Below are 72,089 nucleotides of genomic sequence, written 5' to 3'. Positions count from 1 at the left end.
CTTATGATTCAGGGCGTAACCGGCCTGAGCTATAGTATAGCTATAGCTTCGGTATGCACTAGCGAAGTCTATGCCATTATCATATGGTTGTCCACATTTTCGTTGGCCGTCACTATGTGTGGTACATTCTGGCCAATTCAATGTATGCCACCGGCGGCCGCACTGGTATCCAAATTGTTGCCGCAATCTATTGCCGGTAATGGTTTGAGATCTATCATATCGAGAGGATGGGATCTATCCTATACTACTGTTCAACTTAGTCTAGCAATACCATTGGTTTGGATATTAATATTATTATTGATATCAATAATGATTTTCAAAGTTAGAAAATAATAATTGATTTATTATCTCCAACAATAATAAAGTATTTTTTTGCATATTTTTTATCATATATAATCATATCACTAATATAATGATTTATTACATTAATATACCACTATATTATATTAATGTATTAATTAATTATATAATAATTATTATTATTAATCATCATATCTCCTAATGTTAAATCAATACTACACTATTGCTATTATTATTATTACGGTAATATGTATCAGTATATCAATATTTAAGTCATAACTTTAAAAAATACCGGTAATATTAATTATTTAACATAATTTTACAGTATATATTATTATATATATCAATTATTTGAAATATATTTCAATATAAATTTATAAATTTAATTATAAATTTGATTTACTATAAATTATTATCAATGTATTTTTAAAAATTATTTTATATATCTACTTTTTTAATGTAACAATTAATATATTACAGTACTAAAGATATTTATTATGTGATAATATCTATATTTAATTTGAAACCATGTTAAATAAATTATTATTAATTTTTTTAAAGAAAATATTACCGTATTTGTATTATTTAATTATACAATTGTTTACTATAACCAAATAATAATAACTACTTTTATAACATTTTATCAATGATATTTAAAATAAAATAAATGTATTATTATATAAACTGTAATGCAATTAATTACTGGTAAATAATTATACAAACATTTATAATAATAGTAAAAAACAAATAATTTATCTGTAATTACCATTTTATTATAATAAAAATTTATTTTATATCGACCAAAAAAATAATAATAAATAATAAATCAAATTGCATCAAAATTAAATATTTCAAAAAAACAATTGCACTTCAAAAAATACCATTTAAATAAAGTATATTAAATATATAAAAATATAAAATCCCTTTTTAACTTAAATACAGTATAATTTGATTATTTTTTAAACCGAAATTAAACCGAAACTGATTTTTATTAGACCGAAATGCTTCCATCTCGGAACTTAGATTTACCGATCAATACGTTGAGTAGAAATGGTTGTCCACTACGGCTAGCCGTTTTGGCCTCTTCAAATGCTTCCTGTAGGCGATCTCTATCATCGGCTCCTAATACCATTCCTCGGGCGCCCAAACCCTCAACTGCTTTATGATAGTCACTGTAGGCCAGATTGCATGCGGTATCGGCGCCCAACATTGGCTTCTGTTCGCGGGCTATCTGTGTCCAACAGGCATCGTTGCCGACCACTGCTATTATTGGTAACTAAATAATAATAATAATAATAATAATAATCAAAATAAATTATATAAAAAATAACAACAAAAAAACCGCATTACTTTATGTCTGACAAATGTGTCGAACTCGATGAGCGAATAGCCGAGCGATCCGTCACCAAAAACGACCACAACATCCGAGTCTGGACGGCATAGTTTGGCACCGATAGCGAAGCCGGCGCCAACACCGAGCGTACCGAACGCTCCGGGGTCCAGCCAACGCAGTGGTCCTCTGGGACGGAGTACGTAAGCGGCTGAACCGACAAAATCGCCGCCGTCGGCAACAATAATAGTATTATCATCTAATGATTTGTCTAAATCGTGCAAAACCTATGAATTTAAATCAAAAAAAAATTTAATCAAAAAATTATATCTAAATCTAAATTATATTTTGTTCATTACTTTTAACGGATTCAAGTGTTCGTCGGGAATGTTTTCGGCCATTTGTCGGGCGTTCTGCTCTTTCTGAGTTTCCCGATCGCGTAGCGTATTGATCCAATCGGGGTCTACATTGAAACCGCCACTACCGGCCAGTTGTTGGGACAATTCGACCATAAACTGTGCGGCATCGGCCTGGATGGCCAGTGCCGGATTCCAAAAAATCTTTGAATTTTTGTACAATTGTTCCTTATTTCGATTGATGGCAATTATTTTCGACTTCTTCGAGAACGTACGGCCATAGGTTAGACGAAAGTCGGCTACACCGCCGCCGAATATTACGACGTCCGCTTCGCGCAGCGCTTCGCCTCGACATTGTTTCATTTGGATTGGCGACGACTTTCCCAGTAGTCCGCGGGCCATACCACCCAAATAAACGGGTATTCCCAGAGACTAAGCAAGTGGTGGTGCAAAAATAAAATTTCAATCAATCAATCAATCATAAACACAACAAAAACAATACTCACTTCAATGGCAGCCCTAAGCTTTTCAGCACCGATTGGCGGCAGTACTGACTGCGAAGCTAATATGATAAGCGGTTTTTTGGCTTTCGATAACAATTCTAGAGCACTGGCAATCTGGGATTTGCTAGGAAACGGTACATCAACGGGAACCGGGTGTGTTGGCTGGTCCTGGTCGAAGGCACCGGCAAATAGATTCTGCAAATAGTTTTTCGTATACCAATTGATAACTTTGCCCACTAGTCGTTTGTTGGATGAACGGGACATAATCTCTTTCTTGATGATCTGATACGGATAGAGTACATCGACGGGCAGTTCGACAAATACGGGTCCGGGTGTACCGCTCTGGGCAACTCTGAATGCTTCGCGTAGTTTGGGAACAATGTCACGGACGCTGGTGATAGTAATGGCCATTTTTGTGATCGGTTTGAACAGTGAACTGTAAATTACCGGTAAAAACAATTAGTTAGCTATTAAGTTGGTCACATATCGGGGTTAGTTGAGATCAGTGGTACAGTAGTAGTAGTAAATCGTTTAACTATACATTTGGTCGATGTCTTGAAGGGCACCCCTGCCTTTGAGTAAGGAAGCGGCGGCGCCGCCCAACACTATGATCGGCGATTCGGCCATTTGTGCATTTTTCACGGCCGTCACTGTATTGGTAACCCCTGGACCAGCGGTTACAACGGCAACGCCCGGTATGCCCGACAGGCGAGCAGTAGCATCGGCGGCAAACACTGCAGTCACTTCGTGTCGTGTGTCCACTACACGAATACCAAGTTTTTCCGATGCAGTCAGTATGGGTGCAATGTGTCCGCCGGATAAGGTAAAGATATGTTCGACGCCATGCGATTGCAAAACTTTGGCCACCAGTTCGCCGCCGTGACGTAAACTTTTTTCGTCCACCTATTCATTGCCAATAAGTGACAAACAAACAAACAATACACAAAAAAAACAAAGACATAATTAGTTGTGTAAACATTAGACAACAGTGGGATGTATTGGTGGTGATAGTTGTCATCATCATTGCTGTTGTTATGTATGTATACCTTATGAAAGTAGTGGTAAAAGACATTAGCCCTCCTCAGCCACATATTTATGATCATAAATATCGGATAAAATGTTTGCAAAATACAGAATACGATCATCAAATAGAAGAGACAGGATATGAATGATTGGATCAGTGGTGATGACGACGACAACAAAGACGATGACGACAAGGACGACAACCCTAACCACTGATGGACTGCCATTAAGTTATAAAACTGACAACTAATAGGGATATACTGTATATAATGTAAACAACAAAAACAAATACTAGTATAACAACACACAACACATGCACTACAGCTATAGTATAAATAGCTAACTATTGGCTATTTTTTTAAATACTAATATTAATACTATTAATATAATTCACTGATAATCGCAAACTTATATATAAAAATGATATCAAAATGTATTGATTTAATTGAATAAACAAAAAACAATGACCTCTTTGTCCAAAAACAAATATATACTGTAGTTGTCTTCAAATATAATATTTTTAAATAATTTATTACAGTATAACAACTAGTACTGTATTGTAAGTTACAATACTGTATTTATAAGTGACAAACAAATTGAAACATTTTTTAAGGGTACAGTCTCTCTCAATATATACAGATAGTTTATAATATTGTATTAAACACTAACTTAACAGTGCATTTCATTTATATATGTATATCAAATATAATATGTTTTATCTAAAGTATAACAAAAAGTTTATATAAGTATTAACAAATTATTTAACATTAAGGGTATCACCAGGTAATTCAATTAAAATTTGTTTTATTATTAATAAATAAAATCAATTGTTATAAAAATTATTATAAAAAATTGTTTTAATATTATTAGACAATTTATACCTGTATTTTATTTTTATAGTAAACTTATTAATGTTTTTAAAAAAAATAAATATTAATAATTATCTAATAGATGTATCATCTAATTTGTGGAGTTTAGATAAAATTAAATTTAAATATCTATATATATATATAATTTAATTTAACTGTAATTTATTGTTTAATTTGAAATAATAGTTGTTTGATTAAATTACTAAATAAAATCAATTTTGATTTTTTTAAAATTATTATCGTAATAGTAGTTTCATCAAAAAATAACAAATTTTATTTTTAATATTAAATGCGTTTAAAAAATAATTATTATAATTTATTAAAAATTTATTTGAAAATATTTAATTAAAAACATAAAATATTATATTTTTAATATAGTTCACCCTTGGTTATTATTATTATTATTAAATTCAAATGTCAAATGAGCACTCAGTTGTACTCATTATTTAATATTAATATATAAAGTTATATCTAATAATATAATAAAATAAAATTATTTCTCTAATAGTGATATACCCATAGAGGAGGCCAACCATGAGATCGCATATAAGTACATAATATATAAGATTTTTTTATATAACATTTATAACATATATTTAAAATTATATCTTAACTAATTGGTGCATATCATTGGTGGTACATATATTAGTTGTATTTTTTTATTTGTTGGCAAATTATTTAATAATAATAATAAAGTACACTAAGCACTTAAATAAAACTAATTATCAATAATTATGTATCTAATCTAATATATTAAATATATTTATATAGATATTTATATGCAGTATATACTTAAGCATTCAATTATTTATATCATTGACATTCAAAGTTAAATCAATTTTTTAAAAATACAATATTCAGTAATATTAACTTGGTTATATAACTTTATAACATAATTTTATATGTTTAATATAAAATAATTTTTATTATAACTTGTAATGTATTTCATATTTATATATTTTATGTAATTATAAAATACTGTAGTTTTCATAAACATTATATATATTGCTGTATCGATATATATTATATTATATTTTTATTTGCTTATATGAATATACTGTAATATAATTTTTAATAAACTAAAATTTTAATCGATTTACTGTATATTTATTATTTAATAATAATTTGTTAAACTTTTTTTTTTGTTGTTGAAAATTTATGTTAATATTATAAATAATTTTTGTAATTATTTAAATATTTTTATTTAATTAGAATATTTAACTATAAGTTCAGTGATGATGATATTAAATAAAAAATAATAATAAAAAAATATTTTTAGATCATATTTTTTTGGTCTAAATTACATTTTTTTTAGTATAGTTAAATATTTATAAATAAAAAATTATAAATGGTTTAAAATTTCGCAATTTGAAATTTTCTTCAAATTAATTTTCTATATAATTTGCCAACAAAAAAAATAAAAGTTTAATTATTGGTAATTTTTAGATATTAACATAATCAGTAATTTTGATATTAATTTCAACAAAACAAACAAAATAATTAAAAAATAAAATTTGTTAAATATAGTTTACTTTTCCAACAACAACAACAAAACAAACATTTATGTCATAATTATTTATAATAATAAAAATATAGTTATTTAACTATAGAAATAAATATTTAAAAATTTGTTTTTAGTTTTTTTTTTGTTACATCAATATTTTGGCACTCAATCACTTATATAACACTTGACTAACAGGTATTTTCAAATAAATATAAATAATAAAAAACTCGTTCATTACTTTTGTAATAACAACAACAAAAATATTTAAAAATTTTAATCAAAATATTTATAAAAATCTCAAGTTTTTGTTGTTGATTATAAAAACATTTTTAAATATTATAGTTTTTTTAGTTATAATTTTTCATGAAACTTTATTAATTATTAATTTGATCCACAATTTGGTTATTATATTAATAGTTAGTTTAATTTTTTTATAAATATTATTATTATTATTATTATTACACTGTACTATATATATATAAAAACTTCAAACAAATTATAAATAGGAATTTATTTTAATAGATTAAGGCATTACATTACACATACACACACAAAAAAAATCTATAATTTTATATATATTTATTTAATGGGATAATCAATATATACAGTACTGATGTTAGCATTAAAAAAATAAGTTATTATATAAAAAAAAATATTATTATTTTTTGTTTAAATCTACATAATATGCTTATAATAATTAAGCAATAATATTAAGAAAATTAGGATAAAATTATTAATATAATTGTATGATTGTTTTGAACTACTATTATTGGTAGTGGACATGGAGTTTAGGACAGTCATATCCTCTTCGGTTAGACTAAAGTCAAATACCTGTAGATTTTGAGACATACGCTCTTTTCTGGTACTCTTAGGTATTGCCGCAACACCTTTCTGTAGTTGATAGCGTATCAACACTTGACTACCGGTTTTGTTATGTTTAGTGGCCACCGATTGGACAGTCGGATCGTCGACCAGTCGTCCTCTACCGAGTGGCGAGTATGCGGTCACTTGAATACCCGATTGTTGACAATAGTCGATAAGCTGTTGATTGTTGTTCAACGGATTGCTTTCAATTTGATTCATCTGTGGTACTACTTTGGCTGTCTTCAATAGATCCACTAAATGATGTTTCATGAAATTTGATACACCAATAGCTCGGACCAGTCGTCTGTCCAATACTTCCTCCAAACCTTTCCATATATCGCTATTTACAGTCATATTATCTGATGGCCAGTGAATGAGCATTAGGTCCACATAATCCAAGTTCAGACGTTTCAACGACTGAACCACTGTCGACACTGTTTCGTCTTTTATGTTATCAATCGGGTATTTCTTGAAGAATATCTTAGTGGTAACAAACAGATCCTGTCTGAGGACACGACCCGTTTCTATCAGATCGTTGACGGCTTCGCCAATTGATTGTTCATTTTCATAGTACTCGGCCGTATCAATGTGTCGGTAGCCGATGTCGACGGCATCGTAGATCATCTGTTTGGCCAGCGATTGGTTGTCCCAAACATTATTACCCAAACCAACCACTGGACACTTGACACCATTGTTTAGTTCTAACTCTTTGAATACTTGAAATAAATAATTAGAAATTAAAATTTAAAATTCAATTTATTAAAACTAAAGCATAAATAATTTGCAAAATATTAGTATAATTTATATTATTAAATATGATTATTATTAATACCTATTAAAGCATTTGATTGACTTATTAATAATACTAGTATTAAAAATTGTATTAAAAACAATGATAGCATATCACAAATTATTATATATATATAAAAAATTGTCCTCAAAATTAAAAGTTATATTAAATTTTATAATAAACTGTAAATATATTGAAAACAATTATTAATATTAGTTACTAAACAATTTTATTCACTATATTCTAATAAAAGTAAAATTTTTATATATAAAATTAACTTTTGTTTTATAATTATTATTAATTTTTCGTAGTAAAACATGTGATGAATAAATGATTGTTTTTAAATACATTGGCGTTGTTTTGTTATTATTATTATTATTTGTTGTTATAATCATTAAAAACCACTTTTTTGACAAATAAAAAAAATTTCAAGGCAAACTCATAATAATAATAATAATAATAAGTTAATTATTTAATACATAAAATTTTTGAAAAATAATTTTTGATGATTTATTAGGAAATGTTATCATTACTCTATGTTATGTACAGTATGTATGGGTTGATAATCATTGAATATGCATATAATTTAAGTAATAATTAATTATAGATGAGTAACTAAATTATCATAGCTATTTTATTGATTCCCCATATATTTACAATTATCAAAAAATAAAATATTCAAAAAATAAAATAAAACAATATTTTATTAATTTAATATTAATTTTGAAGGTTTTATTGTTAATTTGAATATTTATACTGTACTTCATATTATTAACAAAATATATTATATTTTTTATAATAAAAATTATAATTTTCTAAATTGCTTAATTTCAATAAAAATCTTATAATTATTTTTAATATAATTATATTTATATGTAAATTATAAATTATTAAATAATTTATAATAAAAAATGTGTTTTTACCTTCCGATTAGTTATTATTATTATTAATATTAGAAAAATTTTAATAATTTTATATATAATTGGTACTGCTAGTTTTATGATGATATAAAATCGATAAAAACATATATTTAAAAAATTTTGGGGACTCTTTTAATAAAACTGTATTATTTTAATACGATATATTATATAACTGTTATATAAAATTCATATATATATATGTTATATATGATATATAATTATATACTATATATATATATATATACATTAGTATAAAATGTTATATATTTGCTGTAGGCTTTTAGTTGATTTGGTGAGTATTTACCTATAATTACGATACACTAGATTTTTTAAAAATGATATACAGTATATACAATATATCGATATTTATATATATATAAAGTATATAAATATATACATATAATTCAATACTTTTTTGCCGATTAAAATCTATGTTAATTTTGTTGTTGTTGATGATGTATACATCTAATTGTAATTATTTGGTAATTAACTGTAAACTGATTTGAATTAGCTTAAAATTAATTTATATTAACCAAATACTGTAAATGTTTTTTAAGCTAAATAATAATAATAATAATAACAAAATACATCATTAGTTTTAGCCATCGATTACTACTACTACTACTACTACTACTACTACTACTACTACTACTGAAGTTTAAGTTTAATGTAATAATAATAATTATAATTATTATTATTATATAACTGTTTGTATCGTATTAATGTTATATATATAAAGTATTCAAGTCAGATATAATTTGTAACCTTTATTTTAAAAAAAAAAATTATTTGTAGTAGAAATTATGATAACTGATGATATAAAATTAAAATAAATTTTAGTTTAAGGGATTGACATAAATGTGTGCATATTTTCAATTAGTATTACTAATATACAGAACTACATATATAAAATTATTATATATTTTTAAAAAAAAATACTATATTATTATTATATATTATATATTTGTTGAGAAAAAAGAGCCTAAAGTTATTGATAATCATGAATTAAAGTTTGAAGTTTACATTAATATATCAATATATATACAGTATATAAATATAAACTACAATAAGCAATATATAAACTATATATACAGTATATATATTGGATAGTATTGTAATATTTGTACATTAAATGTATTATACAGTTATACTATAGTAGTAGTAGTAGTAGTAGTAGTAGTAGTTTTTGTTGTTATGAATTATCATAAATGATAGCATAGTTTTATTATTTTTTTTGAATAATATTTTTACATAAATATTTTTATTATTATTTTACTAATAAAAAAGTTGACTTTTTTTAGAAACAATACAGTAAATGACAATAGATTATATAATTTGCATTATTTTGAATTTAATAAATAATATGTTTATATACTGTATATAATACGGCATAAAGTGTATTGTTTGCATACATTATATATACTCATGAATTTGATTTGAATTTTTTTAGTTGTTAAAAATATTAATAAATAATAATATTATTATTTTTTAAAATAAAAATCATCATAAAAAATATTGTTTATTATTATTATTATTATTGTCCTATCGATGACTGGTGCGCTGTCAAAACAATTACAATTGTTTTACATATATCTAAAAAATAATTTATGGAAATACAGATAGAAATACTGAATATAATAAATATATTTAAATTTAATGATTTAATTTTGTTGTTGTTGTTTAACATTGTGTTTGGGCGAATATAATAGTTTTTAAATATATTTATTTTGGTCAATATTTTACGGTAGAAAAAAATATTATACTATATTATAAAGTAAAATATTGTACAGAAAACCCCAAAAAAAAAGATTTTGTGTAATAAATATTTTATAAAATATGTTTTTTATGTAATATAATAATAATAATATTTATCTCATGAATTATAAACAATATAAAAATATAAATTTATAGTAATATAAATGTTTTTTTATAGAGTTGTATATTACAATATATTTTATATATATATGTTAAATATATTATTTAATGGTAAGGTCAATATATCGGAACTAATTTCAATGTCAAATAATAAAAATAATAAATATAATAATAATTTTTAATCTCTATACAAAACAGCATATTTTTGTTTGTTTATTTACAATTATATTATTTTACTAAAAATATATTTGAATGTAAAGTATATAATATGCAAATTTTTAATAATATTAGTGTTATATGAATATAGAAATTATAAATTTATATTTATTCAGTATATAATTTTTTTTTAAAATTTAATATATGTCAAATAATATTAAATAATATGTGTAATAAAAAATATTTATTTATAAAATCAAAATGATAATAATTCTAGATATATAAAAGTTTTTTAAATATAAATTATGAATATTTTTTTTGTTGTTAACTAAATTAACATTAAAACTTCTATCCTATTGTTAGTTAGTGTAATAACAAAAATATTTGAATAACAAAAATTGATTTTTTACAAAATAAAAAATTGCGGATACAATGTCTAATAGTTGTAACTAGAGAGCGAAAAGTTTCGGACCCGTACCTGACCCGTACCTGATCTGATACCTAAAATCTCGGACTCGGACCTGACCTAACATAGGGTACAAATTTACCTGACCTGACCTGACCTGACTATGTAGGTCCGAAAATAATTTTATCAAAAAACAATTTTATTTATTCTATACCCGCAACAAATTTCTCTAAATTAACTTTAATTACTCGGGATTAACGATAACTGATAGTAGATCTAACTTAGATTCTAATAAAGTTAATATGTTATTATTTATTAGATCAAAACCATCATCTTTTGTAATATTTTATGTTTAATTTATACAAATATTTTATAAATAATAATTTAATAAATTTTGTGTTTGATTGTCATATTTTGTAATAATTGTCGTTTAAATAATGAATAAAAAATTTTCGGACCTGACCTGACCTGACCAAAAAATTTTGGTGTTCGGACCCGTACCTGACCTGACCTGAGCCCTAACTTTTACCTGACCTGACCTGACCTGAAAAATCAGGTCAGTTTTCAGTCTCTAGTTGTAACTTATATTTTTGTAAAACAATGCTTTATTATTATTATATATATATGTAATAATTTACTAATAGTTTTTTAAATGTGAAAAAATCATAGTATTTCCCACCAAATATATATTGGTACCCACCAAAAAAAAATATATTATTAAATAACCTTCAATTATATTATAGCTAAAAGGTATTTAGCATTTATTTTATGGCTACACTAATTTTTAACTATAATTTTTTTTATACAAGAATAACAATTGATTAAAATTAATTAACATTTTTTTTGAAAAGCATTTACTTTTAATTTATATACAATTATAATGTATAACACACACAATTAAAATGTTTAAGAAAATTAATTATATATTTTAAATTATTGATTATGTATTTTATTATTTTTTAATAAGTATTATTTATGTTAAGTTTTCTAATAATAAAATTATTTTATTATACAGTATAATAATATAACATTTAAAATAGTTCATTATTAAATCAATACATAGTATGATATAATATTATAATAAAATAATATAAATAAAAGGATTAAGCACTATGTTATGTAAAATTATTTTAATTTGAATATATAATATATTTATATACATTTAATATATAATTTTTTCTAAGTATGTCATATCAAACAAATAATTATAAATATATTAATTTTATATATATACTTAATTATTTGTATATTTATTTATATATAATAACTAATATTATAAATTCCATTGGTTTAACAAATTTTCAACAAAAAAAACATTTAAGCTTTCAATTGAAAATTTTAATAAATCAAATTACTAGTATACAAGTATATATATATGAAATAAATACTATAAATATATTATATAATATAATTGTTATTATTATTTTTCATATAATTGTATTATGTGATTGATGTTATAATTAGATGATGGATTAAAATATTGTTACAATAAACTTAATATTAATGTACAGATATATATATATATATATATATATATATATTTATAAAAAACATTAATTCAATATTATTAATGTTGTTTTTTGTTGTTAATATACTAAAAATTTATTAAACAGTAGTTTTACTCATGTTATGTACAATTTGGATATGAATTAAATGAACTATAATTTTCAATTATAAATATAATTTTCTAAAAAATATTTTTATTGTTATAGTGTTAAATCATTATATTAACAATAACAAACATTTATAAATAGTATTTATAAAATCACATATTTAATTATTAGCCAATTTTATTAAATATTTTTTGTTAGTTTAATATATATTGATATATATAAAAAATATCACGATATGATTTTTTTCTGGCACTTTATATTATTCAATTGTGATATAATAATACTACTGTATAATAATAAATAAATAAAAATCGTGATTAATATATAACAAAAGGGTTATATTAACTTTTATATTAACTTTTATATGCGAGTAAAAATTATGATACATTGAATTATGTTTTGTTGATCCAAAATACTATATATATATAAAAATTTTTTAAATATGTTAAAGTTATATATATGTATATAAAAGTTATTTGACATATTATTAACATTGAATTTGGCATATTATTGTTAATATTATGATAAATTACTTGTTAATGTCTATGAAAAAAATAATTATAACACTACCTACTATTGAAAATTTTATTTTACAGTATTATACAGTATTATTATTATACAACAATATTTTAAAATTATTGTAGATTAATAATATACATATTATTATTTTCTTATAATATTTACAGATAAAATTATTATATTTTTTTTGCAAATAAATAACAAATAAATCAAAATATATTTAAGTATAATTAAATATATAATATATAAATGTATTTTTTATTATTATTAATATTATGCAAACAATTTTGTGTATCACAGTTTGTTTCATTGTTTATATTTCAAAAATAATATGTTTGATTTTAATTTGCATAATTGATTTTATTTACAATATATATATATACAATGTATTATCAATTTTTATTTGTTTGACTCTTATATAATTTGATTGAAAATATAATTTTATATCCTATATAATATTTAAATATTTTGGCTTTTAAAAAATATTTTTAAAAAATTATATATAATATTATAAGTTATATATAAAAATAAGTATAAATAAATACTGTATATTAAAAATGTGTTATTTATTTTATATAAATAAAACAATTGACTTTATGTCTACAATATAAATATATATATTTTTAATAAATTATATATTGTAGCTATAAATTGTTGTTTATCACTACTAAAATAAATTTGAACCCGTATATAATTTGAATTGCAAATTTTTCCAGCTAAACACATTTTAAATTGAAAATAATTGCTGATTATATAATATAAATATAATTATTTGTATATATATATATACAAGTTTAAAAAAATAATATTTATAATAATAAACAAATATGTTGCTACTATGCTATTGTAGTAATAACATGGATTAAAAATATATCATATAATAACATTTTTAACATTTTTCTACAAGGTTAATAAAAATAAATAAAAAATTTTATTATAAATTGAAAATTTTGTACAGTATATATATCAATTATTAAACATATATATACTGTACATATAAATATTACTTAATATTTATCTAACTGTAAAACTACTATTAAATATGAATTAAGATTAATTTTATAACTTTATAGTAGTCAAATAAAATTGAATTAATTGAGTATAATTACTATTAAAAGTTTTTAATACAGTAAAATTACACATTATATAAAATAATTAAGTAATATTTTGTAATACTATAATAATTTTCATAACAATATAACTATAATAGTATAATAAACCATAATTTTATTTTTAGTTTTATCTCTAAACAAATCATAATATCCGTTTTTTTTCAACAAATATTTTTATTTTGATAAATTTAAACTACTGTATAATATATAATAAATAAGATTATATTTGAATTAAGATATATATACTGTATATATAACATTAGAGACTAACAATTTTGTTTATTGATTGCATAATTGCTTGAGAAAAAATGTTGGGAATATTGCAAAAAATATCATAACTAATAACTACTACTAATAATAATAATAGCAAAAAAGGTGTCTTTTTTAATAAAAAAAAGACTAATTTATGAGATTTTACTACTATTACTACTACTGATAAATATAAGCCCACTTTCGTCGGTAAATATTATAAAACATTAGTAATAATAATATCTGAATCTTCTCTCTCTCTCTCTCTCTCTCTCTCTCTCTCTCTCTCTCTCTCTCTCTCTCTCTCTCTCTCTTTCTCTTAGTTAACACTAAATGTCAGTCCCTTAAATAGGATTGACTCCCAATTCCTACTATACAACTGTATAAATATATATATATATATATGAAAACAGGATTGACTGGCACTGGTGTATAGCCTAGGCTTAGATACTTTGAAAAACAGCATTTGAAATACTTTTCAAAAAAAAAACATTATACTGTATATATATATATATATAACTTATTATATATTTAATATATATTTCCCATCACTATATATATATATATATTCAATATATTTAGAGATACACTAATACCTGTATATATTTATTATATATATATATGTGTGTCTTTCAAACTGTTTGTGTCTATCGTTAAACAGCATAAACATACTGTACTTGTAGTAACACCGATATTAATAACAGTTTTTTATATACAGTATATATATATATAACATATTTTCAGTATATGATAATAATAATATTGTAATACTAATACCCAACTATCTATTTGATAAAAAATTTATACCAACTATGACTGACAAGTAGTACAAATTATAAAACTTTTATAAGTTTTGAATTAAAGTTTTTTTTATTTAAAAAGTTTTTTTGTTTTTTTTTCTAACTCTACATACAGTATATAAAACAACGTTTTTCTCTAAAAATTTGTTATTAAAAAATATTTTCAATCGTGTATTACAAATTGTGATGTAAATTATAAAAATTTTATTTTAATAAGGATTATATTTGCTAATAATAATAATAATAATTTAATTTAAGATTACAAAAAAAAATTATTATAATATGATTGAAAAATTTTTGTTAAAAAAAGTTTCATGTTAACAAATTAATTTTATATTAATAATATATATATAAAATATTTAATAACAATCAACAATACTAATAATCATTATCATCAAAAAAATTGTATGGTTAAAATGTTTGTCAACTTTTGCTGCTACCGGTGCTGTTGATACAGGTGCTGATGATGATGATAATGATTATGATAGTAGTATGTGTTGTATGTGATGTGTGTGTCAAACCCCCACCATTTAGGACTATGACAACCACTACTAGTGACAAATGAAATGAGTCGTCTAAAAGTGATATACAAATTGAAAACTAGATGCCATATATTGTTTATTGATGGACAACTACATATTGGACATTATTATTATCATCATCTAAATAATATAGAAATATATTGTTAAATATATTGTATATATATATTTATATAGAAATGTGTTAACAACAAAAAAAAATTTAAGTGCAAAGCGATGCCATTATTTATCGCTAGTTTATTAACTAAACTGTTGGTTATGGCAGGCATTGGCAACTATGTGGTACAGGAGTCCAAGTTTGTGATAATTAAGTCTGAAATGAGCGAATCAATGAAAAGGCATGCCTTGGGTACGGCAATGGTAGCCTTTGAAGAGCCAGGTGTACCCATAAACTCGAAAAAATCCGATATTGCCATCAAATTGGCCGAAGAGTTTGACCATCAATACGGAAAACATTGGTTCTGTTTGGTTGGTCCGCCCGGGTTTGTCTCACATTTTGATTATGTCGACGGAACTCTACTATGGTTTTCCTATAAGGACATACAGGTTATCATGTTTCGTATGGCCAGGCCATCCCAGACGGATATTATTAGGTAATAATAATAATTTTGTAAAATACATACTAATAATACAGTTAATACGGAATTTTATTGTTTATGGGGTAAAGTTCATTGAAATTAAATTATCGGATATATATATATATATACTGTATATTATGTTAATTTATTATTTATGATATAACGGTATAAACTATTTGATAACTTAAAGAGATTATTGGGTATATAAATATAAATTATTTTGTTTTTCTAAAAATAATATATATATATCTATAAATTTATAATCATAATTATATTAAATTTATTTAAATCCTAAAACGTCTAGGAGATTTGAATTTGTTTTTTTAAAAAAATTTAAAAATTAATCTATTGACTTATATCATACAGTATAATAATAACTTATATAATATGAAATTTATATCATTTTTTTTATAAATTATTTATGTAAAGTTTACATTAAGTAAACAACAATATAATATCATATATAATAAGTTACAACAAAATAAGTATTTATAATTTTAACTAAATTTAAAACATCAAACAATTTTTTATTAATATCAAGTTTAATTTTTTTTTAAATTTTTTGCCTAATGTTAAATAAATAACTAATATTTATTTTATATAATTACTTACACAATCTTAAGTTTATTTATAATTTTAGTTTTTACTAACTTTTTTGTTTGTTATTTGTTTATTATACAGTAAAGCAATTTTAATGACGCAAATACTAATTAGACAACAATTTTTTTTAAGTTTAATTAAAAAGTTTTCTTATGTATACTGTATGTAAAGTTTTATTGAATTGAATTTTTTTTTGATTTAATATATTTGTCAATTATATAATACATGTAAATATTTTTATTTTGTATTAAACTAGTAACTAGTTATCATCAATATATATATATATATATATGATATTATTGAAATTTAAACAAAAAATAATAATTTTATCAAGATTTATTAGATTCAATTTTGACTAAAATTAATAACATTTAAAATGATAAATATATACAGTAATAGTTTTTATATTATTATGACAGTTTAATTATTGTATATTTTTTAATGTTAAAACTTATTGTAATAAATAATATATAAATTTATAACAAAAAGTTTTAACATTAGTATTTTAAAGATATATAAACTATTATTATTTTAAAACTATAATTCAATACAATAGATTTAATTATAGTGTTCATGTATTTTTACAATTAATGTTTAAATTTTCACATCATTTTATATTAATATATATATATATATTTCTCAATCATACAAAATCATTAATATATTAATGATAAATAAATATAAACAAATATATATATATATATCATTTGCATTGTTTTTTTTATTGTCGATTAAAAATTAATTCAAATTGTTATCATCTATTATATATAATTAAATATTTAAATATTAACATAAAAAAACATTGTTAGACATCAGTAGTAGTAGTAGATATTGTTTACTTAATTTTTTTCAACATTGATAATTAAATTGTCTAATGATAAATTAATTTTAAAATTATTTTAATTTTGATTTTGAATTTTATTTTTTTCCCAAAATTAAAATCATTAAGATGATTATAAATCTATATACAATATATATATATACATATATAGTATATACTTATCATATGTTTTTTTTTGGGTAAATATATTGGCATTTTTGTGATTATCATTAAAACATATTATATACTACAGTATATACAGTATACCGGTATATATATATATAATACTGTATATAAAGCACATATATACAGTATATATACAGTATATAATGTAAAATCAACATGATGCTCTATATGTATATATATATATTTTAAATATAATTGTATAATAACTTATTGCTAGCAATTCAAAACTATTATATATAACATATATAACTAAAAATATAAATTGATAATATAAACTACCCAGCAGCTACTAAATAAATATATATATAAATATTTAAAAAAATATTTCAAATAAACAATAAAAACAAAAACATTTCCATAATTATATCAAATTTTACAGCAATAATGATAGTGTATTTTGTTGTTGTTGTTGTTGATAAATATTTCAAGGGTATACTGTAGTAAAGGTCACCCTTTTTAATTATATAAGTGTAATGCAAAATTTGATTTTCATAATTGCTTTTTTAATAGTTTTACTTATTATATGTATATACTGTATATACCTGTATACTTTATATACACTTATATTATTGATATAACTGTATTTTATGATATATTATACTTGTAATGATGTATGTATATCATAGATGTGTCTAAAGTGATCAACTAGTTTATTATTATTATTATTATTATTATTATTATATTAAATTAAAATTTAAAATTAACACACATAGAAATAATTAATAGTTATTAAATAATTTCCTAGGGGCTTTCAATTTTTATTATAGTATTTACAATATTTTACTAATATTTTAAAGTATATATATTGATAATTTATTTATTTTAATTATATAAAAAAATATCGATAGCATAACTAAATTATAATTTCTGAATAATTATAATATTCAGTTAGAGCTAAATATATAATCAATTTCTTAATATTCAATATTAAATGACAGATATTATTATATCATATGTTTTATCATAGGATAGCAACAAAATTATTAATTTTTAAGTATAATATAGAAAAACTTATTGTTAACATTAATAATAATAATAAATATTAACATGATAATTTTTATTTATTTTTTTTAAAAATGCCAATAATATTTGTGTCACTGTTGATACAATAGTGGTTAATATAATTAGTTAGAAATTTGTTCAGAGTCAATTTTATATTATTATTATTATTATTATTATTATTATTATTATTATTATTATTATTGATGATGATGATGATGATTTATCAATGGACTAATTTGTTATTTTGCTGTTTAAATGTAAAAGCTTAATGACTAATTTTTTAGAAATATTTATTAGTGATTTTATTTTTATAAATAATATAGTACCTGTATCATTTAGCATACCATGTATTATTATTATTTTATTAGACTAGATATAAATTGACATTTATATGGTAACTAAGTTTCATTTTAAACTATTAATTTTTGTTTGTTTTTAAAATTTATTATTTTTTAAAAAATATATATATATATATTTAAAAATAGATACTATTATTAATGAATATTATTGTTGTTTTTATTTTCTAAATCGATTTTATAACGATAACAAAAATTATTTTAGTATTATCTTTGGTATTAAATGAGTTAAATTGTAATTATTTATATAGTAATAAAAAATTAGTTATATCATTTGGTAAATGATATTTTATATAAATCTATCAAATAATATGCATTGTTATATTAAATAATACTAAATTATGATTTTATTGTTATTGTTATAATCTAATTTTGTTTTATTTTAATAAATATATTTGTGTATCATTTTATATCATATAGTAAGTTATAAAGTTATAAATAATTTTCATATAAGTAGAAAATATATTTTATAAATATATATATATATAAAGTTTTATTTATTATAGATATCACTTATATATTTATTATTTGTTTTTATAAAATTATATTATAGTAATCTAGTTACAGTATTTTCAGTAATATATATATAATTTATATATATATATATATATTTAATTTATAAATAAAATATTTTTAGTGATTTATTTTAATAATACTATTAACAAAAATTTATGCTAATATAATACCAAATTTTAATACATTTTAATCAACAACAACAACAACAAAATGTATTAAAAAAATTTTGTTTAAATAAATAATAAAAATTATTATACAAACCTTAATATTTTTTAATTATTTTTATTTTCATACAAACATTTATATTTATTTTTAAAAATATTTTTTAATTTAACCTGTCATTTCAACTAAGCTATAAAAAAATCATTTTCTATTTAACGATATATACAGTATATATCAATATATAACTAATAGCTAACAATCTATAATATTATTTAAAAAAAATTTAATTGTAACTAATTTTGAATTAATTTTTAACAAAATTTTTATTAATTATTTTTTGTTATTGTTTTTCATATACAAAAATATATACCAATCAAAAAAAACTAATTAATAATTACAATATTTTAGTTGATATTATTAATTATTATTATTATTTATATTAATAATTATTTAATTAACTGCAGAGACGCCCGTCGGACGGATAAAAACAAAGTAAAAGTAATTGACTGCGAAATGAGTGAAACAATGAAAGCCCAGGCAATCACTACAGCCATCATTGCCTTCCAGGAGTACAATACTTACGATAAGATTTCAGGAAATATTTCGGCCGTTTTCGACCAAATGCACGGCCCGTACTGGCAGTGTGTTATCGGTCCGCACGGGTTTAATGCACGTTTCAATTATATGGCCGGTACTTATCTGGGATTTAGTTTTGGCGACGCACAGGTCGTTTTGTTTCAGATCATGAAACAGGTGGGTACTACTCATACCATAGACACACACACACACACACACACACACACATACCTATGACACAGACACACCAACCCATATACCCCCTCCCACACACACACACCTAACTTTTTTTTAAAGTATAAAAATAGTTTTATTAGTTTTATATATTAGTATTATTAAAAATAATAATAATAATAATAACTAATATGATTTATTTCTATACATATATACATTTTTTTGAAAATTAATTTATATCTATAACCTGTATATATATATACTATATATTAATTGAATTAATATTCAACAACAAAAAACACACGCAAACACACTTAGTAGTAATAATTTTTACTTATTATCAAAAATATTTTTGATAGTAATATATATTAAACAATAAACAATTTACACTTTTATTGCATACTAATTGCATTTCAAATTAAACAAATTTTCCAGTAACTGATAAGCAATCAATAATTTTTTTAAGTAATTTTGATTGTCATCAATTTTATTTGATATCAAATGTAATCTCAAGTGATTTTTTTCATAATTGAGTTATTATTTTATTTTTATATATAGATATGTCAGCATTTAAACAAATTTAATTTTTTAATTATGGGGAAAAAAATTTTGAAATTTAGTTATCATATCTTTTTTATCTTATCATCAAATTTTTAATAATTTAGTAACTTTTTTGATAATTATATTATTTAAAAAAATGTTAATTAAGATGAATTTAAAAATAAATATATAATCCTTATATATAATACAATTAAATAATACATTAGATGTATAAAAATATTAATAAGTTTCCGCAAATATTCAATAGTATTAAATAGATTAACATTTTTATGTTTTTTAAAAAAAAGTCTAAATTATTTAATTATTATTAGTTATAATAGCAATATTATAATAATTTTAGTAAATTTATTTTTAAAAAATATTTATAACAACAACTTAAAACTATTTAGATATTATATCCATAAAATTTATATTTCAAGTTTTATAACAAATAATAATAATAATTAACATTATTATTATTATTATATTGATTGACAAGTTATGTGATGATGTTATTTAATATATATATATATATATATATCAACTAATAATATATGTTATATAATCACACACACATATATATATAGGTTGAACCTCATGAGGTAATACTGAGCGCCCGTTCCCATCTATACCATCCGATTATCGACTATAACTCGTTGGAAACGAAAACCCGGAATCAAGTGGTACGGGTGGCCATCGAAAATATCTACCGTTTCGATACGTTTATCGATATTGCCCGCGGGATAACCAGTCACTTGTCGGCTACGTATGGCTACGAGTGGGCCTGTGTTTTGGGTCATAATCTGTTTCACGGCGAAGATGTACCCGAATGTCATTCGCAAGCAGTGTCCGTACATTTCGGTGATTTGCGGGTAATTTTGTGTGCCGTAGACTCAGTGGACACCGACAACAACAATGATAACTATAACGATGATTATAGTGACAACAAAAAGAGCTGATGATTATATGATAATAATCGCCAATCAATCAATTATTTTGTTTAATTATTTTAATAGTTATAGTTAATTGTTTTATTTCAAATAGTTTTTTTTAAAAAATAATTATTAATTACTATTTTATGACCAAATGTTTTCCCAAAAAAAACTAGTTGTTAATGTTTTTAGTGTTTTTTAATTAATATTATTATTATTTTATTTATTTATTTATTTAATTGATAGAAATTATTATAATTTATTATTATATATGATATTTAATATAGTTTAGACATATTATATATAAATATAAATTCATATCATATTAATTATATATTGTTAAATTAATTAATTAATAATATATACAAACAAAAAAATACATTGCCAATCAAGTCATTATAAAAGTAGCTAATATTATAAATAGTATTAGTTTTTAATTTAATTATTAATGTTATTTATATTTATAGTTATATTTATACTTTACAACTAAATAAATATCTATAAAAAAATATTTGTGGCAAATAATTTAATAAAATATATAAAATTGTTTTATTTAAAAAAATAATAGTTTATTAAATGTTATAAAAATATATATAATGTTTAGTTTATTAAAGTAGAGTATGTTTTTAATTTATTGTAAAAATGTACAAACTTTTTAATTTATTTAATTATTTATAACTTTTTTTTTATTAAATAATAAAATGTGAAATTTTTTCTAAATAAATAAATAAACATTTTTAAGTTTTTTTATTAGTTAGTAGTAAAAAAAATTGTTGTACTTACTTTTTATTGTGCTATAATTTTATTTAAAAAAACAATTTTTACAAAGAAAATACTAAAATGTTTACTAAGTTATTTTTAATTGAATAAAATATTTGAATAAAATTGTGTTTATAAAAAAATAAATAATAAATATAAGTTTCTAAAATAAATATTTTACTAAAAACTATTTAGTGTAAAGATATTCAAAAAAAATAAAATAAAAATTATACTAAATATAAATACAATAATAATAATAATTAATGATTTTTATTTTGTGAATCCCTATAAATTCAAACAAAACGTGGTCTATATTTAGATAAAAACCTAATTTCAAATAATAGCACAATTAGTAAATAATTTTATATATATAGATATATAAAATAATTATTTAAATTTTTTGGATGTTTTTCAAAATGTTTGTTTTGTATTTTAAATATTTTTTTTTGTTTATTTTAAACAAACAAAATATATATATATATAATTATGTTTATTATTAATACTTATTAGAACAATTTTTTATATTTTTTAATTAAAATTTATCAATGATTTTGTTTAATTTACATAAATTATATTTTATTTTTTTAAGAAAAAATAATTATTTTATTTTAAAATAGTATTTTATAATAAAAAATTTAAACAATATATTTTTTGAATAAAATTAAATGTATTTATAGTTTTTAAAAACGATAACAAAAAAATATATATATTTATATTTATAAATTGTTTATAATGTATATTACAAATGAAATAATATGTGAGAGTAAATAAGATAATAATTAATATAAAAATAATAATAATAATTAATATATCAATATAACTAAAATTGCCAAATATATAATAAAGCTGTAGTTTCATATTTATGGTTATTAACAAATAATAAAATAATAATAATTAATAATAAAATTGCTAAATATATTATATAAAAAACAAATTCAATAAACAAAAATCATCTCATATTTGATATACACTAACATATAAATGATATTTTAATAAAATAATAATAATAATAAACTCTATACTTTAAACCAATAATACCTAATTAATTATTTATATATATATATATATATATATATTAATATTATATAATAATATATTGCATTCAAGTCATACTTATTGAATTAATAATAATAATAATAATGATAATCCATACACACACACACACACACAAAAATCTATAAATATATATATAGAAAAAAATATATATAATTGATTTTTTTTTAAATGAAAGTAACTAAAAATTATTATTATAATTATTATTATTAAAAAAAACTAGATTTTATTATTATTATATTAATTAATTAATTAATTAATTAATAATATTATTAGATTAGTTGGCAATTTTTTGCGACGGATACAATGCATAACCCGAGGCAATATCATTGTCGTCGAGGAACTGGACTTTCGGATCGCCTAATCGTTGATTTAGATTGAAAAACTGTGGTGCCATCGAACAGGGAACCGATTCCTCTTCGAAAGCGCATGTCTGGGTCAGTTGGTTGAAAATGGTTTGATTGCCGCACAGGAAGGTCCAGTGATTCATTATGGCCCGACCTTCCGGATCGGTTTGCTGATGGCATACGTGAAATACTTGGCAATTGTTGTCCACATCGGCATAATAGCCGTCTTCACTGCACTGGAAGCCGGTATTCAATTGACTCTATTGTTTGTCGGCGGTAACGGTATGATAGACACAACAACAACAAAAAATTGATAATTAAAACAAAAACAAAAAATTTTAAAAATAAAATTCAATTATTATGAAAACAAAAAAACAATGTTTTTAAATGAATCCAATTATCAATTATTTTTTTCTTTTAAATAATAATAATTTTATGATTATAATATTTATATAATTTGTGTTATAAATAGCGTATATCTCTTTATATATATATATAATACAATAGATAGTTTAAATTAGTAATCAATGATAGATATCTATTATAGTATTTATTTTGCTTTATAATAAGTTATCAATCAATTTTAGGGTATTTTTTGTTGTTGTTGTTGAAAAAATTTACTAATATATATTGTTGAATAATTATAGAATAATATAAGCAAATTGATAGATTGTTATATACTGAATATATAATACAATAAGTTATTTCAGTATTATAATAAGCATTTTAAAAAAGTATTTATAATATATTTCCTATATTTTTAAATATCACTGTATTATAATCATATAATTCTAATAATAATATAATAAAAATTTATTAAATTATTATTATTATTAAAAGCACTTTAAATATTTATTTATTTTAAAAAAAAATAAAATTTGATATTTTTATATTATTAAAATCAAACTATGATTTATGATATATTATTTGATTAAATAAAAAATAATTTAATAAATTTATTTATTTTTAAAAATACTATTCAAATCAATAATTGGATTCCATTTGGAAATATTTATTTAGTATTAATTTTTAGTTATTATTATTATCATAAAATATTAATAGTAGTATTAAAATTAAATTTAATATTTTTAAATATATAAAATATCTTTTATATTATTATTATTAGGACATACCGTTAACAAAAGCTCGGCACCGTCAGGTAACAGCCAGGCCTCCCGTTTACTCCTTTTATTCAATGATTTTGATTGACTTAATGTCAATATGATTGCAAATCCTGTTAAAACAAATTTTTTTTGTATTGTTTTTGTTAATAAAAAAAATTGTTTTGTTTTATTAATAAAAATATATATTTTTAAATTATTCATACAGTGTGTGTGCATTATTATTATTCAATTTATAAATAAATCATAAGCTAGTAGTAGTAGGTGTTTATTATACATTCAAATAAAAAAATTATTTAAAAATATTTTCAACAACAAAAAATAGTAGTAAAATAATTTTTTAATATTTTTTTCAATAAATACAAAATATTATAAAATAATATTTATTATATATATACTATGTATATATATATTCAGTATAAAAAATATTTTGTATTATATTACTTTAGAGAAATTTTGTTGTTGTTGACAATATTAAATGATTTTTATTTTGTTTATTTCATCAATAAATAAAATTTAATAATTTTTTTTCAATAATTTTTTTTCATCATATATATAAATTCACATATATTTGTAAATAGGTCATAATGATGTACATATTTTATTAATATTATTATTATTAATAATAAATAGCATTTTGTAGGCCAATCAAGCAATAATATTCAATAATAATATTATTATATATTATAAAATTATGATAATATTTATTATTCAATACATAATAATACAGTACTATAAAAAATAATTGTTTGATTTCTTGTTTAATATATTTAACTCATTTGCATAATTGATAACTACATTGCAATATATATATATTGTACACAATTTAATCAGTTTTTTTTGTAATTTCAAATTATTGATAAATAATTTTTATTGAAATGCTAGTTTTATTTAGTAAATAAAAAATTGATTATATTTTTTAAAAAAACAAAATTATTAATATACAAATTTTAGCATAAAATTTTTATAGATTATTTTCAAATGATATTAAATTATTTAAGTATTAAGTTATTTTCAAATTATTAATACAACATTTAAAAAACAAAAAAACGTGGTATTGTATTATATTTTTTATGTTTATAATTATAGTAGATTATATAATATATTTTCATATATACTAAAAAACTATATAATTAATAACTTATATATATATACTATATTGAAAATTATTTTTCATAAATAATATCTATAAAAATATTATAATATTGTACTAATTAAATACATAATTTAACTTTTTTTAAAAATAAAAAATTCACACACACATACAAATTAACAAATAAAATCAATTAACAATTTGACTATTTGTTGTGAATATTAAATAAAAATAAAAATATAATTATATATATATATATATATGTGTGTGTATAATATTTTATGTAAATAATTAATAATAACTTGAGAAAATATATTACAATAAATAAAATCATGTTATAATAAACTTTCACATACAATATTTTAGTGAAAACAATTTAATTTAAATTCAATATAAGTATATTAATAATTATTTTTATGTAATACTAAACTAAATACTTTTCATTTTATTTTACAGTACAAATAGTAATTAATTTTTTTTTGATTATTTGACTTTTTAAAAAAATCGTGACATCAAAATATTAAAAACAACTCAAATAATAATAATAATAATAATAATAATAAACAAATATATATATATATCTAACAAAAGTATTGTGTATTGAATATCACATTTCCAATCATTTTTTTTGATAAACGAAAATATTTTTTGAAAATATTTTTATTTTCTCATTTTAACGTTTAATTATGTATTAGTTTTTTGTGTGTGTGTATAACATAACTAATAGCTAAAACATATTATGCTAAATAGATTTTTTTTGTTTTACTCTATTGTATTAATCAATAAATTACTTGTTGTTGTAAAACACTTATTGAATATTTGATTAAAAGTCAATTTAGGTTTTTCAGTCAAATAACAACTTAATGGTGTGTTTTTTTAAAGAGTGTATTTAGTTAGACATGTGTTTAAGTTATATTATATATGTATGTATGTCTAGTAATTGTTGTCTATGTCTAAGTCTAAGTCTATGTACATTATGTATGTATGTATGTCTATGTGTATGTATGTATGTGTGTGTATGTACTGTATGTATGTGTTTGGATGGCTTGATGTTGTTGTTTAGGTCACGAATATAATGTTTTTTGTTAATTTTTTTTTTGAGAGCCCTATACTAGTCAGTGATGCGATTATTAACATTTTATTGGGTATTTTGTTTTTTTAAAAATATATATATTTAAATAATATACATAAATATAAATGTTTTTTTATTGCCATTTATCACAATGTGTGCTAAAAATGTTATAATATTAGATACGCTTCCTTAGCCCCAGAAAACTATATATCAATATATATATAAAGTTTTATTTTAACTTTATTTACCCCCTACCCCCTATCTAAACAATATACATAAATATATGTATAAATAACAAAAAATATATAATAAAAGTATTTTTTTGAAAATAGTTTTACTTAATTTACTTTTCAAAAAAATTACATTTACTTTCAATACGCGTACAAACTTTTTGTTGTTGTTGTTGTAAATATTTATTATTTCATTTAGTTTTATATTTGCAATAAAACAATGTTAATTAAACGGTTTTTTTGAAAAAAATACTATAATTGAGTGAATAAATAATACAGTAATTGTAATGATAATAAAATAAATAAATAAATAATACTGTAAATGTATGCACTAAAAAGTTTAAATATAAATTAGTTTAATAGTTAGATTTCATATATATATTTTTTTAAAAATATATATAATTTATAATATAAATTATTTTTTAAAAACATATTTAGTTTCAACTATACTATCATATATAAAATATATAAAGATTTTATTAATAATTTTTAAAATGGATATTAAATTTTTATAAATTATTTTTTTGTTAAACAAAAATATTTATTAATCCTTTAAAACCCAATTTATTTTACAAATATAACAACAATAAATGAAAATATTTATTGAACGCTATAGGAAATTAAAGTGGAAATAATTTGTTATTATTATTTTATTTTTATTATTATTATTATTTTGTATTTTATAATTTTCCAGTCAAAACATTTTCTATTTATTTATTTCATTATTGTTATTATTAATAGCGTCTATAATGTTGTTATTAAGATTATACACTAAATTATTGACAATACATATATTATATAAATATATAATATAATATAAAACTTGTAGATTGAGCTGTCATTCAAATTTTTTATTTATATTTTTTTGTGGATACATTAGCATCACTTTCAATCATATAATTTGATGATGAAAGCCATCAATAAGGAACAGTTAGTTTACTAGTATACCTGTTCCCTTATATACATATATATACATAAAATAGTGTATATAATAAAAAACATTTATACAGGAAATAATTTTTAAATATTTTATTGTCAAACAAATTAAACTATTAATTGATAACACGCTTTTCAAAATATTGTTATATTAATACTATATATGGTATTATATACTATATATATATATTAATATGTATTGTATTATAATTTATAAATATACTAACTATAAATACCTTAACTAAATATTAAAAATAATGTTTACTAAATCAATATGTTTATTTTTAATTATATAAAAATATATTTATCAAAATAAAATAATTTTATTATATAAATAACTTAAAACACTATTTTATAATATTAATAAATTAAATTTAAATTACTTTTTATAAATATAAATAAATTTTACCATATGTTTTATTAGCAATTTATTATTGTTTACTGTTTTCTAGATTTATTTGTTATTTATTTTTGTTTAATGTTTTAGTTTTTTTTAACTTTTATCGCTCTCTCTCTCTCTCTCTCTCTCTCTCTCTTTCTCTCTAAAAGTGTTTCTTATAATAGATTTGTAAAATTTATAGACTATTTGTTTTATTTTTTTAAAAATATTTTGGATGAACTAATTAATACTTAAAAATGCATTTCTAAAAAACATTATAAACTTTTTTGTTAAGTATTTAAATATAACAAAAATACTAATAATAAAGTACTTGAATGTTACAACTAATATTTTTAAATAAAATTAAAAAAACCATATACAGTATAAAATATAAATGATATAAATAGATATAAATTTTTTTAAAAATGCAATTATTTTAAATTAAATTTATTAACAAGACATTAGATAAAAGTATAAATTATATTTTTTTTTCAACTAATGTGTTATATGTTTATAAATAACAATATAGTATTATTTTTTTTAATAAGTATATTGTTTTTGCATAACTGAATGAATACTCAAGTAATTTATTTTATATTTAACATACATTAAGATCGGATTTATAAATATTTTTATTGTATATATAATTTATATTTATATTTATTTATTTATATATTTTTTAAAAGTTATTAAGGCATAGTTTATCACTTTATTTTTACAAAATAATAATTATTATTATTATTATAAATTAAAAATAATTAATATCTGTTGTATAGAATAAAACATAACAACTATTTAAGTAATAAAGTGTTTTATATTTTATAATTTTTATAAAATATTAGTAAAATAAAAATAATTAATTAAATTTGTAGTAATAAAGTAAATAAAATATGATATTAATAAAAACAGAATATTTATAATCATATCAATATATCAATTATTTTATCTACTATTATATTATTAAATATATATTAAACTTACCTAAAAATACTGTAATGAATAGCTTCATCGTTACAAAAAAAATAGTTTGAAATTTTCTGTAGATATAAATAACAATTTAAAATTGAAATATTATAATATTATGATTAAAATTAATTTATATAAATATATATATAACTCACTTATGAATAAAAAATAAATTATTATTTGAAAAAAACTTTGTGTCTCACAAAGAAACAAATTTTTTAACAAAAATATTTGAGCAAAATTTGATGAAAATCAATGTATTTTATATATATATATAAAAAATTGATTTAATAGACAACACTTTTACTTAATAATAATAATAAATATTACACTAATCTTTCAGCAATTGTATTATAGATGAGACTCATATATATTTTATATATAAATATACAGATGATGCGGGTTTTATAAAAATTTTCAATCTTTTATTAAAAAAAACAGGTAAAAAATTTGGCACATGTGTGTGTAGTTCCCAAAATGATGAGGCGCTCCACTTTATATACCTTTCCCTGAAAAAACATTGTGTATTGTAAACCACTCTCACCTCTCATCCCTAGTACTACTACTACTTTGTATGTATTATACAAGTCATCCCTGTTTTCTATATCCCCAATAACAATACATTGACTTATATTGAGGTTTCTCTCTCTCTCTCTCTCTCTCTCTCTCTCTCTCTCTCTCTCTCTCTCTCTCTCACTTACTCACTCACCCACTAATTATTCACTCACTAACTCACTCATTCACTTACTTTTTTTACTCTCTCTCTCTCTCTCTCTCTTTAAAATATTATAATTTTATTATTAGTCTATTACTTTAAGGAAAATACAGTATGTGTGTGTGTGTGTGTGTGTGTGTGTATGTATGTATGTATGGGTTTTAAAATTCAAGCAATGTTTTTTTGTTGCTGTGTGTGTCTGCATAATAAACATCATATATATATATATATATAAATATAAGTACTCTCTCTTGGCTTTTAATAATCTTATATAATATTATTATATGCATTAAACATACAGAATATACAACTACAACAACAACAACAACAAAAAACAACAAAAATATTTTTTTCTCACTCTTTTAGCCGAAAGCTATTAAATTTATTAATCACGTTATTAGCAAAATGCGAGACATAGAGAGAGAGAGAGAGAGAGAGAGAGAGAGAGAGAGAGAGAGAGAGAGAGAGAGAGAGCAATAGTTCACAAATAAAATTTAAATTACTGTTAAAATCTATACAGTTTTTTTTATTATACAAATATATGTATATATACTTATTTTTCAATAATATAATAAAGTAATCAAAAATTGGTTAATAGTTTTATAAACTACAGTATAATAATAATAATAATACTTTACTATAATATATGTGCCAATTAGGCTTATCTTATATTAATATGCACAATTGGATTTTATCAATTTACAAAAATTAGCAATAAAAATAATTTTTATTTTTTGCTAAATTAAATTTTTTTTGGTCTAAATTTTTTTTTATTTGAGCAAACAATATATTTTGTTAAACAAAACAATTTATACTATATTAGCATTTAATTAGTATTTAGCTATGAGAGAGACTGTGAATTTAAAATTAACAATAAATTTAAAATAAAATAAAATTTAATAAATTTGTTTTAATTTGTTGTATTTTTTATTATTAAATAAAAATAAAATTTGTATAAATTTATTATTATTATTATACAGCCTGATTTTATATAATATTGACAGTTAATGTGTATTTTTTTTATTTAAATAAAATATATATTAGACACAAATTATTTATTAAATAAAGATATTAATATTTATTAAGTATAGTACAATTATAAATTTTAGTTTTATTTTTTTTAAATATATATATAATATATATGCAACAATTAATAAATTATATACAATAATTTAATATAATTTTTTTTTAAAAATTAACATCATAATAAGTTTTTTTTGTGAATAATAATATAGTTTATTATAAAATTATTATAATTTAATTAAAAACAATTCATAATATAGTGTATATTGTTAAGTAAAGTGACATCAAATTGCTTACACAAAAAATAAAATAAAAACTTTTTTATTTGTTGTTATTGTTTTTTTTAATTTTATTTTTTTTGCTTAAATCACATCAAATTGTGAGGAAGCTATCGATTGTAAAAAAATTTATAACTTAACTTAAAAGACAGTTATGACTGAATCAATATTTGTTTTATTTTATTATTATTTTTATTTTTATTTAGTATATTGTTTTAATGTTTTCATAATTGTTAGTAAATATTTTACTAAATATTTATATTTATATAAATATATGATGAAAATAAAACTACAACAACAACAAAAACACAATCGACAATATTGTAAAATTAATATTTACATAATTAACTATAAAAATTTTTTATATAAATTAATATATTGCTTATTGTTTTTTATATATTAAAATATTTATTTAATATTTATTTTTTTTAAAAAAAACTATTAAATGATGAGTTTAACTAACTTTATAATAAAATTATAATTATTATTATTTATTATTATAGTGTTTTTAGAATTTTTTATAGAAATGTTAAATTAGTTAAAATAAATTTAATTTGTTGCTATTACTGTATTATTATTATTAGTAGTTTTAATGATTAGATTTATTTAATGATTTTCTAAAACATAGCTATTATCATAAAATTAATATATAATATAATAATAATAATAATTCAATTTTCTTGTATTATTATTATTATTATTAACATAAACTATTTGTATTGTATATGATGATACTATCTAAAAATAAAACAAACCATTGTTTAACTTAATAATAATAATAATAATCTGTACTATCATATTAAAAAATAGCACAAAAAAATTAAAATATTTTTATAATTATTTAATCAGTTTTTTTGTTGTTTAAAAAATCATATATTGTATTCGCATATCGTATATACATATATTAATAGATTTTTAATTTATAAAATTATTATTACTATTAATAATAATAATATAATATTTAATTTAAATATTATGCAAAGTAAAATCATATTAGTTTTATTGAAAATTTTTATATAATATAAAATAAATTATTTAGTCAATTCAGGACATCATAAGCAACAACAACAACAACAAGATAAGCATATAAAATAATATTTTTTATTATAATAATAATAATAATAATCTCCAATAAATATATATATATGTATGAATATGAATGCCTAAACAATATATATAAAATGAAAATATAATAAATATATATATAATCAACAAACACACAAAAAATTTGATGTCACATTTTATTGGTATCAATTTTTTTTGTTTGTATTCAATGAATTAGTACAACACAAATATAAGGGTCAAACAAAAAACAGTACTAAATAAAAAATCTTTATAAAATAAAATTTAAAAAAAATTTATATCCATTTGATTGATTAGATTATGAAAAAATAAATAATATAATATAATAGATTCAAATAAATAATAATAATAAATAAATTTTTCACTAAATAGAAGAAGCAAAAAGTAAAATAAAATTAAAATCATTTTCATTTTCAGTTTTTAATTTAAATTTTTTAATACTACAGTACATACATATACAGACAGATTTATTTGGGGAAAAAATATATATATAATAATATATATATAATTTTTGTTTGAGTAAATAAAAACAATTTTATTTATTTTTTTTTAATTTTATTTTTCTAATTTACTGATAAATAATTCCGCATATTAAATAATAGATTGAATAATAATAATAATAATTATTATTATTATGATAATTGATTCATCAATAAAATTAAATAACTAAATAAAAATTCATATATTATATAATTTATTTTTTTAAAATTTGTATTTGATTGTCTTCTAGAGTATAATCAATTTTTATACAATTATTATTATTATTTTTTTTATAATTTATTTATTGTTTGCTATTTAACTATAGATAAATTTAAATACAATTGCAATCATCATACGATAAAATTATAATTTTTACTTTATTTTCTTATTGTTGTTAATTAACTTCAAATATTATAATATATAGTTTCTAATTTTAACTATTAATATATTAAAATTCAATTGTGTTTATTATATATGCATTCAAATTAATCATATATATAAATATATATACTTAAAAAATTTTACTTTTAATTATTATAATATTCAATATATATGATAATTATAATAAATATTTGATTTTTTTTTAAAAGTAAATTATTATTATTTTTATTTAATTATATTTATAAAATTTATAACAAAAAAAAATTATTTTAAATCTCAACTAATATAACGTTATTTGTGACAAAAATTATATTAATTTTTTTTCAACATGGTAAAATTTTTTAAAAATAATTCCAATTTTATCTAGATAATAATAATAATAATATAACCCTACAGTATAATAAAAATTAATTATTATTATTATAATAATACTATGTATTAAAATAATAGTAACCCATTGGATATTATATTTAACATTAGATATATTTTTTTTAAAAAAATTAATAATAATGTGAAACATTATATATCAGTAATAATAATATTATATAATATCATTGACTCTATCATAGGTTATGTAATATTTTTTATTTATTATACACTGTATATGAATGCAATACATATATACTGTACAGTACTATACATGCATTTTTGCAAACATAACATTACACAACAAATTATATTAATAACAATAGAAACCAATAGTAATACCAATAATAATAGCAAACAATTTCAATGTGAAATACAGTGATATATTGACGTTAATAATACTAATACCGTAATAATAGTGACCACCAATTGTGATAAACCCCACCCGAAACCTCCCGCCCGCCCTCCCATAGCGACCACAACGACAACGATGATGACAATGCAGTCACAGACCATACAATACACTACGGATCAGATGATATGCGATGGTATGTCATAATCACACCGCGATTGTCTGACCACCCGAAACAACTACAACCAAAAATCTGACCACACTTTTTAATGTTTGTTTGTTTTTACCGCCGCTGCCGGCGTACAGATCTCAAGGCCTTCGAGCGACGGCTAATGGAAATTGTGTCCATCGAAAGGCCGGCCACCCGTCGCTGGCGTATAATACTATTGGTATCGTCGCTGTCCACTAGTGTTTCGGCATTCAATTGGCTAAACGATCCGCAAACAGCCTATATATCATTGTTGGACTCATTGATTGGTCACTATTTGTTTACAATCAATTGTCTTATATTGATTGCCTTGTTTTCGATGGGTATACACAAGCGAGTGGTGGCCACTTCAATGTATGTATTGATTATCGGGCAGTCGGGTTACCGATGTTGTTGTTGTTGGCCGACGACAGTAGTCGCCGCCAACCAATTGACCAATTTGTTTACCGATACTTATATCTCTTTTACCGATCATACTGTGTATAATAATAATTAGCATAATATCGCGGACCAGACAAGTATTGGCCGACTTTGCCATGTCTTGCGATGACAACGGAAGACTAATACTGAAGCCGAGACAGCAAATGAAGAACAATATCATTGAACACTTGAAGATTTGACAATTAATTTAATATAATTATTATTACATTGACTGCTATTTATTTTATTTGTATTTATAGTATAATTATATCATAGATTTTTTTTAAATGTTTTTTTACAATACAATTGACACATAACTTGAATATACGGTACTCTCTCTCTCTCTCTCTCTCTCTCTCTCTCTCTCTCTCTCTCTCTCTCTCTCTTTCTCTCTTTTTGTGTGTATGTTTAGATATCACTGACCGTACTGTTGTTATGGACGGGTAGGGTATACTTAAAATTAATGTGAAACTTATGGTCATAATATAGGACTGTTAGCTAAACAAAACAGTACCGTACGGTCCAGTATAACCACCAGAGAGATAGATAGATAGATAGTTAGAGAGAGAGAGAGAGAGAKAGAGAGAGACAGTAGTAGTAGTAGTATCGGTCATAATAATACAATCGGTTGTCCAATTGTATGCTACCGTAAGTTAGTATCGTATATACGGTATATATACCGTATTTTTTTAAAAAAATCAATTTTTATAAGTGTTTTTTTTTATATAAATTACCAATCAATCTATCAATTGGTTTGTCTTTTATTTGTGTTGTTAATTGCAATATAATAATTACCGGTATATTATTATTATTATTAATAAGTATATCATATAATCATTCATTATATATATATATATACTTTAGATGATGACCTCAGGTATCTGTGATGTCATGTCATTTGACAACCCGATGATAATTATAATTATAAATGACATTAATATTTTCAAAAAAAAAAAATTTATTTAAATTATTATTATTATAATTCCAATAATTTATTACAATAATTATTAATGTATGGATATTTAGACAAACATTTTTATTTTTATACTGAATTTTTTATATATATATATATATATGATTATTATTATTTTGTATGATTTCCGATAATTACCGTTTATACGGTAATACTGTAATTATTACTATAATTATTTTTAGTTTAATTTTAATAATATAATTATTAAAAAATAAAACTTTACGTAAATTATTAATTCAAATATAAATTAAATATTATTATTATTTTTTACAAAATGATATACAGAGAGACAGATAGATAGATAGAGAGTAATTAATATGTGTAAAGATATAACTGGTGTGTTCATCATCATCATCGTCATCACCGATAGGTATTGGATCAATTGGACGACCTTTCATCGCCCCTAACCGCCCGATATTTGCCCATTTCGTTAGGAAAAACTTTGGACAACTCGACCAAAAGCATGGCTTTGAATCTCTGTTAACAACAAACATACAGACAGTAAAGAGATTTGTTAATAAACAATGATTATCACAACAACAAAAATAGGATCAGATATAGGATAGACAACAACAACTACTACTACTACTACTACTACTGACCCGATAGGAGTCGATCTTTCCTTTGACGGACTCATTCTTGTGCAACGCTTTTTCCATACAGTCTTTGGTATAGAGCTGAGGATTACGGCCGGTATCGATGTAACTGTTAGTACGGATGATAACAAACAAACAAAAGTTATGAATAAATTGTGTCTTCACTCATAGAGAAAGAGACAGAGAGAGAGAGAGAGAGAGACAGAGAGAGASAGAGAGAGAGAGAGAGAGAGAGAGAGAGAGAGAGAGAGAGACAGAGACAGACAGAGAGAGAGACAGACAGAGAGAGAGAGAGAGACAGAGAGAGAGAGAGAGAGAGAGAGAGAGAGAGAGAGAGAGACAGACAGACAGACAGACAGAGAGAGCTAATGAAGACATCGATGACACCAAATGAATGACTTACTCGAAGACGTCGAGCGGCACTTGAATATCGCTATTCTTGCCAATCATATCCGTACGGATGCGGTCAATGTCTTGCAATGATGTAACAATTTGGTTGCTATTTTTTTAAATAATGATACAGTCAAGTGGTCATCGAGATGGTAACCCCTTCCTCCATAGAATAATACATACAGTTTCTGATTGAGAGCAGTCTGTCCCTGGCCTTGCGGCTGAAAGTCGCTAACAATTATACCCAATTGCCTGACATTTTCGGTCAACGACTCCAAATTGGTCTCCAATTGATCCAATGTTGACATATCTTTAGTGTTGTTGTTGTTGTTGTTGTTGTGGACTTAAACTATGGACACAACAACAGTCAGACAGACAGAGACTGATTGACTGACTGTTTGAATGAATGACAACAACACTCATACAAACAATACGATTGGTTGACAATACAAACCAATAGATGGCACACAAGTGTTGTATGTTTTTTGTATTATATTTTATTACAGTTTTTATTTAAAAGTTTATTTTACAGGTATTTTGCAATTAAAATATTATCAAAAACTTTTTATTATAATTATTATTTAGTTAGTATTTATTAATAGATTTTATTATTATTATTATTATTTATATAATGAATTAATTTAGTAATAATTTTTTTCTATAATTTAAATATTAATATTTTTTTTTAAAAATAATAATTATTATTATTAGATAATAATTTTATTTTATTAGATTCAAACTTTTTTTTTGTAACTAAATATTATAAAAAAAATTTATTAATAGAAAATCTTTTTATATTAATATAGTATAATAGTGTCATAAATAATAATCATAATAATAGCTAATATTTTAAGTTTAATTTTTAAATAAATTATAGATAACCATAAAATTTACTTATTTTTTGTAATTATAATTGAATTAATTGATAATTATTTGAAGATATTTCAATAATTTTTTATTTCTCATAAAATAGTTATATATAAATGATAATATTAGATATTTTTTATTAATATTTATTATTATTGCATACATTATTTATCAAAAAGTTTTTATTTTATTTTATTATACTATAAAGTAAAGTATTTTTTTATATCTATAATATTATAATAATTTTATCAAATCAAGTAAAAAAAAGAAAAAAAATTATTATATTATTTTAGCAAATATGAGTCATTGAAAAAATTAGATAAATATATGTAATTTATATATATATATATATATCAAAAAATAATAATATTACACTAATTTTTCTATAATAGTCATTTAATTTTATTTAACAATAATATTGTAAATTACTATAATTGTAATAATATACAGGGGTAATAAAATTTCAACTAAAAAACATAAATGGTTTTTATTGTATTAGAAATTTTTTTTAGCTAATAATTAGTGATAATCCAACTAAACAATTATTATCATTATATAATCAATTGTTTTAGTACCGGGTATTTTTACTTATTTTATTTTTTTAATCTATAAATGTATAATTTTAGCATGAATTTAATGATATATATAATTATCATAGTTTTGTATCACTATAATAACTATGCAATAATTTTTTTTTTTAATTTATTGTAAGTGTTAAAAATCTATGATTAGTTTTTATTTTTAGATATACATAACAGGTTAACTTGTATTTAAATTGTTTATATAATATTTAAATTATAAATAATATTTAAATGACTATTAGGAAAAAATAATTAAAATTTTTATTTTATTTTAATTTAATAGTTTTATATTTATTTTATAAAAATAAAAATCATTTTTTTAGTAATACAAAATTGCCAATTAATAGAAAGTATATTGTTTAATTTTTAATAAATCATTAATTACTACTACTTTTATAATTATTATTATTTTATTTATTTGTAAATCATTATGATATTAGTTTAGTAAATAAATTATACTATTATTTTCTGAACATATATATATATATATATATATATAATTTAATAATAACAAAACGTGACATTTAGCTAATTTACTACAATATATATATATATATATATTATCTGTTTATTTTTTGTTGTCAAATTAAATATTTACGTTTAGTTCACAAATAAAATTTATTATATCTATTATTAAAATATTATTTATTTGAAATAGGAATTAACTAAAAACTAATAACTAAAAAAACTGTTATCATTATTATTGTTAGCTAATAATGAAATTTACACAACAAATAGATATACTATATATATATATATATATATATACTGTACTATCAATATATCAAATCAAACAGTAATTCCTTATAATTATAGATTTATTTACTTATTTTTTTTTTGTTGAAAAAGTGATTTTTCAATTTTATATATTTATTATTATTTGAATGTTATAATCATTTTTATTTTCTATGATTTAAATTAATCAATTGAATATAAAAAATAGTTTATTTTAAAAAATACTCAAATGTTATTTATATCAATTTTAATTATATGAATGTATAAAAGAAAATATTATCAATTAAAATAATATTAGATATAATTATGAAAGTTTAATAATAAATATTTAATATATTAAAAATATATATTAATTTTTTCATATAATAATAATAATAATAATAATTAGTTGACATTTGTCTAAGATTAACTGTTGTTACTGTTAGCTATTATCTCATCAAACAAACAAATAAAATAAAAACTACTAATAATTTTTTTATCAGCAAAAAAAAATAATAAATTTTTTGTCGTAAGTAGTGATGATAATATAGTGGTAATACTGTAATAATAATAATAATGTTTTATTTTATTATATTAAATAAAATAACAAAATTTTCAACAATTATTTTATTATATTAGTGCAATAGTTTAGGTATCACACACACACACACACACACATAAAAAAATTTTATATCAATAATTAATATACACACTATTTCACTGTTAGTATTAATTACTGATATATTTAAATATAGTATTTATAGTTTTTTTAGTGGTGGTATTTTGTAAGTTATATTTATTATTGAACTTATCATGGTTATACTTTAAATTAGAAAAAAATAAGGTATATTACATTATATTGAAGCAATTTTGTACAGTCATATTGTGTGTGTATGCTTGATTTTATTAGTTTTAACTATTAAGTGTGCAATGTAATTGAATTTTTAAAAATTGTTTTTTTGTGTTTAATTATATATTTTTTTAAAATAATTAAATTTATTATCTAGTTCAATTTTTTTTTTGATTGAGCAAACAAACAAACCACAAAAAAAACAATGGGATGCTGTGGCTGTACATTGTTTGCATCGACAATAACAGCCGGTGTTTTAACAATAGTAATTGATTTTGATTATTATTATTATTTATTAATTTAGCATGCTAATTTTTATAATAAATATTTTAATCTAGCTCGACTGTCTAGGCTATTTAGCATTTGATGCATTTGTATTATCATTGTTAACACACAAAAACGAGCCATCAATTGATACTGATGATTTTACTAATACCATATTGTCGTTTTATAAAATCAATGGCGATACCAAAACAAGTAAATATTAATTATTATTATTATAATTAATTAAAAAAATTTTATTTAATTAATTTAAATTAAAAATTTATCTAGTACTAATTGCATTGGTTGCTATTAAGCTGGCCATACGTGCTATTTGGTTTATATCGGCAATTGTATTATTTATAGGCAACTCAGTAAGTTTTTTAAACAATTTAAAAAATCATAAAAAATTATTTTATGATTTTAAATCATAATTATTTTATTTATTTATTTATTTATTTTTGTTGTTTGATTTTATATAGAAAGAGTTAAGTAAATGTTTGAAATTTTGGCAAATAATAACAACAATTAGGATTATCTATTCAATTGGCGTATGTGTGTATGTTTGTGTCAAGTTTGCGGTAAATTTTTTATTTAAAATATAAAAAAAAATAATATTTAATTAATAAAACTATTAATTACTAATTAAAAAATTTTTTTTTAGGATGATCTTAAAGAGATAAGCGATAAAGGTATTGATGAACTACAGGGAAAACCGATTTTTGCTGAACTTATAGTTATCATTGATTTTATTGAATTTGGTGGACCTATTTGGTGGATAATTTTGGTTTGTAATCACAAAAAAAATTTAAAAATAATAATTTCATAATAAATATGCTAGCTTAATAATTATTTTTAAATTTATTTTTATTTGAATACTTTTAGCTTGCCTTGATAATATATGTTTACCAACGTGACCGAGAGATTAACAATCAAAAACGCCAGTTGTCTCATGCAAACAATTGGGGTAATTTTGTGGACAGTTATGATGCCAACAATCAGCCGCCGCCACCGACAGCACCGGTCAATAGTGGTGGCGACACTAATAATAATAATAATAAAAGACAGGAATCGTTGACCAATCGGGTCAGTTTGACACAACCGCCCAAAACATTTACCATCAGTGGTGGTGGTGGTGGTATCAATCGTGAAGATAACAATAATGATATAAATAGTGGTAAACAACAGCAACAGCAGCCGGAGTTAAGCACCGATAGTATTAACAGTGCTCAGCCTATATTGCAAGTCAACAATATTATATCCATACCACGGGTATCGTTAAATAAGCCGCAACCGCCACCAAAACCCCAACAACAAAATGCCCGATCAAACTATGATAACAACAACACCAACAATCGCCATCAGCAGCAGCAGCAGCCGTACGGTTCATCATTGGCTCAGAGGAGCAGCTATTTGGATGCAGCTAACGGTGCTGCTGGCGGTAATGGTGCTAATAGTGGTGATGTCTACTATCAACAGCGCCGAGTAGTCGATAATATACCCAAACGTACCGATAGCTATCATATGGCTCAGGGATCGTCATCGGCAGCAGCAGCAGCAGGTGCTGGCGGTCAGAGATCCCGAAATTATTATTCCTATGATAACAGGGGTTACCAGAGAACCGAAAACAATGAGTTCCCGGCAGATAATCAGTCAGGACTTGTCAAACGGACTTCATTTAGACATTAAAATGTTTATATTTTATTATTAATTTTTTAATTTTATTTTTATTTTTTTAAATATTACAAACAGAAAATTATGCCAACAATTTATACACACATACATAAAATTATTTAATTTAATAGATAAAGATAAAAACTTAATTTTTTTTTAAAAAAATATAATTACATTATTAAATCTAACTAACATGATAGTTTTTTATATTTAATTAATTTTTTTTATTGTTTTGTATTTATATAAAATTATTCATAAAATATCAACAACAACAAAAATTTGAACTAAATTATATTAATTGGTTGTTAAACAATGTCATAAATTTATAAAAAAAATATTTACTTTTATTTAACTATTTATTTAATATTTATTATTTTCTAAAATCCAAAAAAACAATATTAATAAATTATAATTTATTAAATAATAATTATTATTTTTATATAATAATTCTATTTAAATATTTTATTAAAAAAATATAAGACAATTATTTTAATATATATTATGTTATTATAATTATTTATATTATATTATAATAATTTATATTATATTATAATTATTTAATATTATATATTAAAACACTTTAGAAAAAATGTCTTTATTTAAAGGGGAAAAAGTGCAATAATATTTATTTATCAATAAAATATTTATAAAAAAAAATTTTTCAATATATTAAATAATTGATATTTACCAGGATTTATGACTATAATAGCTATCAATAAATTAAATTAAATAAATATATAAATATTTGTCTACTAATACTCTAATACTAATACTAATAATATATTTATTGCATTTTAATAATGTGTTATTAAATGTTTATAATTATAAAATTATAATTAGATTTAATTTAATTTTTATAAAAACAATCAAATATATTGTTTTAATAAATATTTGTTAGCTAACATAAAATCTATTACATTATGTTTCCCTGAAAAAAAATAAATAATTAAATAATCTTATCAAAAATGATTATGGATTATTCATCAAATAAATATTTTTTTTGCTCTCAAGTTATTATGTGCAGTGATGATTATGCTATTTGTTTATTTTTTTAAAAAAATGTATTAATTATATTTATATTTGTAATTATTTTCATTCACAAAATTTTAATACAATATAAATTTTTTTGAAAATATTATTATTATATTTTAATAATAATGTAATAGATATTTTTTTTAAAAATTACTATAAATATATTATTAATAGTTTAGGAAATATCAATAACATTATATTCATTCATCACTAATAAAAAATGGGGATTTTTTTACTTTATCTAACATTAGTATTATTATTATTATATTAAATATCAAACAAATATTCAATTTACTAGTAGTACAGTATATAACCGTTAAATATATATATAACAGTATATATATATGATATCAGTGAAATAAAAAATATATTTCATAAACTATTATCACCAAATTTTTTTTATGGTTACTAATAGTTATAATGATTTCAAAAATAAAAATAAACATTATTATTATTATTTTAAATGAAACATTTCATATTGTGATTGACACAATAATATAAAGTAAAATATACTTAAAGTATTGCAATTTATCTAAATTATCTAAAAATATTGTAATAATAATAATAATAATTTTGTTGTTGTAATAACAAAGTGCATACTAAATATATATATATTATATAAATATATTTTTAAATAAAAATCAATAGTTTTAATCAATAGTTATCAACAAATAAAATAAATAAATATTAATTATTATTATTATTATTATGGGATTTGATATAAAAAGGTTTAACGAGTCGGACATTCGCCAAGAATTTTTGTGTCCAATTTGTTGCGACATTCTTCAGGAACCTGTAATTCTTCAGGAATGTGAACACGTATTTTGTGGCCAATGTATTGGCCAATGGTTTACCAATTGTACCGCCGCCGAAGCTACCGCCGACAACAACAACAAGACGTGTCCAATCGATCGGCAAGTGGTCGACCAGCAGTCACTGCGACCGCCGCAGCGGTCATTCAAGACACTGATCTCGTCGCTGGCCATTCAGTGTGACTTTGCCGACAATGGCTGTCGGGAAAGGGTACCGATCGATGAACTTCCGGGACATCGGTCACAGTGTGCATACAATCCCGAGGCTATGGACCAGCAAATTGATTGTCCGCTTAATTGCGGTGCTGTTGTCAGCCGACGGTGTAGTTATACGAATGAACATAACTGTGTCAGTCATTTGAAGAATATTCTTGAAATGTCAACGAAACAGATCAACGAATTGAAACACCGAAATCATGAGTTAGTCGCTGAACGAAGACAACTGACTGAACAGATTGATGACTTGCGTAGAGATAATTGTCAACTCAGTGGTAAATATGAAGAAGTGGTCAAACTATTGGATCAGTTGTTGTGTACTGAAAATGATAAATTAAGTACTGATAGACAACAACAATCTAGTGATACAATTAAAGCGTCAATAATTTCATATCAATTCAATAATAATAGTCACAAACATAATACTAATGCCAATAATATTAATAATGATTTAATTTCCAATTCATTCAATACATTGTCGATAACTGCAGACATGAATGATTTGATTCAGTTGTCAGATGTGGATGAATGTGACGATTGTATTGATCACTCATATGATGGTATGAATACTACTACTACTAGTAGTGATAGTAGTAGTAGTAGTAGTAGTAGTAATAATAATAATAATTTAAATCATCAAAAATTATTAACTGTTAATAATAATAATAATAATAATAATTTTAGTATAAATGATATAAAAATTGAGACATCAGTAGATAATAGACAATTAGTTCATACATTGAAAACTAGATATTCGCTAACAAATGAACGGGTAATCAGGTCTATGTTGACCATCGATCGGGGATTGTTTGCACCGTCGGCTTCAAGCTATACACTACATCACGTTCGCGGTATAGGACACGGAGCCCATACCGGGCCGGCCACCTACGATATGGCATTATTGCAATACCTGGACCGTTATTTGCACGGCCACAGCGGCTGTAAAGTATTGGACATTGGTTCGGGATCTGGTTATCTAACCTGTTGTATCGGGTCGATGTTGGAACCGCTGACGGGACGAGTGGTCGGCATCGAACATATCCACCAATTGGTTCAGTCGGCTAACGAAACCATTGACCGCTACTACGGCTGGCTAAAGGAGACGCGTGTGGTCAACATTTATTTAGGCGACGGCCGATTCGGTTACTTACCCGAAGCACCGTACGATCTGATATTTCTCGAACCGCTTACCCGTCGAGTACCGCAACGACTGATCGATCAGCTGAAGATTGGCGGCCACCTGATGGTACCGATCGGGGCGCCCGATAAGGACATCAATCTGGAACTGTTGACCAAACAGGCCGACGGCGACGTTGTCAGGCAAGTGGTTTGCGACGACTGGAAACTAATGCAACCGAATAATGTGGACATTCTCGAGGACCGGAAGGCACAGATCAGGTCCGGTTGGATACATAAACTTGGGTTTTAATTATTTTTTTTTTTGAATACATAAATAGTTTTCAAATATGTAATTTAATTATATATATATTTTTTAACTATTGCTTACTATTGCTATTATATATTTTACATATTATATCATATTTTTTTTAAAAAAATAAATGATGTATTTAATTAAAATTTTAATAATTAAATTTTAATAATAGATGATCAAGTTCAGTGATGATTAATATAAATTAAGTTAATTTTCTATGTGTATACATATAGTTTATATGAGAAAATTAATTTAATTTATTGATAGTTATTAGTAAATATTTTTATTTTTTAATATACAGGTATTTATTTTACATTTTATTTAACAATATATTACCGGTAATTAGTTTCTATATACAAACATATTATTAATTCCTTAATTTTTTTTTGTTATTTATAATAATTTCTAAAATACAAATCTAAATTGATTTGACTTTTATATCATATTTGATAATATTATTATAATTATAATTTTAATTAATACTAACAATAGATGTATCTCTGAATTTCATATGATAACTGCTAACAGCTTTACTATTGTAATCACTATTGACATCACTATCGTATTCATCGGAAAACTTAACCCGGGTTTCAGTTTCGACCCGTTTTAATGTAAAACTACCAGAATTTATATGTATTTTTGAAAACAATAGAAATGATACGGTAATCAATGTTACAATAATTGACAAATAATTCATACAAATATAAAACAAATAGTTATTATTAACAATTAGTTTATCAACTAATTGATTGAGTACTGTTGAGAGTAATGATTGAAAAAATATTGTTGCAATTATAATATTATTGTTATTATTATTATGGAGATGAATGTATCGTTGAATTAATGTATAGATTACTGTAGGATAGGCACCAAATCCCGATCCCATTATTATATTAATCTATAAATAAAATTATCATTAAATAATGATAATAATTATTATTATTATATGATTACTTACAATTAAATATAAAATCAATGAATGTTTAGCAAATAAAATCAATGCTATATTTGAAATGGAAATTATTAGCAAACTTGCTATCAATAGATAGTGTGGTTTTATAAATATTGATAATACTATTGATATCATACGGAATATTATTATTGAACAATAGATAATTAGTTTATTAAAATTGATGTTATTATCTATATATATATAAAAAAATTAAATTAATTAATTATAAAAAAATTATAAAAATCAATATAAAATAATAATAATAATACCATATATTGATTTATCATCCAGATAATTATCAAAATAATATCTAGATAATTTTATATTAGCATACTCTTGACATTGATATGCCATCAACAATATAAGTACCATGATGATATAGGTAAATTTTTTGGCCAATTTAATTGATTCAATACTAGATGATTGGATTATTTCATTTAACAATAATAATTGTCTATTATTATTATTATTTAGATTATTATGTCTACGAAATTTTTTACGATTATTATTATTATTGTAATTAAATCTATCGTTAGCCATCATAATGATTATCAATGGTAGACAACATATGGACATAAATAATAGGCAAATATTTGGTATGAATGGCATTATAATGTTGTTGGTGGTGGTGATGGTCGTGGTGGTGATGGTCGTGGTGGTGATGGTAGTAGTTATGGCATTGATATCATCATAAGCTGATTGTTCACTAATTGTTTGATTGTTGACATTCAACTGATGATATGATTGACGAAATTGTTTGCTAATTATGGGACCAACGAAAATGCCTAGACTTTGAAAAAAACACAAACTATGCAAATATGGTCCACATTTGTCACGCCATAGATTGATCAGCCAAACCATCGATGATGTCCACAGTGAACCCGATGATAGACCACCGACTACATAGCAGGCATACAAAATAGACCCAGTTGATGATGATGATGATGATGTTAATAATTTAGTTGCAATTATTAGGAAAAAATTTGTTGAACCCATTATCACCAACATAATCATCGATGTCCTATACAGATCCAATTGTTTCCATATTAACAAATTGATAACTGTTCCCAATGTAAAACTACAATTGATTATTATTATTGATATATCATTGTCTATATTGACCATCAAAATTGATTCAATAGTAGTCGGTGTCAACCAATTTATATAGGAATACATACTCTAAATATATATACAAATATTGTTATATTATAAATAAAATTATTGTAATAGTATTTTATTTTTTAAAAAATTATTATTATTATAATACTTACGGTTAGGAATCCAATAATACAAATGATAACCGATTTGATTAATTTGACACTAAATTGATTGACAACACGTTGTTTAATACGAAATACTGCTGATAGTCGACGATTACTATCAAATTGATCATAATTTTCATAATCATTGATATATTCATTACTATTATTATTATTATTATTATTATTATTTTTATCATTATGTTTGATTCGTTCAAGTATTGCATTATTATAGTTGGTATTATCTAAAAATTTATTAGCTAATTTGATTGACATTTTTTTTATTAAAAAAAATATATTAAAATATATAAAAGTATTTTTATATTAATAAACTAACATTTTTTGTAGAGCTATTAAAAAAAGCTTAAAATAATTTGGTACTAAAATATAATTTTTTTAAAAAAAGGTTATGATTATCATCAAATTTAAACTTGAAAAAAATTGATAATATTAATTTTACAATTAGGTGCAATATATTATTGTTATATTAATTGTTGTTATATGCTTTTAATAAGTAACTAAAAAAATAAGTAAACTAAAAATATATATTATATAATATGTTATATATATATATAAGTATTACAAATTAGTTAAAATATTATTATTATTATTAAACTAATAAAACATCTAGGCAACCATTTACTAAAATAATTAATTGTTATTAATAATGTTATTAAATTATCATCTCTATATATCTTTGATATATAAATATATTAAATACCATAACACATAAAAAAATTAATTGGTATAATAAAAAACAAAATATTATTACTATAATTAAACAACAAGTGATTAGATTAAGTTAATAATAATAATAATAATAATAATAATAATAATAATAATAATAATTGTCTATTATTATAATGTCATAAAATGTTATACATTCCTATGCTATGATTTAATATATAAAGTTTTTTCAAAAAAAACTATTATACAAAAAAATTAAAACTAAATTGTACTCAACCATTAGAGTTTATTATTATCATCATTATTAAATTACACATACACAATTAAAAATTATAATAATAAAAACAAATAAATATTTTATTATAATTAAATAACTTATTAGTTATATATAATTGATTTCAAACACTAAATTGAAATGCGCGCCAATACGCCCATTGCATCACACAATTGATTATTAATATTAATATTATAATAACAGTGTGTTTGTATTAATAACAGTGTTTACAGTACTATATAATACTGTACTGTAATTGTTTGGCCACACATAACATGTGTGTGTGATTACAGTGAATGCACCAAAAAAAACAAAAACAAAACAAAACAAAAAATTATCAACAATTAAATCTACGGCAGCAGTAGTCCGGACACCTAATTGCTGGCCAACACTAACTTTTTTGTCTGATATTTATAGCGGGTGTGTGTGTGTGTGTATCGGTTGTGGCCACTGCCGGCAACCTATCTTATAACAACCGACAATGAATCGATTGACCCGACAATTATCACGGTTCGGCTGGTCCCAAGTGACCAGATCGGTGTCGCGTAGTTGGCGTAGTTGGCGAAAGACCTACACCGAGATTGTCTACGATATGTCCCGAATGTCACGCCAGCGGCTGTTGTTTATCTACAATTGTACCGCTTTTGCGGCTACAATCGTACCGGTGGCCGTCTATTTGTCGTACAATACCTATTTGCTGGACAGACAACGCAATTGGTTTCAACTATATATGTTAGTACCACTACTACTACTTCTTAAGCTATCAACTGATTCATTGTCCTAATTATTATCTGTTTTTTCGGTTCATTTCATTTACCGCCGCCGCCGATACCGCTGACAGCGATGGCCAACCGATGCCGTTGGAGGAAAACTTGGAACTACTGGCTCTACGCGAATGGAATTTCTGTCACATTGGCCGCCACTATAAGCTAATGGATCTGATGATGGAGTTCTTCGTATGCAACGGCTCTGAGGTTTGGGCGATCGGTAGAAATCGGGGTTTTTTTTGTTGATGATAATCATTTTGTTTGAATCAAAAATAGGTGATTACCGTCGGCGATCTGGACAGCCGAACCGGTTCCTATATTGGTTTACCGCATAATTTTGCCTACCGAACGGTCGACGATGTCAAGCTGTCGGAGATATTGATCGGTGGTCTATCGGCTAAACAATTGGTGGACGCCAATGCCGCCGACCATTATAATAGCCGGCCAGCTATCAGACAGCTGATCGAATCGCTTGTACTCAGCGACAATGCCAAACGTTTTGCCATTGCACGGGAGTTGCATATGGCAACCAATAACAAACTGATTGTCGATATGATTACGATAGCCGGATCGGGTATGTTGGCAGTCGGCGCCGGCCAACAAGTAATACTGAAGTTGAATATTCGCCGAAGATATTTGCTAAGTTTCGGTATACGGTGTCTGTCGATGATGCTTGGTCTGGCCGTTTGGTTTCTAATCCGCGACTTTCTGGTATCGAGTTGGCAAAAAGCGGCCGACGAAAGTGCCTGTCAACAGAGCCGCGACTATTTGGACGGCGCTGTCGAGTATTACCGTAAACTACAGCAACGAAAGTCGGCTCTAAGCGAATTGAACGAAACATTGGTGCCGTCGGTGGCCGGTACGGCCAATAATAATAATAAGTTATCGATTATCGGTGGTGTTAGCCTTAATTTGCGGTCATTGATGTTGAAATTGTTTGCCGTCAAAGGTGTACCAATTGATAAACGATTGGATAGGATCTACAAATTGAATCTTACCTATGATGATGATAATAATAATAATAATAATAGTCGTAGTAGTAGTAGTAGTAGTAGTAGTAGTAGTAGTAATCAACAACAAAAATCATAGTTTAATAATAATAATAATTACCGAAAATTACAACTATTTTACCCGTAGATTATATAATTACCGGTACTGTAATATTATAATTATTAGTTTTTAATTTACGGTAATTCAGGTTTTCAATTTTTTTTATATATATTATATAATTTATAGACAAACATACAAAAAATACTATACAAACAAACAAAAATTATTTAAACTATAATTTAAAAATACAATTATTATAATTATTTTTTATAATAGTTATCAATCAATCAATCAATTGAATTGATTTTAGATTTATCGTTGTTTTTATAGACCAACACTTTCCTGTCGTATATGTCATCCAATGTCATCTCAATGCGTCTGACTGTCCATTCCTTCGGGCAATCGGTGTCCACTCGATCGGCCCAAACATGTAGATTACCGGAACGTTTCGTACCTTTGATCGGTACTTTAATACGAGTGGCCATCGGACCGAACCAATTGTTTTCGCTATCACTCAAATCAATACGGTATCGGTAGACAGGATAGCCGACCAGATCGACGGCTGCCTTATTGGCCTCGAACAGCTTCATAGCTTGCTTATAGTAGTCTTGTTTGCGTACTTGTTGGCGACGATGGTTGACCACTGTTAGTCCGGCGCCGGCACCGATGATACCGATAAAACCGCCGACAGCGGCCAAATCCATTAGACTTAGCCGCCGCCAAACCATTTATCCGTCCGTCCGTCCGTCCGTCCGTCCGCTCGCGTGTGTCTGATATGTACCAATTGACCGTTCAAAGTGTGTGACCGCTTGATGATGACCACGGATGTAATAGTCGGGCGCCGCGAAAATCACATGTTATATTTGTTGACCCGAAATAATTTTGCGGCCAATAGTATACTGTAATTATTATGTATGTATTGTTTACACACTGACAGCGCATGTGTGATAAACACGTGGTTTTGTTGTCTATATTTTTTTTATATCATTATTATTATTACAGTATCGGCGGTAACCAAACTTCAGTGGCCATAACATCAGAGTTTTTTTCGCTACTATCGTATAAATCGTTAATATGAGTCGGTTTGTGGCCAACGGTTGGCGTCAATTGACCGCTAGTGTCAATTCGGTTGTCGACAAATACAGGACAACCGTTTTTGGATTGCGGCTAATCTCCCGGCGCCGTTACGACCAATATTTCGGCTATTTTTCGGTAACCACTTGTATGTTGACCACTGGTCTCTATGTATCGTACAATACTGTATTGGTTGACAAATACCGATCTATTTTCCAGTCCTATAGGTTTGTTGTGTCCAATCAATCAATCAATCAATGATTTCTTAAATGACATTTGTTGACCACTTTTAATATAGAGGCCAAGAAAATACACCGCTAAACGAATCGGTGGCCAAATTAGCCGAAACAGTTTGGCAGGAATACAATGAACGACTGGGCGGCCGTCGGACATCGGATTCGGTTCGGTTTTTTGCATCGGTCGGATCGCAAGTATGTCCATTAGTCTCTCTCCCGAAGTTTCTAACCAACAGTTTGTTGTTGTTGTTGTTGTTGTTGTTGTTTATCGGTTGATCCACAAACAGCCCATAAGTATCGGTACATTGACTACCGGTGCATGGATTGGTCTACCATTTACTCTGAGCTACGCCACCGTCGACGACGTCAAGACTGTTGATCTGAGATTTTTCGGCCAACACGATCCGTACATCAAGTGGCGATCGCCGGCCGGCCAAGCATTTATCCAGTCGCTAGTATTGTCCGATCGGGCCAAAAAGTACGCTGTTGGCCATCAAATCTTAGTGGCCAACAACGCTAATCTGGCATTGAATGCACTAAATGTTACAACGGCTACGGCCGTAGCTGTAGGCCTGCCCTATATGATCATTACGCGTACCAAACTATTTACCGCAGTTCAGCATCGATTCATTGTGACAGCCATATCGCTGGTCATTGGCTACTATTTGTGGTCAGTAGTCAATCAGTTGGTCAACTATACGGCCAGTAGTCGGGCCGACAAACATATAGTTAGTTTAGGTGATGATGACTATATTGACGGTGCCATTGAATTTCTGGAGAAATTAATGACCAGAAATGCAGCCTTTAATGTCTTAACCGAAGACCTGCCTTCGTGGCGAATGTTTACCGATGACGGAGAGGTCAAAGGTTTGTTGACATCCAAGTTGTTGACAATTGAGAGGCGAATCAATTATTTGAAATCATTTAAACAGAATAATAATAATAATAATACAAATACCGGTAATAATAATAATAATAATAATAATAATAACGATTCAAAAGATTAGATTTGATTATAATTATATAAAAAAAATAAATTAAAATAAATTAAATTATTAGTTAATAAATATAAAAATTAATTAATTAATTATATATACATTTTTAAGTTTATTTTGCCGTTAAATAAGTTAATGTATTGTTGTTGTTGTTGTCAATCAGTCAATACATATAATATCATTGGATGTGTTGTTGTTGTTGTTGTCATTGTCTTTGTCTTCGTTTTTAACTGTTTTCAATTTTTTCTCACTTTTTATCTTCAGTTTACTATTCAGTTTCGACGGTTTTGTCGACAGATCAACAAAATATGCGATTTTCTGCTTCTGTGGTTTTGTATGATATCTGGAACCAACCGATAGATAACTAATGGTAGAATAGGGTGTAAAATGAAAATCTTCTTTCAGATAGCCATCGCATAGCAATAGGCCGACAATTTGCTGACAGACATCGCGTCTAATATCTGGTGGTCTTATATCGTCGAGTCTTAGTTTTTTGTTTCCTTTTTGAAACCACGAGTCCATCAGTTTTAAGGCAGTCATACGTTCTTTGATTTTTCCGGCGTTTGTCAAGATTTTGACGATATCGTCCAAATAGTGGCCAACATTTAGTTCATTCAATTCAACACTACTATTTTGTTGACAATTGTCACACATTTGATCACAATTGTTGGTCCATTTATCGCCGAAATAGTTAGCAATTTGTTCTAATTAAAGATAGAGAGAGAATTTTCGGTAAATTTTAATAACCAATTATGGGTATTACTAGAAAAAAACATACCTTTCCTACAAATACTATCATTGAGACAATAGGCTAGCATTGCATAGACATTGGTTAATCCATTTTTTTCGCTAAACACCAAACTAGTGGTACGAAATACATCCGCAAATCGATAGTATAGTAGACAGTCAGCCGGTTGGCCATCACGGCCGGCGCGACCAGTTTCCTGATAGTAGTTTTCCAGCGATTTGGACAATGAAAAATGTATAACATATCGGACATTCAGTTTGTTGATACCCATACCGAAAGCAACAGTGGCCACAATCACCTGACATTTATGGTTGTCGTGTTTTGACCATTTTTGTTGAACACTGGACCGCCGTGCTGGTTCCAGTTGGGCGTGATATGCCAGTGCCCGGATATTCATGGCCCGTAGTTTTTCGGTAACTTCTTCGACATCTTTGATAGTCAAACAGTAGATAATACCCGATTGTCGGCGATATCGGGTATTCAATAGTTCGGCAATCTTTTCGATTTGTTCGTCACGTTTGTAGTCTTGTTTGTCGATAATATAGTTCAAGTTTGACCGAAAAAACGAATCTTTCAGTACAACACAACCTTCGATGTTCAAAATCTTCTGGATATCTATGATAACCGTTGAGGTAGCCGTAGCTGTCAGTCCTAAGATAGGTGTTTCGGGAAACTGTGTCTTCAATATACCCAGAAATTTATAATCCGTACGAAAATCGTGACCCCATTGCGAACAACAGTGAACCTTAAAAATTTGAGATAAAATGAAAAAATATTAGTACCGTCCGTACGCGCGCATATAGCCCCCCGGCACGCCCACTAAGGCATCCGAGGGGCTATATGTATATTAAAACTATGGGGCTATATGTGAGTTACAGCAGCCCCCATATATCAAACTATTGTCCAAACAATAGTCCTCTAACTATTGAGAAGTTTTTATGAATGTCTAAAATTAACACTATGTTGAACCACCCACCCCCACCGCACACTATCGTTTCCTACTCCCCCCCCACGACTTAACATATAGCCCCAGTAGATGAGGGGGGGTTATATGTGAGTTACAGCCCCCATATATCAAACTATTGTTCAAAACAATAGTCCTCTAACTATTGAGAAGTTTTTTTTGAATGTCTAAAATTTAACACTATGTTGAACCACCCACCCCCACCGCACACTATCGTTTCCTACTCCCCCCCCCACGACTTAACATATAGCCCCAGTAGATGAGGGGGGGTTATATGTGAGTTACAGCCCCCATATATCAAACTATTGTTCAAAACAATAGTCCTCTAACTATTGAGAAGTTTTTTTTGAATGTCTAAAATTTAACACTATGTTGAACCACCCACCCCCACCGCACACTATCGTTTCCTACTCCCCCCGCCCCACGACTTCACATATAGCCCCAGTAGAGGGGGGGTATATGTGAGTTATAGCCCCATACTAAAAGTTGATTTTTATTTTTAATAAAAAAAACCTGCTAACTGGGGAGGGGGGTGGGTTATATGCGCGTACATACGGGGGGTAAATGTTGTCTTAAAAACTGGATTTTAAACTAATCCTCTCAACAGTCATCATATCATCAGCAACAACAACGGTATACCTCATCGATGACAATACGATTGAGTCGTTTATTTTGGTAACACTTTTCCAATTGAGACATAAATCGCTTAGATTTGGCCATCTTTTCGGGCGTTACGTAAACAATCTTCAGGTCGCTGGTCGGCGCGGCCATCGACTGCAAGATCTGATTGTTTTCCGAGCGCTGGGTCTGGCCACTGATAACTGCCGTCGGTATCTGAAGCTCTTTCATGGCGCTCAACTGGTCCTCCATTAGCGATATGAGCGGCGATACGACTACCGTCAGGCCCGGCCGGATAAGTGCCGGCAACTGGAAACACAGTGATTTACCGCCGCCGGTCGGCATAACCAATAGGCAATCGTTGTCGGCCAGCGTAGCGTTGATGGCCTGTAGTTGATAGTTGCGAAACGACTTCAACCCGAATACCGTTTCCAATAGCCGTTGACATTGTCCGGACCATTGGAAATCCTGGCCATCAAACTGGTCGCTCGATTGCTGGTCACTTATCGATGCCAGCCGTGACTCTAAGGCGGCAATTTTGGTGGCCAATTGACGTCTACGCGATCGCAATGTCATCAGTTGTTCATCGATTTGTTGTAACTCTTGTTTGGATTGTCTGAGTTCGGCATTCAGACCGCCGTTATTCTTGTTGTTGTTGTTGGCCATCGGTGTCGACAAACAGTGTGGTCACTGACTAAGTGACCAATCAATCAATCAGTCAATCGGTGATTCAGTAGACAAACAGTTGTTTTGTTTGTTTGTTTGATTGATTGAATAAACAGCTGATCTCTCAATGCATTCAAAAAAATTTTTTTGAATATAATTGAATGAACAGTAGTTTTGTTTTGTTTTGAATTATGGGGTAATGTCTTAAAAATATATATATATTAGACAAATAGCGGCCACCGATTTGATTGATTGATTACAGTAATTAATATTATCAATTGGTTAATAATGTTACAAATATAATAGTTGCTAAAAAATAGAAATTAGCAAGATAAAAATTTATATTGTCTTATTTAATAATTATTGTTATTGATATTTTTTAGTTTGTTTACTAAGGTTTTATATTTATATTTATTTTATATACAGTATAATAATTTATATATTTATTGACATTTTTGTTTCTTGTATAAAATTATTAAATAATAACAGCAATATCAAAATGATTAATGAAAAAAAATTAATGAATAAACCTCTATTGTTGATGGCAATATAATTTTTTATCTAGATAATTTCTTAAACTTAGTTTATTTTTATTGATTTTTTTTGTCACTTTTTTGCCACATTATATAATAAGTATATTTTATAATAATAATTAATAATTAATAATAATTAATAATAATTAATAATAATTAATAATAATTAATAATAATTAATAATAATTAATAATAATTAATAATAATTAATAATAATTAATAATAATTAATAATAATTAATAATAATTAATAATAATAACCAAAATATTTAATAGCTTTTTTTAATAAGTATTTTTTTAAGACACAACCCTATTGAGAGAGACACACATGTATTGCTAGACTGGAAATAATATTTTAGTCAACAATAATAATAATACAGTGTTTTTGTTATTATTATTATTATTATTATTAACTAAATTGAGATCACATTTATGTCTTCACACACACATTCAGTGACCACTTTTTTTTTCTCGTCGGTGCTATCAATGAATTAATAATACATTTTTTTGTTTTACTTTCCCGACTACTATAGTTGTCACCGACCGATCGATTCGCGCGGATTATTGTTGTGGCCATACAAACAAACAATGTGGTCATCGTCCGCCGCCGCCGCCGCCACCTCCTCCTCCTCCTCCTCCTCCTCGGCCACAAATTAAGGTCAACAACAGTTTGCGCGGACAGATCAGCTGCTACTGCCGCGGTAGCCATCAAATGAAGATCGTTGGCCGCGATGAGCTAACATACGACCAATTGGTCCAATTGACCAGTTATGCCTATGTAGCGTGTGTCGAACCCATACAAGTGGTCAAACGCCGGGCCCGTCAATTGGCCAGTGGTCAGTGGAAGGAAACCAATACTACTACTATAGCCAGCAATAGTCGGACGAGCAATGATGGCCAGAAGCAGCTGCAGTCTTCAACGACATCGGCAGTAAAGTCGTCGCCGACGCCAACGCCGCCACTGCCGAAACAGCATAAGAAACGTAAACGAAAGTTCGGGTTTTCGACAAATTCCAGTTCAAATAAACGCCGTAAACGTGACGACAGTTATCGGCGATTTGTATCGGAAGACAGATATTTCATCGAAAAGATAGTCGACTTGAGATTGGCTACGGATGGAGAGCTTATGTATCTAATCAAATGGCGCGGCTATGATAACGACAGCGACAATACATGGCAACAGAGCGACGATCTGTTTGATTGTCAACAACACTACAGGAACTACTTTGACAAACTGTTTACCGCCGACACCGACGCTGCCATCACTACTACTACTACTACTACTATGTCTGCACCGGTAGTAGTCATGTATACGATTCATGAGTTTCGGAAACTGATGAACTGTTTATCGTTGACAATGAGCTCCAAGTTTGATACGGCAGTACTCTTGCGATTGAATGATATGACTGTCGAAGTGTTTGATCGAAATGAGAAGACAACCAGAAAATTACGATCAAATCTGGAGATCTATAGGTTGGCTATGAGACGAATGTATCGTAAGATGAGAGTCAATCGATGCAAACCGGCCGACAATTTTTGGCCACAACGGCTACTGATCCAGCATTTGGTACGGGAGTTGAGAATTGACAAGAATTTCGGTAGTCTGGAGAAGTTGTTCGAGTTTGTCGAAGATAGGTATTTGGCACGAATTGAACTGAAGGAATGGGCCGACGATATCAATGGACAGTTGGCTTCGTTGGGTTTTACTGGCGATTGTATATCAGTTGAGAACAATGCCGATCTGGAGGTTCCGCCCAAAATCAAATATCTAAGCGAATACATGCTGAACGATAACGTCAGTGTCGATACCAGTCGATTGTTGATACGCGGCTGTTGTCAATGTCCCGGCGATTGTCTTACGAGAAAGTCGTGTTTGTGCGAAAATAAACTACAAAAAAACAAGAACCAGTTCCAGACTAGTTATGTACTGTACGAATGTAATGCAAGTTGTCTGTGTAATCCTCAGCGATGTCCCAATCGACGGGTACAGAAGGGCCAGATTGGCCGTAATTTAATGATCTACAAGACAACCGGTCGCGGTTGGGGTGTATTGACTACGAAGAAGATCCAGAGATATGATTTTGTTTTACAATATTTAGGACGAATACTCGATAGCCAACAGACATACTATCGCTACGACGATACCTATATGTTCAATATTGACGAAGAATTTTGCGGACAAACCGTTTTTATTGACGCCAAATACTATGCAAACATTTCCCGATTTGTCAATCATTCGTGCGAACCGAATCTATCGTCGCATATGACAGTCTTGGGTAATGGCGAACAGATTCCCCGAATTGCATTCTTCGCCAATCGTGATATCAAACCGTACGAAGAATTAACCTACGATTACAATCGTATAACGTTTTCAGTTGATCTCAACGGTATATTTGCAAACAACAACTCGTCGTCGACAGCCGATGAAGTGGCTTCAGTGGACAGTGGCTATACGTCATCGTCGGGTACCACCACCACCACCTCTACCACTACCACCACCACCAACAACAACACTACTACTACTAGCGCTAGTCATCCTCCAAGACATATCACTGCCATTGATTGTATGTGCGGATCAGCTAAATGTAGAAAATTTATTTGATAGTGTTTTTTATTTAATTAGAAAAATAAGTATACAGTATAACAAACTAAACAGGTACACCCACCCTAACCCCCTAACCTATTACTAATAGTACAGTACTATTGTACTGTATTATTATGATTTTATCTACTATTATACGGGTGGGAGGGGGTGGGGTTGCCAGTGATACTATTAATAATTATACTTTATTTTATACTATAGAGAGAGAGAGAGAGAGAGAGAGAGAGAAACAAAAATTAATTGATGTCAACAACAAAAAAAATATTACCGTATTTTTTGTTGTTGTTGTTAACCCTCTATTATATGATTAATTCAATTAATTATTTTGTGATTATTATTATTATTTTTTTTAAAAATTTAATTTAATTAATTATCAATTATTTAGTAGTTTTCAACAATTTTTGTTTGAAAAAAAATCAATTTTATACACCACACAATCAATAATTATTTTATTGTTGTTATTGTTATTTATACAGTACAAATTAATTAATTATTATTATTATTATTATTATTATTTTGTATATATAAATTATACCAATGTTATTTCCATAATAATAATAATTAGGATGATGAGGGTAACAATTTTATTTTAATTGTAAAAAAAAGTTACTTAAAAATACCTTTAAAAAAAATCATTTTGTTTTTTAGTAATCTTTATAATACATTTTACTACTACTACTACTACTACTACTACTACTACTACTACTACTACTACTACTACTACTACTATATCATTGTTATCAAAATTAATTAATTCAATACCATTTTAAATCAATTTGATTAATCAATTTTATCATTATCATCATCAAAAAATAAATTGTATGAATTATTTTATTACTTTTTTACCCAATTATTATGTTTTTTTTTTTGAAATTGTTTGTCAAAAAAAATATAAGATTATGTTATTTTTGATTATTAATAATATTAATAATAATTTTAGTATAGATTTATTAAATTGTTTTATTATTTAGAAAATAAAACAAACAATTTTTTATAAACACAAAAAACTAATTAAAAAACTAATTAAATAGTAATTATTTTTTTTGATTGATTTTTATTTTATTATTTTTTTTATTTTAATAAATATTATTAAGTTTAGCAATTTTATGTACAATCGATTGCATTAATTGGGGTTCAGTTTTAAATAAATCGCTTAATTTATGGCCAGATTTGAGTTCAATTTCCAGATAATTGTTGGCCACATAATCGATAAGTTTTTCCCGTAACGATCGGGCATTATATTTGATGGCAAACAATAGTAAATCGATAGCCGATCCAGTGGTCAATGTTTGCGATAGTATATGTTCGCAAATGGACTTCAAATCGGGCAGTGAATAGTATTCGGCGCACACTAGCAATCGGTTGGCCGCTATCGGGTCGATGTCCGCTCCACCGCCGCTGCCGATACTACCCGTATAGATAAACTCGAGTAACTGGTCAAACACGTCGGCATCGGCCGTATCGATGATCACTCGATTATCGTTTGACTCTTTCATCGGATTGGCAAACATTGCCCGAAAAAACTCGGATCTGGCGCTTAGTATACACTTATGGGCCGAATATTGTCGATCGCCGCCGTCGCCGCCGCTGCCGACCACCAGTGTTACGTCGCTGTGATCGCCGCTAGACATCAACGTCCGCAACGAGTCAACTAAATCGGTACCAATTCGTTGACATATTTGATCCCTGGGTTCGATGTAAACCAATTCAAAGTAGAGAACCAATTGGTGATTATCGTCAGTCATCTGGTCGTTGAACGGCAACTCTTTGTCGACGACGACAACAATGTTTTTGGTGTCGATGTCCGTACGGTTGCTGTTTATCATGACTGGCGGTGAGAGCCGTGTTGTATATAATACAACCAATTGTCTTGTATGGCCAGTAATGTCATCTTTGGCCACCAGATATACGTTGAATTCGATGTCCAATATCTGGTTGTCATCGGATTTCGGCAACTCATCCAACAATAGCCGAACAGTAAACGATTGATTAGTTTTCCGATAAACTTGCCGTAGGTCTACATAGAGATGCCATTTGATGTTGTTTTTGGTCAACATTACGGGACTTTTTTCAATGCCAGCCATCGATGTCGATGACGACGATGATGACAACGAATGGACATCCAGTGACCACTCGTACGTATATTTCATGTGATGGACAAACATTTTTTTGACCGGTTTATGTGGTATTAAATGTCACGGTGTGTGTGTGTATGTGTATGTATGTGTATGTGTGTATGTATATGTGTATGTGTGTGTGTGTGTATGCATATGTATGTGTATGTGTATGTGTATGTGTATGTGTATGTGTATGTGTGTGTATGTGTGTGTATGTGTGGGTGGGTTAATTTAAATATATTTAAAAAAATAATTAATTATTTCATCATGATCATTTTATTTTTAATGAATATTCTGTAAATATGACACTAATATACAGATGTCGCTTATATATATATATATATAGAGAGAGAGAATCTTAAACAGCGGCGGCGGTGGCGATGCTATTAAATTACAAATATCTGGTCAACAATACGTTGGAATTTAAAAGTGACCAAGTAGCAAATGTTTATAATTTTGTAAACTAAATAAAATTGTAATTGGTCATTGGTTTTTTTTAAAAAAAAATAAATTGTATTATATGCTAGAATTTTAAAAAAATAAATAAAAATCTTAGTCGACTATAAATTATCTGTCAAATCATCATACAATTAATTAATTTATTTTAAAAATTTATAAAAAAAAATTATTATTATTAATTAATTAATTACAACAATAAAAAAATTGTTGACCAGATAATTATAATTATGATATTATTAATAGCCTTACAGCCGCCGCCACCAGTGTTTAAGATTTTTTCGCTTATATACTGTATATATATAAACAGCATATATACAGGTAAAAAATAACTGTTTTGAGTACAAGCAAAACCAAAACACCTAAGGCAGCCAAACAATAATACTTTTATTAACTAAATATTTGGTCAACTTTTTTTTGTTGTTGACACTACTCTTAAATTACTCATATTTATTGCTATATTAAGCTATTGTTTAAGCAATAAATATAATGATAATAACGTAATTTATGAGTAGCGTCAACAACAAAAAAAAGTTGACCAATTATTTTTTGTTGGTTAAATTTTTTTTTTAAAAAAAAGGTATAAACGCATAGCTTAGCGGTCATTATTGTTTTGGTTTTGTTTGTAATGAAACAGTTATTTATTTATATACAGTAAACAAATTTGAATATAAAATTTGATATATTAAGGGACTGTTTATATATTGATTAGTATTATTACAGTATTGATACAGTATAACATAGTCGATGGCCATCGGGCGACCATTGACCGTAGCGACCGTAGCGACCGAATAGACCAAAACACGTATACAATAGTCGCAAGAGTGGCAATCAATGAACTTTAAACAACTGGCCGATTGGTGTTGGGATCAATCAGTGGTGGTGGTGGTGACCAAAACAATGACAGCAATACGGAGATCGCGATTGCCGCCACCGCACCCGCGGTATGGGTAAAGCCACACGGGTAAAAGGGATCAGAAAAATTTTATTTTTAAATTTTTTTTATTTATTGCTAAATTTAATGCTGATTTTATTAATCTAATTCATTTTTTAATATCTCGAATAGTTTTCAAGATATTCGACTTTAAAGTCGAAAATTTAATTTTTTTTAACTTTTATACATTTTTAGTTAAATTTTATTATTGATTTTATTAATCTAATTCATTTTTTAATATCTCGAATAGTTTTCGAGATATTCGACTTTAAAGTCGAAAATTTAATTTTTTTTAACTTTTATACATTTTTAGTTAAATTTTATTATTGATTTTATTAATCTAATTCATTTTTTAATATCTCGAATAGTTTTCGAGATATTCGACTTTAAAGTCGAAAATTTAATTTTTTTTAACTTTTATACATTTTTAGTTAAATTTTACATTTTTATAATGTTATACATATATACAGTAATTATAAAAAATTATTAATATACTAAAAATAACTCATAGTGTATCATTAATGCTTTTATCAACTATTTTTAAATTTAAAATACATTATTTTAATTTTTGAAAAAATTTTTGTTTAAAAATGCAATAAAATTTTATACCCCCTATACCCCACAGTCTACCACCCTACTAAAATCCAAAACCTTGCTTAACCCTGATATATATAAATATATATTATAAATTCATTTAGTAATTAGATTATATTATTTTAAATATTAAAAGCAAATATTAGCATTAAATTTAGGGTTATTTTAGGTCAGTTAAATAGAACTGTTTTATACTAGATATACTTTATGTATATTATATATAAATATAATTTTCTAATTTTTTTTTCTTATTTTTGTTTGGTATTGTTGTTAAACGGATGTTTAATAAAATAAAACTATAAACTTTTAAAATTGTTTTACATATTTTTAAAATTTTGACTGCATTTGGTTACTTTTGGTTACTTTTGGTTACTTTTGGTTACTTTTGGTTACTTTTGGTTACTTTTGGACAATTTTTTAGTGGAAAAAACAATCAACAAAAAAGTAATTAAAAAATATATTTATATTTAAAAACAAACTTTATTAAAAATATTAAATTATCTATTATTTCTTATTATTATTAATATTACTATTATTAACTACTATTAGTTTTTTATATTTTTAAAACAAACTTTAAAAAATCAAACAAAAACATATACTTTATATATTTATAAAAATGATCTATTTATACAGTATATTGCTATTATATTTTATATTTTTAATTTATTATTTATTATTATTTTATTAAATTAAAAATATACTGTATAAATATATTTATTTAATTAGATTAAAAATAAATATATAATTATTTAGTAATAACAATAATTACTATATTATATATCAATTTTATAAATACAAATTTTTAAAACAAATATTGATTCTCAATAATTTTTATTATTTATATATTAAATTTAAAAAAATTAAAACTAAAAATTTATATAAAAATAAAGTATATTATTAAATAATCTAATTTTTTAAAAATTCAATAGATATACTATAATATCTAATAGTAATAAGTAATAAAATAAAATTGACTATAAAATAATATATAAATATTAAATATATAGACAGTAATTATAATATATGTTTGATTTTATTTATTTAATTAGTTTTTTTTATCTCTCTTAATGTTTTATTATTATAAAATATTTATAGCAAAAAAAAATAACTATTTATATTCTGATATAATTATAGACATACACAGACATTATTTACTTATAAATATTTTATAGTCTATATATATTATTTTATATACAGTATAATCTATAATCAATAAATATCATGACCTTAAAAATAATACACACATTAAAATATACAATGTTTAATAGTTAATTGATCTAGATATTTTAATAATTATTATCATTAATAATTAATTTATCAAATAAAATAAGTAGCTCACAACAAACAAATAAACAAAAACTAAAAATAATTTTAACGAAATATATATATATATACTGTAATATAGTTTAGTACTTGTAGTTGTTTTATCAATTGATTAGATATTCAATACTAATAATAAATAATTTTTTAGATAAATATATATTTACAAAAAGTATATAATAATTATTTTTTTTAATAAATCTTGTTGTAAATGCATTTAAAATACATACATATTTTATTCATAAATATTATATATATATACAGTATTTATAATCCTATATTTATTAATTGATAATAATTTTCAAATTTATAAATATATTTAAATTTATTTTTATCTCATTTATGAATTTAAATTAATAATTTTTTTTAATATTTTTGAATTTGAATAGAAATATATTTTAAAAATCTATTGTTTTATTATTGTTAATATTTATTATCAATAAAATAGTTAAAAATAAATATTTTGTTTTTTATATTTATTATTAGATTATTATTTTTTCTAATAAACTACTGTATTATTAATAATTAGTTAAAAAATAATAATAGGTACTAATAGCATAACTAATATACTGTATATATATTGTATAAAATTTACTGTATTATTATTATTAGATAATAAAGGGGCAAAACTACTAAAAAAATTTGTTTTTAAAAAATTATATCATATATATAATAAATAAATTAGTTGTTAAATAATAATAAATATATTTCTAGAGTACATATACAGTATGAGAGAGAGAGAGAGAGAGAGAGAGTTTTTTTCACTGTTTTCATTAAATGAATTGTTTTTTTTCATTATAAAAAATTTTGTTATATTTAAATACAATAATTAATTAATATATTCAATAGATGTACTTTTTTTTATCTAAAATAATTATCTATTATTTATTTATCACTTTAAATTATAATTACGGTAACAATAAAAAAATAATTCCTTTTTTTTTAAAAAAAATATTTAAGAAAATAAAACATATATAAAATAATTATTTGATTTATAATTAAAACTTAGAGATCATTTTTTGAGATAAATTTGTATTTTTTCTTTCAATTTGTGGCAATCGTTGACCATTTGATTGACAGTATTGATAGTAATAGATAATAGTTTTTATATAAATAACAAACAAATGATGTAATGTTGAACAACTAATGTCTAGTGTTTGAAGTTTAGGTAGATTTTTGTGTAAATCAATAACAAATTGGCGATCAATTTGCGAATAATAAAGTGTTAAATAAGTCCATGAATTAATTGGTTGTAATGTTTCATATAATTTAGGATAAATTACTTGATTTAGATTATAAATTATTTGCAAATTCAGATCCAATCGTTTCATTAGTTTGATGGCATTGTATGTCTCCTCATATTCAACCACTGAATAGACAACTAATTTCAAACTAAATGACTTTAATTGTTGACAATTGTTGGCAATTTTCATTAACGGTTCGCCAATCGAGTTGTTTAGTAATGTATAAAATATTAATACCAATTGTTGCAGTCGTTGTAATCGCTGGCCAATTACAGACAGTACAGACATAACAGTTTCCTCAGTATCTGTACTATTGATATGTAGTTTAAGACATTTTAGATGATCACTGTTTCCTGCTATAAATGTCTCAAATTGTTTGATCTGATTGTCCAGTCTATGGCATGTAAATCGATGCAAACCGTTGACCAGCAGTTGCCGTTAAACATATAACTTATTTTATTTATCAATTTGTTATACTAATATATATATATATATATATTAAAAATTTATATATTAAAAAAGGGAGTGAGAGAGAGAGAGAGAAACTTAATATACATTAGATCATGGTTAAGCAAGGTTTTGAATTTTAGGGAGGGGATAGACCGGGGTGAAATTTACAAAATAATATATTATTTTTATATGTTTTAACGTTACTTTAATTATTTTTAATCAGGTTAATTATGGCAGCTCTACCAAATTTGGATAATTTGAAAATCGGTTTAACCAATTATAATACTCCCGAACAATGTAAACAATTCTTCGAGATAATGGGATTAATTCCGACACGAGAAGAAGTAACTTTGGCCAGATGTCCAGAGCCGTGCAATTCTCCGATGAAATGGGAAAACGATTCGTCATTTAAAATTGGTTGGAGAATTAGGTTTGTATTATATTAAAGTGTAAACATATTTTAATTAAAATATATAATTAGATGCAGAAATTCGGCCGGAAATTGTCGTAGATCCTTCAATCCGTTAAAAGACTCATTTTTTGAGAAAACGCTTCTTGATTGGGATCAGATCTTTGCAATTGGATATTGTTTTGTCGCTGATGGGGTTTTCAGTCTAAAAACATCTGTAGAAATAACAGGAGTAAGCAGGGTTAGCGTATCTCAATGGTGGTTTTTTATGAGGGAGGTATGCTCAAGATGGATTGAAAGAAATCCTATTAAGATAGGTGGACCCGGAGTTAAAGTTTGTTTAGATGGGACCCATTTATACAGTGCAAAGTATCATAGAGGTCGTCCAATGACTGATGTATGGGTATTTGGAGGAGTTCAATGGGACGGTGAATTGGATGCCGAGCCTAAACTTTTTGCTAAAAGAATTGACGGCGGTGAAAGTGTTTTACAGCTGTTGCCTATTGTTAGAGAACATGTTGAACAGGGCTCAGTTGTATGCACTGACGGGCATGCAGTATATCCTGCTCTTTATAGACGAGTTGGTAGTATGTCTGATCAAAACCCTGGTCCGCATGCATGGGGAGAACACTTTGCGACCAATCACTCAACTGGAGAATTTTCTCAACATATAAATGCACAATACATTGATGATAATGGCGTTCAACGACGTTTTCATGTTGTTCACAGCACAAACCCCCTTGAGATTCGATGGCGATGGCTTAAAGCTAATATTCTTTCTGTTCGTGAGTTTGAAGATAATCAAGGTGATTGGATTCACTTTGTTGACGGATATATTGATCGTTACGTTTATCTTTGCAGACGGTAATAAATTTATATTAGAAATTGTTATTATATATATATTTTTTAGCATGCATAGTGCAAGAAATAATGGTCAACGACTTCTACGTTTTTTTCAAGACGTAGCCAGTATTTACCCAAAATATGGTTCTGATATTTGGCGTTATATGACTGCTGACACAGAAGTCGAAACAACTACTGGTTCCGAAACAACTGAATCTGAATAAAATTAATTACATTTAATTTTTTTATTAATGATTTTTTTTTTAATTTTTTTTTGTAATTTTCGACTTTAAAGTCGAATATCTCGAAAACTATTCGAGATATTAAAAAATGAATTAGATTAATAAAATCAGCATTAAATTTAGCAATAAATAAAAAAAATTTTAAAAATAAAATTTTTCTGATCTCTTTTACCCGTGTGGCTTTACCCATACCGCACCCGCTATTACCGATCCATTGTCAGCGACTACTACTACACTATAGTCAACAAAGCGGGAACTGTAGCCGTCGACCGTATATAGTAAACGTTACGCCAATATCCTATCTGTGCACAGATATCAAGTCGGACGACGGGTGACCACCACTACTACTACTACTACCGGTGACGCTACCGATCAGGAAATACATCAGCATTTAAGATGCACTGGTCGATGATGTTGTAGAGCCTCCACAACACCAATGCCGCCGCCGCCTCAGGAGGAGCTACGGCAACAACAACCAAAGGGAACACCAACGGAGGACACGATCACATCAGCAGTCAAGTGGTCAATGTTTCAGTTGAATCGCTAGTCCCGTAAATTCAATTTGGATTTAACTCCACGGGTAATATAATCAATCATTTTTGTTGTTAATCAATGATTTATTTATCGGTAATTTATTTATTTTTATTTTATGATTGATTGATTAGTTATTATACTCGAGAGGAGCAATTGGTAGACCTATGTTAGTGTCGTCTAATATCTCGAAAGATATGGCCGTGAATTCAAAGCCGTTACCCAAATATTGACGAATAAATCGATGACAACAACAACACCGACACAAACAACAATAGGATAGTCGAAGTGCCCGTCAGTCTGTCGGGCGATATATTTAACAATAATGACGTTTCGGTTATCGATAAGCGAATGCTTATGAAGTTTATGTCGTTTTGTGCCGAATATGATAAACATTTTGATGAATATGAAAGTAAAGGACCGATCAGTAGTAATGAAAGACTAATTAGTGATTTATTAATGATTTTTTTATTGTTTAATAGATTACGAGAACGAATCGATTGGCGATTTTCTGGCCGACCAACAATTGATTCGCCATTGCTCCAGAAGTTCAAACTGAATGCTATAGCAATGACTCGACCGCATTGTCCAACCAAAGAGGCACTCAAATTGATCCATACGTTCATTCATAGTGCCGGCCGTTTCGGGTAATACACCGTTTTTGTTTACACTGTACGGTACCGGTGAACTACCCCAAGCTTTTTGTCGTCGTCTGTGCCGTATTTGTCGGTACCTATTGTCTGAAAATGAAATGTCAGGCACTTATTGTCGACACATCCACCGAACCGAACAAGTGTACGGCCTGTGTGATCGATGGCCGCCGTTTTGATTGCGATAATGTAATAACCGATTATATAGTTGAGTCTACTAATGATGATATAAATACCAGTGATATGAATAGCGGCGATAGTTATCAGCGATCGATCGATCAAACGATCAGATGTCGAGCACCTGTCACTGCTTCATATACCGCCAACCGATGATAATAACGGCAACAAAAATTCAGTCTATCTTATCGCAGCTCATCAGCACTGGTAGCACCTAAAGGCCTAATAATAAAGGTATATTAGTATTAGTAAAAAACTGTTTTTTGATTGATTTTAATTTTTTTCTTTAAAACAGTTGTCTAATATTTATGGTGCGATTCGACTGCCGACTGCGCTAAACACGATTTGATGCCAATCGTGAAAAACTTATACAACTTTACACCAGATATTACCGACAATTGTGATGAAACCGATGATAAACCAAAAGTACTGTGGAGTGTATACTATAATCAACATTTCTCACGATGTGTCCAACCAATTGATTTGCCAGAAAATGTGTGGACAACTACACCGCCGGTTAGCGAACTTGATTTTGATTTGGCAATCAATGAGGTAATAAATTTTGATTAATTTTGTATTGGATTTACTGTAACTAAAAAAAAATTGTTTTTATTTTTGTTTTATTTTTTTTAATAATCTTAAGGCTCGTACACTGTTTAGTAAAATGTTTCCCAACGATGAGTTCCTCCCTCGAGCTTCCGATCCAAACGAAATACTATTTGATGGCCAAACAAACGATATCGAAATGAATGAACCAAACAATCAACCAATTGATGAACCGATTGTCAATAATAATAATAATAATTAAAAAAATGATATCTAATTGATTGTTAGGTTATATATAAATTGTTTATTTGTCTCTTAATTTTTGTTTAATAAATAATAAAATTTGTTTATCGATATAATAAGCGGTAACTACTTTGTTGTTGACTATATCACCGACGCTAATGACTGCTACTTTATCTATCCTATTGTTGTTGTTATTATTATATCAGTACAATAACTATCAATAATTTTCAAATAACGATAATAATAATAATAATAATTAAAACAGTAATTGATTGACAGTACAGTAATTGATTAATTATATTGATTAAATATTTTTAAAAAAAATTAGTATTTTAAAAAATAGAAAACATATGGCTTTTAACATACCTTAATGTAATCAAATACATAATATGTTTTATATAGTAATAATAATTTGTTTTTAGTAATAGTTAATTAAATTTGGCTTTCATTTTGGTTAATATAATTAATTTCAATTTATTATTAAATTAGTTTTCAATATAACAATTTGAAAAATTTAAGGTAAGTTTATGTTATTAAAAATAATAATATTTTTGTTAAATTTATTAAAATATTCGTTTATATTTAAGATAAATTGATAACTATGATGGCAATGATGACTATGATATTGATGATGGCGGTAATGATGATAACGTTGATGATAATAGCGTCAGTGACATGTCGTACAATAGATAATAATTTTGATTTTGGTAAATGATAATTATAGATTACTAAAAAATTGTTAAAATTGAAAATATTATAATATTGTTAAAATATTAAATGTTAATTTTATTTAATTTTATATAAAATATTAGAAAATAATTTAATCAACAAACAATATGTTAATTTTATATAGAATAAAATATATAATATTTAAAAGTTAATAAGTCTAGAAATTTTATTTATACTTAATTACATTAATTTGGGGTTCAGTTTTAAATAAATCGCTTAATTTATGGCCAGATTTGAGTTCAACTTCCAGATAATTGTTGGCCACAAAATTGATAAGTTTATACCGTAACGATTGGACATTACTGTATATTTGATGGCAAACAATAGTAAATCGATGGCCGATCCAGTGGTCAATGTTTGCGATAGTATATGTTCGCAAATGGACTTCAAGTCGGGCAGTGAATAGTATTCGGCGCACACTAGCAATCGGTTGGCCGCTATCGGGTCGATGTCCGCTCCACCGCCGCTGCCGATACTACCCGTATAGATAAACTCGAGTAACTGGTCAAATACGTCGGCATCGGCCGTATCGATGATCACTTGATAAATAACTCGTCGATAAATTTTTCATCGGTTTTTAATGGCCAAAATATTTTTTAAAATAAATATTTTTAGTTTTGTTTTAAAATATAAATACATAAATATTTAAATTTAATTTATTAAAACATATTAAAACTGTTTATAGTTACTAAATTAAATAAATTTTAATAAACAATAATTTTTAATAAAATATAATTAATTTATATACAAATATTTTTTCAAAAAACTTGTTTATATAAAATTTCAAAAACAAATGCTATTAATGAAATCAATAAACCATAAAAATAAAATAATAGAATATTATTATAAATTTCGATTATATTTATATTATTATCTGTATTTTTATCAATTATATTTAAATTATTTTTTTTTAAATTAACATTAAATATTTTATATAAAAATATGTCGTTTTTTAATTGATAATTTAATATTAATCCATTTTCGAAAAAGTTTTTATAGCTAAATATTTAAATTTATAAAAATATTTCATTAATATATTATTTAGTTTATAATATAATAAATATTTTACTTACATTTTACTTAATTTATTTGATAATTTATGATTTTTATTAACAATATAATTCATATTATATTTAAAATTATGAATACTAACAATTATTAAGTAATTTTTTAAATACTTTTCTAAAAACTTAAAATATAGTATGTCATCTGAATTTAAAATATATATTGATTTTCCATTTATTATATCTAAAATTTTATTGGACGTAAAATTGACATCAATAATATTTAATAATTTAAATTTAGATTTAATTTTGTTTATATTGTTAATGTTGTTATTTTCTAGATGTC

The 72,089-nt window shown here is 24.7% G+C and overlaps 15 protein-coding genes across 15 annotated transcripts in view; 8 read left to right on the top strand and 7 right to left on the bottom strand.

The window, feature by feature from the left end:
* Positions 1 to 579, top strand: part of LOC128957116 (ABC transporter G family member 23-like) — a 4,965-nt gene extending 4,386 nt beyond the window's left edge. The window contains exons 3-4 of the mRNA XM_054302830.1: positions 1 to 276; positions 574 to 579. The exon at positions 1 to 276 is cut by the window's left edge and continues 789 nt beyond it. Coding sequence (XP_054158805.1) covers positions 1 to 276; positions 574 to 579 — 282 coding nt within the window. The remainder of the gene's footprint in view (positions 277 to 573) is intronic.
* A 553-nt stretch (positions 580 to 1,132) lies between these two features.
* Positions 1,133 to 3,858, bottom strand: LOC128957145 (2-hydroxyacyl-CoA lyase 2-like). Its single transcript, XM_054302863.1, has 6 exons — positions 3,536 to 3,858; positions 3,031 to 3,392; positions 2,493 to 2,925; positions 1,990 to 2,418; positions 1,651 to 1,917; positions 1,133 to 1,576 (listed from the first exon to the last, which is right to left on the bottom strand). The coding sequence occupies exons 1-6, from the start codon at positions 3,737 to 3,739 to the stop codon at positions 1,292 to 1,294; spliced, it is 1,980 nt and encodes a 659-aa protein (XP_054158838.1). The 5' UTR covers positions 3,740 to 3,858; the 3' UTR covers positions 1,133 to 1,291.
* Positions 3,859 to 4,452: 594 nt separating this feature from the next.
* On the bottom strand, positions 4,453 to 7,623 carry LOC128957115 (9,11-endoperoxide prostaglandin H2 reductase-like). Its single transcript, XM_054302829.1, has 3 exons — positions 7,582 to 7,623; positions 6,650 to 7,465; positions 4,453 to 4,472 (listed from the first exon to the last, which is right to left on the bottom strand). The coding sequence occupies exons 2-3, from the start codon at positions 7,371 to 7,373 to the stop codon at positions 4,453 to 4,455; spliced, it is 744 nt and encodes a 247-aa protein (XP_054158804.1). The 5' UTR covers positions 7,374 to 7,465; positions 7,582 to 7,623.
* A 16,636-nt stretch (positions 7,624 to 24,259) lies between these two features.
* On the bottom strand, positions 24,260 to 30,677 carry LOC128957114 (U-scoloptoxin(01)-Cw1a-like). Its single transcript, XM_054302828.1, has 3 exons — positions 30,671 to 30,677; positions 25,463 to 25,563; positions 24,260 to 24,589 (listed from the first exon to the last, which is right to left on the bottom strand). Exons 1-3 carry the CDS (start codon positions 30,675 to 30,677, stop codon positions 24,260 to 24,262), a joined length of 438 nt encoding a protein of 145 aa, XP_054158803.1.
* A 4,053-nt stretch (positions 30,678 to 34,730) lies between these two features.
* Positions 34,731 to 35,700, top strand: LOC128957131 (nuclear envelope phosphatase-regulatory subunit 1-like). Its single transcript, XM_054302849.1, has 3 exons — positions 34,731 to 35,000; positions 35,111 to 35,366; positions 35,509 to 35,700. Exons 1-3 carry the CDS (start codon positions 34,943 to 34,945, stop codon positions 35,630 to 35,632), a joined length of 438 nt encoding a protein of 145 aa, XP_054158824.1. The 5' UTR covers positions 34,731 to 34,942; the 3' UTR covers positions 35,633 to 35,700.
* Positions 35,701 to 36,665: 965 nt separating this feature from the next.
* Positions 36,666 to 37,827, bottom strand: LOC128957135 (mediator of RNA polymerase II transcription subunit 10-like). The gene is made up of 4 exons (XM_054302852.1): positions 37,575 to 37,827; positions 37,405 to 37,500; positions 37,008 to 37,110; positions 36,666 to 36,882 (listed from the first exon to the last, which is right to left on the bottom strand). Exons 1-4 carry the CDS (start codon positions 37,697 to 37,699, stop codon positions 36,784 to 36,786), a joined length of 423 nt encoding a protein of 140 aa, XP_054158827.1. The 5' UTR covers positions 37,700 to 37,827; the 3' UTR covers positions 36,666 to 36,783.
* Positions 37,828 to 40,360: 2,533 nt separating this feature from the next.
* LOC128957134 (uncharacterized protein DDB_G0283357-like) lies at positions 40,361 to 42,423 on the top strand. Its single transcript, XM_054302851.1, has 7 exons — positions 40,361 to 40,397; positions 40,561 to 40,668; positions 40,742 to 40,880; positions 40,956 to 41,038; positions 41,147 to 41,245; positions 41,329 to 41,451; positions 41,550 to 42,423. The coding sequence occupies exons 2-7, from the start codon at positions 40,609 to 40,611 to the stop codon at positions 42,351 to 42,353; spliced, it is 1,308 nt and encodes a 435-aa protein (XP_054158826.1). The 5' UTR covers positions 40,361 to 40,397; positions 40,561 to 40,608; the 3' UTR covers positions 42,354 to 42,423.
* Positions 42,424 to 44,078: 1,655 nt separating this feature from the next.
* LOC128957112 (uncharacterized) lies at positions 44,079 to 45,827 on the top strand. Its single transcript, XM_054302827.1, has 2 exons — positions 44,079 to 44,911; positions 45,083 to 45,827. The coding sequence occupies exons 1-2, from the start codon at positions 44,079 to 44,081 to the stop codon at positions 45,825 to 45,827; spliced, it is 1,578 nt and encodes a 525-aa protein (XP_054158802.1).
* Positions 45,828 to 49,224: 3,397 nt separating this feature from the next.
* LOC128957130 (uncharacterized) lies at positions 49,225 to 50,925 on the top strand. Its single transcript, XM_054302848.1, has 3 exons — positions 49,225 to 49,734; positions 49,844 to 49,976; positions 50,046 to 50,925. The coding sequence occupies exons 1-3, from the start codon at positions 49,484 to 49,486 to the stop codon at positions 50,856 to 50,858; spliced, it is 1,197 nt and encodes a 398-aa protein (XP_054158823.1). The 5' UTR covers positions 49,225 to 49,483; the 3' UTR covers positions 50,859 to 50,925.
* Positions 50,926 to 51,106: 181 nt separating this feature from the next.
* Positions 51,107 to 51,768, bottom strand: LOC128957120 (uncharacterized). Its single transcript, XM_054302835.1, has one exon. The coding sequence runs from the start codon at positions 51,545 to 51,547 to the stop codon at positions 51,107 to 51,109; it is 441 nt and encodes a 146-aa protein (XP_054158810.1). The 5' UTR covers positions 51,548 to 51,768.
* An 88-nt stretch (positions 51,769 to 51,856) lies between these two features.
* LOC128957119 (uncharacterized) lies at positions 51,857 to 53,085 on the top strand (the record flags this gene model as incomplete). Its single annotated transcript, XM_054302834.1, has 3 exons — positions 51,857 to 52,120; positions 52,192 to 52,324; positions 52,417 to 53,085. Coding segments are annotated over exons 1-3 (1,029 nt in total), but the record flags the coding sequence as incomplete, so codon positions are not given.
* A 162-nt stretch (positions 53,086 to 53,247) lies between these two features.
* Positions 53,248 to 56,320, bottom strand: LOC128957086 (ATP-dependent DNA helicase Q1-like). Its single transcript, XM_054302802.1, has 3 exons — positions 55,476 to 56,320; positions 53,903 to 54,617; positions 53,248 to 53,828 (listed from the first exon to the last, which is right to left on the bottom strand). Exons 1-3 carry the CDS (start codon positions 56,118 to 56,120, stop codon positions 53,284 to 53,286), a joined length of 1,905 nt encoding a protein of 634 aa, XP_054158777.1. The 5' UTR covers positions 56,121 to 56,320; the 3' UTR covers positions 53,248 to 53,283.
* A 653-nt stretch (positions 56,321 to 56,973) lies between these two features.
* Positions 56,974 to 59,324, top strand: LOC128957087 (uncharacterized). Its single transcript, XM_054302803.1, has one exon. It carries the CDS (start codon positions 57,365 to 57,367, stop codon positions 59,252 to 59,254), a length of 1,890 nt encoding a protein of 629 aa, XP_054158778.1. The 5' UTR covers positions 56,974 to 57,364; the 3' UTR covers positions 59,255 to 59,324.
* Positions 59,325 to 60,330: 1,006 nt separating this feature from the next.
* On the bottom strand, positions 60,331 to 61,419 carry LOC128957111 (speckle-type POZ protein-like B). The gene has a single exon (XM_054302826.1). It carries the CDS (start codon positions 61,417 to 61,419, stop codon positions 60,331 to 60,333), a length of 1,089 nt encoding a protein of 362 aa, XP_054158801.1.
* A 7,866-nt stretch (positions 61,420 to 69,285) lies between these two features.
* LOC128957110 (rab proteins geranylgeranyltransferase component A-like) lies at positions 69,286 to 70,029 on the top strand. Its single transcript, XM_054302825.1, has 3 exons — positions 69,286 to 69,455; positions 69,517 to 69,773; positions 69,865 to 70,029. Exons 2-3 carry the CDS (start codon positions 69,570 to 69,572, stop codon positions 70,027 to 70,029), a joined length of 369 nt encoding a protein of 122 aa, XP_054158800.1. The 5' UTR covers positions 69,286 to 69,455; positions 69,517 to 69,569.
* The last annotated feature ends 2,060 nt before the right edge of the window (positions 70,030 to 72,089 follow it).

This window comes from Oppia nitens, unplaced genomic scaffold (genome assembly GCF_028296485.1).
Source record: "Oppia nitens isolate AA-2021 unplaced genomic scaffold, nextdenovo-longstitch-racon4-pilon3 scaffold36_pilon_pilon_pilon, whole genome shotgun sequence".
In the NCBI taxonomy this organism is placed as follows: Eukaryota; Metazoa; Arthropoda; class Arachnida; order Sarcoptiformes; family Oppiidae; genus Oppia; species Oppia nitens.
The sequence above is the reverse complement of the archived record's forward strand: the minus strand, read 5'-3'. Positions and strand labels throughout refer to the sequence as shown.

What these genes read in the sequence shown, in the direction of transcription:
- LOC128957145 (XM_054302863.1), bottom strand. Translation starts at nt 3,739, where the DNA reads ATGGCAGTCCATCAGTGGTTAGGGTTGTCGTCCTTGTCGTCATCGTCT. An exon ending in TTTACCACTACTTTCATAAG is followed by an intron (nt 3,393 to 3,535) that starts GTATACATACAT and finishes GGCAATGAATAG; the next exon opens with GTGGACGAAAAAAGTTTACG. An exon ending in CTTCAAGACATCGACCAAAT is followed by an intron (nt 2,926 to 3,030) that starts GTATAGTTAAAC and finishes GGTAATTTACAG; the next exon opens with TTCACTGTTCAAACCGATCA.
- LOC128957115 (XM_054302829.1), bottom strand. Translation starts at nt 7,373, where the DNA reads ATGATCTACGATGCCGTCGACATCGGCTACCGACACATTGATACGGCC. An exon ending in CATGTCCACTACCAATAATA is followed by an intron (nt 4,473 to 6,649) that starts GTAGTTCAAAAC and finishes TCCACAAATTAG; the next exon opens with ATGATACATCTATTAGATAA.
- LOC128957114 (XM_054302828.1), bottom strand. An exon ending in GTGCCGAGCTTTTGTTAACG is followed by an intron (nt 24,590 to 25,462) that starts GTATGTCCTAAT and finishes GACAAACAATAG; the next exon opens with AGTCAATTGAATACCGGCTT.
- LOC128957131 (XM_054302849.1), top strand. Translation starts at nt 34,943, where the DNA reads ATGATGACAATGCAGTCACAGACCATACAATACACTACGGATCAGATG. An exon ending in GGATCAGATGATATGCGATG is followed by an intron (nt 35,001 to 35,110) that starts GTATGTCATAAT and finishes GCCGGCGTACAG; the next exon opens with ATCTCAAGGCCTTCGAGCGA. An exon ending in CGAGTGGTGGCCACTTCAAT is followed by an intron (nt 35,367 to 35,508) that starts GTATGTATTGAT and finishes AATAATAATTAG; the next exon opens with CATAATATCGCGGACCAGAC.
- LOC128957135 (XM_054302852.1), bottom strand. Translation starts at nt 37,699, where the DNA reads ATGTCAACATTGGATCAATTGGAGACCAATTTGGAGTCGTTGACCGAA. An exon ending in ACTGCTCTCAATCAGAAACT is followed by an intron (nt 37,501 to 37,574) that starts GTATGTATTATT and finishes TTAAAAAAATAG; the next exon opens with CAACCAAATTGTTACATCAT. An exon ending in GTGCCGCTCGACGTCTTCGA is followed by an intron (nt 37,111 to 37,404) that starts GTAAGTCATTCA and finishes CCGTACTAACAG; the next exon opens with TTACATCGATACCGGCCGTA.
- LOC128957134 (XM_054302851.1), top strand. Translation starts at nt 40,609, where the DNA reads ATGGGATGCTGTGGCTGTACATTGTTTGCATCGACAATAACAGCCGGT. An exon ending in CAGCCGGTGTTTTAACAATA is followed by an intron (nt 40,669 to 40,741) that starts GTAATTGATTTT and finishes ATTTTAATCTAG; the next exon opens with CTCGACTGTCTAGGCTATTT. An exon ending in ATGTTTGTGTCAAGTTTGCG is followed by an intron (nt 41,246 to 41,328) that starts GTAAATTTTTTA and finishes ATTTTTTTTTAG; the next exon opens with GATGATCTTAAAGAGATAAG.
- LOC128957112 (XM_054302827.1), top strand. Translation starts at nt 44,079, where the DNA reads ATGGGATTTGATATAAAAAGGTTTAACGAGTCGGACATTCGCCAAGAA. An exon ending in ATGAATGATTTGATTCAGTT is followed by an intron (nt 44,912 to 45,082) that starts GTCAGATGTGGA and finishes TAATAATTTTAG; the next exon opens with TATAAATGATATAAAAATTG.
- LOC128957130 (XM_054302848.1), top strand. Translation starts at nt 49,484, where the DNA reads ATGAATCGATTGACCCGACAATTATCACGGTTCGGCTGGTCCCAAGTG. An exon ending in AATTGGTTTCAACTATATAT is followed by an intron (nt 49,735 to 49,843) that starts GTTAGTACCACT and finishes TACCGCTGACAG; the next exon opens with CGATGGCCAACCGATGCCGT. An exon ending in TCGTATGCAACGGCTCTGAG is followed by an intron (nt 49,977 to 50,045) that starts GTTTGGGCGATC and finishes AATCAAAAATAG; the next exon opens with GTGATTACCGTCGGCGATCT.
- LOC128957120 (XM_054302835.1), bottom strand. Translation starts at nt 51,547, where the DNA reads ATGGTTTGGCGGCGGCTAAGTCTAATGGATTTGGCCGCTGTCGGCGGT.
- LOC128957086 (XM_054302802.1), bottom strand. Translation starts at nt 56,120, where the DNA reads ATGGCCAACAACAACAACAAGAATAACGGCGGTCTGAATGCCGAACTC. An exon ending in ATCGTATTGTCATCGATGAG is followed by an intron (nt 54,618 to 55,475) that starts GTATACCGTTGT and finishes CAAATTTTTAAG; the next exon opens with GTTCACTGTTGTTCGCAATG. An exon ending in TGATAGTATTTGTAGGAAAG is followed by an intron (nt 53,829 to 53,902) that starts GTATGTTTTTTT and finishes ATCTTTAATTAG; the next exon opens with AACAAATTGCTAACTATTTC.
- LOC128957087 (XM_054302803.1), top strand. Translation starts at nt 57,365, where the DNA reads ATGAAGATCGTTGGCCGCGATGAGCTAACATACGACCAATTGGTCCAA.
- LOC128957111 (XM_054302826.1), bottom strand. Translation starts at nt 61,419, where the DNA reads ATGTTTGTCCATCACATGAAATATACGTACGAGTGGTCACTGGATGTC.
- LOC128957110 (XM_054302825.1), top strand. Translation starts at nt 69,570, where the DNA reads ATGCCAATCGTGAAAAACTTATACAACTTTACACCAGATATTACCGAC. An exon ending in TTGATTTGGCAATCAATGAG is followed by an intron (nt 69,774 to 69,864) that starts GTAATAAATTTT and finishes AATAATCTTAAG; the next exon opens with GCTCGTACACTGTTTAGTAA.